Consider the following 56,464-nt stretch of genomic DNA (forward strand, 5'->3'; position numbering starts at 1 on the left):
AAAGCATCTTATCATAAGTGCATTATCTGCAGACAGAGAAATGCAAAGTTTTCGACTGCCTAACACAACACAAAGTACCGATAAGAATACCGTTAAAGTACCGGACCGTTAAACAGTATCGGTAAGAGTAGTAATACCGTTAAAACTTTAACGATACCCATCCCTACTCGCTGCACACTCTCTACCTATGCCCAGTACTACCATCAGAAGATAGGCTCATTTTATGAATACCTTTGTGAAGGTGACATACAGTGCTGTATTTACACAATTAATGTTGACTATTCAAAAGATTTTGTCATTGTTTAAATCATAAAGTAATGGCTCACTCCTAAAACCTAAATTCAGTCATCAACTCTTAACCTCCTTAAAAGTAGAAACTTCTGAAAGGTTTCCATTTGTATATAAATAACAAAGAGCTGGTTAGCACAACACTGGATTTTTTTAAACACAATATTTATCTCGCCTTAGAAACAGTCAAACAGCGCTCCCTCAAACCATTTTGTGAGATTTGGAAAACTACAAATTGTAAGACAGCTGCCACTGCTAGCCATTGTCGCACAGTGCGCTCACCAATCAAACAGCTGCGTTGCGCGTCTCAGTCTCTCAAAAACCAAACAAGTTCTCTCTCAAGAGTAGGCTAATAATCAGCTTAAATACAGATACATTTTGTTCTACATGTTTGCATCTTTACAGCACACACACATTCCCCACATACAGATCCCCTGTAAAGACCTTGTCTCAGAGGAGCACCAGGACAAGACCACAAGAAACAGATGATTCTTCTGCACAATCTGACTTTGCTGCAGTCTGGAATTTAACTACTGGTTTCGTCTTTACAGGGGATCTGTATGTGGGGAATGTGTGTGTGCCGCAGCTGTTTGATTGGTGAGCGCGCTGTGCTTATTCATTCATTCGTATCATATCGTAGCCTAAGCTTTAAATCATTGCCTTGTTTATATTATATTTAAATATATACAAATAATAAAACGTGTATGATGTATTAATATAGGAAAAATTAATCTTGCAAAGCTCTGATTTCTGAGAGATGCACTAGAGACAACAACAATGCAGTGTTTGATTTGCACTCTTTTCATTCATAAAGTTTACATTCATTCACTTCACAATCGTGACTTTAGAGGTCTGTGTATAATATTGCGGTGATCCCTTCAACTGTTATCTAGCAAACACCGGACAGTGCCAGCTTCAGTTGAGTACTCAGGAAGAATCATTTCCTTGTCCTTTATTTGTTTTTGAAGCCATTATGCATGCCATTCCGAATTAGGTATTCGGCTTCAGGCACAACCCTAAATTATTACATTCAATATTTTATTTTTACATGCAACATAGATAAGGTCATATAAAGTAACAGCTCCATGCAATATTGTAATCCTAAAATTCACATCGTACTTGCAAACACTTTGTATGCATTATTTGTTAATGCATGCTGGAGTAGTCGATTGTTTCTGACAGTGCCAACTACTCTTTCCAAGCACTAGTACTGTGACAAGGAGTCAGAGGCGTTCGGATCCATGTGCAGAATTTTATTAAGAGAATGGTCATACAGGCAGAAATCAGGAATGGCGTCAGGTGTGTTAGGGATATCCAGAATCATTAACAGTAACAAGCAGAGGCGTCAGGTGTGTTAGGGATATCCAGAATCATTAACGGTAACAAGCAGAGATTGGGGCAGGCAGCAGAGACGGGTTACACAATCCAAGATCAGACATGGGAAAAACAAACACAAAGGAAACCGCTCGGAAATGCTAGACAGGCTAAACAAGACTTCGCAATAAGTGAGAGTGATTGTGCTTTTTTTATATTGAGTGTAAATGAGGTGCAGGTGTGGCAAGGAAATTGGCTGATGAATGAGGTGCAGGTGTGGTAAGGTGATTGTGAAGCAGTGACTCATGGGGAATGTAGTTTGGGTGTGGTGCTACAGTATGAGAGGTGCTAGTGTCCAAGTGACATCTGGTGGTTGATGGGTGGAATGGTCCTGAGTGGAGTGCCCTCTACTGAAGTTCATGGGCATTTTCGCAAATAGACGTCAGTTTGCCTCGCTGATGTGTTACATTTGATGGCTTCAGTCACGGGAAATGAAAGAAAAACACTATAGTTAAAATATATAAAATATTTAATATATTTAATATGTAATATTCACAGATGAAAGTTTGGTACTTATGAAGTTATATGCATTTCTTAGAACGAATTCAAGCAGGATAAATGTCAAGCTTGTGCCTGAACCTGTGATTATATTTTCTCTAAGCTACATGGAATTAAACCATATTTTATATTTGATACATTTAAAAGATGTGCAGTATTATTTATATTATATAAATTATGTGTTATATTATTCAAATAATTTTGGTTTACTTTGCATCAGAGCATTAAAAGTGGTAGCCTATTCTTGCAGTTAACGCCGCGGCACCGTGGCGGTGGTAATACCCATTTAGGTTGTCCAACTACTGTAAGTCTACACAACAAAGACCAACAAAAAGATCATATGAACTGAAAGTTTACTGACATAAATATGTTAGTTTACATTAAATTAATGAAGTAATGATCTGTAAAACATTACATAATGTTTTTAATGATTTATAAATTAAAGTTATTATAAAGTGTTATGTTTTTTAGTTTTTATATGAATTTTCATCATTTTAAAAGCTTTAATTTTGTGGGTTGCCTGATGTTGCTGAAGATGAAACCTTCATTATGCATACAGTATTGTTCAAAATAATAGCAGTTCAATGTGACTAACCAGAATAATCAAGGTTTTTAGTATATTTTTTATTGCTACGTGGCAAACAAGTTACCAGTAGGTTCAGTAGATTGTCAGAAAACAACAAGACCCAGCATTCATGATATGCACGCTCTTAAGGCTGTGCAATTGGGCAATTAGTTGAAAGGGGTGTGTTCAAAAAAATAGCACTGTCTACCTTTGACTGTACAAACTCAAACTATTTTGTACAAACATTTTTTTTTTCTGGGATTTAGCAATCCTGTGAATCACTAAACTAATATTTAGTTGTATGACCACAGTTTTTTTAAACTGCTTGACATCTGTGTGGCATGGAGTCAACCAACTTGTGGCACCTCTCAGCTGTTATTCCACTCCATGATTCTTTAACAACATTCCACAATTCATTCACATTTCTTGGTTTTGCTTCAGAAACAGCATTTTTGATATCACCCCACAAGTTCTCAATTGGATTAAGGTCTGGAGATTGGGCTGGCCACTCCATAACATTAATTTTGTTGGTTTGGAACCAAGACTTTGCCCGTTTACTAGTGTGTTTTGGGTCATTGTCTTGTTGAAACAACCATTTCAAGGGCATGTCCTCTTCAGCATAGGGCAACATGACCTCTTCAAGTATTTTAACATATGCAAACTGATCCATGATCCCTGGTATGCGATAAATAGGCCCAACACCATAGTAGGAGAAACATACCCATATCATGATGCTTGCACCTCCATGCTTCACTGTCTTCACTGTGTACTGTGGCTTGAATTCAGAGTTTGGGGGTCGTCTCACAAACTGCCTGTGGCCCTTGGACCCAAAAAGAACAATTTTACTCTCATCAGTACACAAAATGTTCCTCCATTTCTCTTTAGGCCAGTTGATATGTTCTTTGGCAAATTGTAACCTCTTCTGCACATGCCTTTTTTTTAACAGAGGGACTTTGCGGGGGATTCTTGAAAATAGATTAGCTTCACACAGACGTCTTCTAACTGTCACAGTACTTACAGGTAACTCCAGACTGTCTTTGATCATTCTGGAGGTGATCATTGGCTGAGCCTTTGCCATTCTGGTTATTCTTCTATCCATTTTGATGGTTGTCTTCCGTTTTCTTCCACGTCTCTCTGGTTTTGCTCTCCATTTTAAGGCATTGGAGATCATTTTAGCTGAACAGCCTATCATTTTTTGCACCTCTTTATAGGTTTTCCCCTCTCTAATCAACTTTTTAATCAAAGTACGCTGTTCTTCTGAACAATGTCTTGAACGACCCATTTTCCTCAGCTTTCAAATGCATGTTCAACAAGTGTTGGCTTCATCCTTAAATAGGGGCCACCTGATTCACACCTGTTTCTTCACAAAATTGATGACCTCAGTGATTGAATGCCACACTGCAATTTTTTTGAACACACCCCTTTCAACTAATTCAACTAATTGCCCAATTGCACAGCCTTAAGAGCGTGCATATCATGAATGCTGGGTCTCATTTGTTTTCTGAGAATCTACTGAACCTACTGGTAACTTGTTTGCCACGTAGCAATAAAAAAATATACGAAAAACCTTGATTATTCTGGTTAGTCACATTGTACTGCTATTATTTTGAACAATACTGTATATGGGATGTACCTGGGTTGTTAATGGTTGCAGGAATTTAAGTTCAGAGTTCATGGAACTACATACAAACTGGTTTCTCTCATAATTATACAGAATATTACAAAAAAATATATGTGAACAGAGACAAGAGGAAATAATGTAGTCCACACCAGCATTTACAAATAATTTGGAAAAAATGTCAGTTTACTTGAGATGGGTATAAACGGAGGTCGGAGCCAGCTCCAAATGGGCGGGTTAGCTCCAAATGGGTGGGACTTCAGCTCCAAGTGGGCTGTACAAACCTCCAGAGTCTTTTGATTGGTTTATTTAATGTCATGGGGTTAATGCACGCTGCGAATCCCCACCCACCAAAAATAAATAAATAAATAAATAAATACAACGTCAACTTCCCAAGGCTTTTCATCGTCAAGAAAGAGGTTGATGTTTTAGTCTTGACGTAGTTAAATCATGATTACAAGCTCATTGCATTCCAGTTTGAAAATGGGAGGACATTCATGTGCAGTTTTTACCTTCAAAACTCATATATACGATTATTCCGAGATCACGTTAAAACAGCATTAGCAGCACAGATAAATTACATCTTTATTGTGTCTGTTACCCTTTTGTGCTAAATATTTCTGCAATACATATTTAGGATTTACGCTGCAGATTATGGACACTGAAGACCATAAGCATATTGTGACTAACGTTACGTAAAATATGTAGGCCTATGTATTATAACTGCACTGATATTTAAGCGATCAATAACTATTAATAGATTTAGTACAGTGTTACATAAGAATGAGTCTTAGTTAAAACTCCTAACTGATTATGCTTGACTTTAACAAAGCTGGTCATTGTTTCTGCTGTTATATTTTTAAAATGTTATCTATTTTTACGTGTAACGTTAATTCAAATAATGTAAGGCAATTGAAACATTTTGTTTAATTACCAAATTCATTTTTCAATAACAGTGGATGATATATGAAGATAACTGCAGTGTCCACTACCATGCATTACATATCAACAGTAGCCTATAAGGTGTAAAATTAATTTTGTCATTGTAGTAAACACCAACAAACAAAAAAACATTATGTGTAAACTTTGTGTTACAGAAAGTTCAAGTCTGGGTGGCCAGAAGTTACATTTCAATGACCTGGTTACCGCCTCTCTCTGCAAACCCAAAGGATCACTTTCCTGATTTTTTTGTTCTTTCACCCTTTTCTTGTTCTTTCTATGCATCAAGATGTGTAATTTATTGTGTCTGAAGAATTTTGACTAATGTGTGTGTGTGGGTGGGTCTTTGTGTGGATAAATTATGTTTATACTTTAAAGGTGGACATTTGCAACAGCACTTGTCCCTAAAATTGCTCCAGGGGTATGGTCAGAGACTGTCCTAAATGACAAATGTTGGAATTTAAATGACATTACATTCTGTGGACATCTCACTGTACTTTCATTAATGTTATCATTGTACTTTAGTTAATGTTAACTTGTCAACAGTGAATTATTTTAGGATGTCATTGGACTGAATGTTTAGTGACTAATGACACTTCATTCCAGTAAAAATATAATCCATAAATATCTATTCTACCGGACAGTATAGGGTTGGACAGATTTTGTAATGGTTTTGAAGTCTGATGCTCACCAGGCCTTCATTTATTTGTTCAGAAATGCAGTAGAAACAGTCATATTGTAAATTGTAATAATATTTTAAAATAACTCTTTTCTATTTGAGGCAGCAGTGGATCTACCCCAATCATCATTAACGGGACCCCAGTGGAGAGAGTGAGCAGCTATGCAAATGCCCTGCAAAGAGTAGCTGAGCGCATCTCCAGAACATCTCTCCCCTCTCTGCAAGACATCCACACCAGAAGATGTATATCTAGGGCTGTTAAGATCCTTAAAGACCCCACACACCCTGGAAATCTGCTACAGTCAGGCAGACGCTTCTGCAGTCTGACGGCAAAGACGGAGAGGCTCAGGAGGAGTTTCTTCCCTCATGCTATCAGACTACTAAACATGGACATTAAACACACTGAACTTTATAAACTGGTTGTTTAGGGCTACCCAATAACTCTGCACACTGCACTTTTTTGACACAACCTAACCATGCAACTCCTCCTCACTGCACATTGTTTACATCTCTGCACATCATCTGTGTAGCAGTTTCTGTGTATGATCTCTACAAATCATCTGTATAGTAGTTTAATAGTTTAATATTGTGTATATTTCATTATTTGTATTTAATTATCTCCCCCCAAAAAAACTTTTTATTTTTTTCCTGTTGTTTCATTATTTGTATTTACATTTTCTCTTATTTTTTGCACAGCCTAAAAAGAGTATGCCAGACCTACATTTCACTGCTTTTTGCATGCCATATAACAAATAAAACTTGAAATTTGAATGGTGTGGAGTGTTACCTGTGATTGAGTTGGTGATAAAAAGGAGATGGAAAAAAGTGTCTTAAATTGGACTTTAGTACCATTAATATTTTCCTCTTAAGTCTTGGAATGCTTTTTTTTTTATTATTAATTCTCGTATTACTATTTAGATTTTTTTTCTTTTTTTTAAATTAAATGTTTATTTGTCAAATTTACTTCCATGTGTGGCCTTGTGTAATGTTGTTTCACCTAGAGCCAAGGGGGTTGTAAACAATCTAAACAATATAATTCTCCCTCAGATTTCAAACTTGCATTAAAGTAAAACATTAACATACAGTAAACATTTAATTGCTTTAAATTACTCATTCATTTTCTTGAAACTGATGTAATTATGAAATGAATATCATTTAATATACTTGAATGTTTGCAGTTGTCACAAAATTAAATAACAACCTCTTGTTAATAAAATTTAAACTACAATGAAAAATAATAAATCTGTTTTTCATTAGTATCGCTACTTTATGCCATCCTCATTCGCGCGCACCCTGGCAATGACGCAATTTGAAATTTCCGCGTAAACCCCACCCATTTGTAAAGTCCCGCCCACTAGCAGCAAAAGTTCCTCCCACTTGGAGCTCTCCGTGAAGTCCAGCCCACTTGCGGCAAAAGCTCCTCCCACTTGGAGGTCTCCGGGCTGCAGCAATACCTACTTGGTTTACTTTGTAGAATTGGAAGAGATGAATCTGTAGGCATCCAGCATCTGTCAGGTAATTATTTGTGCACTTTCTGTTCAAATTATCTATAACACCTCACTCACACCATTTAGGACATGACACTACTGTGTATCTTTTCCTTTATTTGTCAGAATTGGTCAGCTAATATGTCGTTGAATTTACACTGAAGTATCTGTGCAACTACAGCAGTACAGTTACCTGAGAGTGAAAATTTATAAGAAACCAGATCAGTGTGAAAAGAAAAGAGAGAGAGAGAGAGTGTGTGTGTGTGTGCTGATGTTTGCCTGTCATTCTTCTGATTCTCATGTCTCTTCCGGAAAGAAAACAGGAAGCAGGTTTCAGTGGTTTTACGGAAGTGAAATAAATTTTAGGGCAACTTATTCAACACAAAGGTTCAGAGGAGGAAATATAAATATTGTTTTAGGTGAGTGTTTGAGTTTTCTTTAGTTATTTTTCATATATGAGTGTTATCTTATGATGTGTCATTGGTCAGTTTGAGTCTTTAATGCTGTGCTGAAGTAATTTGATGATTTTATTTAAAGTTCTTCATCTCGTGATCAAACAAGATCAAGTGTGTCTGTCAGTGAATCATGGAGAGTGGCTCATTCTGATATAGTTTTCACACCCTGTGATATCACTGTTTCTCTCGGTTTACTGTTTGTTAATGAGTCTGTGATTTCAGTATTTCTCAACATCATGTATCTGCAGACAGTTCTATAAGATATACTCATTTAATACAACAAGCAGCATTTCTACCTCAATAAAACTGTTTTACTTCTGTTCACACTGTACGTGTTGTACAACAGAATTATAGAAATATAAAACTCTCAATATTTAAAACCCCCTTTGCTAAAATGAAGTGCACATAAATGTATAAAGTTAGTTTGCTTTTAAATGTAGACCCATTAAAGGTTCACTTTCTAATTAAATTTTGATATGTTTTAGCTTATCTCAAGGGCATCCAAGATGCAGGTTTCTTTGTTTCCACAGTATTTCCCATTTTGATATTTTTAGGTCAAACCGTTCTTGTCTGTGACTCATATAATGGAGGTCTATGGTCACCACCTCAAAGAGCATGCACAAAGGAGTCCAAATTAAACAATTCCCCATCGTAAATACACATTGATGACCTAAGAGACGAAACAAGCTGTTTGTGTAAGAAAACGAACACTATTTACATCGATTTTTACCTCTTGTACACAACCACGTCCAACTGATCTGAGGGCGCGAGTGCTTCCTGATGTGACGTGTGCGCGTTCTGGCTTAGTCTGCGCAAACGCGGGAAAGTGCTGGAAGTTATCTCTCGTGCATGAACGTCACTCATTGTTTACAGTTTACCACACGATACGGCACCAATCTGCACTGTCTCTATATAATGCAGTAATTGTAATTAATATATTTGTTTATAATGCTCCCTATAATCGTTGCGATTAGAATAAACACAACACATTACTCATTCTATTGACAGCGTGCCATTGGGTCCCTCTGGCATTGGACGTCGCCTCCAAAATGATGCGTCTCAACAGCGTAGAAAACTCAGGATCTTAAGTCAGGCAGGTGTGTGATGCGATACTATCAATGTCCTCGGTGTCTGTTGATATATGGAAATCGTATTCCATTGCAATTTCCTATACGTCTATATATGTTTAGATCTTCACAGTGAAAGGTAACACTTCTGAAATCTCTGTGTAAACCATAGACAGTAAGTGTAAACAATGAGTGACGTACACGCATGAGAGACGTCACGCTTGGGCAGACTAAGCCAGAGCGCATGCGCACCCTCAGATCAGTTGGACGTGGTTGTGTACAAGAGGTAAAAACTATATATATAGTTTTCGTTTTCTTACACAAACTTGGTTTATGTCTTAGGTCATCAATGTGTACTTACGATGGGGAATTGTTTAATTTGGACTCCTCTGTGCATGCTCTTTGAGGTTGTGACCATAGACCTCCATTATATGAGTCACAGACAACGGTTTGACCTAAAAATATCAAAATGGGCACTACAAAGAAACCTACATCTTGGATGCCCTTGAGGTAAGCTAAAACATATCAAAATTTGATTTGAAAGTGAACCATGCCTTTAAGTGTGAAGTTGGAAAACTAGGACTGAATAGCTGAAATTCACTATATTGAGCTGCTGTTGTTCACAATGAACATAAAACAGTTAAAGTGCATTTAAACTGCAGAACATCTACATGTGAGTAAAGTACACTAGTGTAGAGCTGCAGGTAATGTAGTAAACTTATCTTAGATTTCAGTTACACAAGAAAGAAAATGCCTCCTATTGATTCAGATCAGTGGTGTAGCCGGGGCCATATGCAAGTATACGCAGTATGCATACTTTTTTTTCCGGGCCATTTGCGTAGTACGACTTTTAGGGGTCAATATCTGTGTATACCCTCGGTTTACCCACTAGTTTTGCTTTGCAAGTCTGTAATCTACCATCATGTATCACTTCCCCTTTAATGGTGTACCATACAGTTGTGTGAAACTCGTGATTCTTTGTTGTAATGATCACCTCTGTCATTCTATAATGATGATTTGAGAAATCCAAGATATTTTTTTGTCCATATAGTAGAAATGAAAGTCATAAGCAAAATGGTTTGGTAACATTCTACAGAAGAAAGTAAGTCATACAGGCTTGCAGTCACTTGAAGGTGAGGAAAGGATGACAGAATCCATTAGTAGTAGGGCTAATTTTATTTTGGCATTCTAGCTCAAAATCATTGCTTTAGTGTCAAGTGCATTTCCATATGACAACAATGCATTTGCTTTGAATCTCAGTAATATTTATCATCATCTGTTTCTGTCCTGTTTTATTTATTAATTTATTTACTCCAGATGAAGGCCCTATAACCCAGCAGAACATTCATGGGCTAGAAACGTCCTGGGCCGAATTTGAACCCCAGTCCACCCCTGCTTACATGCTGAAAAACCCCACTGCAGGAAGTAGAATTCCCTTTCCCAAATAATACAATCAGTGAATAAAAGAATAAAATAAAACATCAAATTAAGATGAACATAAAAAAACCTTAATTTCAGATGCATCTCTGAAATGCTTTTCACTACAAATATAATTCCAAAGAAACATGTTGAAATTATAAAGAACTGTAATAATGCGTTGACAGATTGGCTTAAACAACCTGTAAGTCACACTGTAGACTAATTGAAAAATAATCTGTTATCAAATTTAGAGTGCATTACATTATTCATTTAGCTGACGCTTTTATCCAAAGCGACTTACAATTGCTATATATGTCAGAGGTCGCAACTAGGGGTTAAGTGTCTTTCTCAGGGACACATTGGTGTCTCACAGTGGATTCAAACCCGGGTCTCTCACACCAAAGGCATTTGCCATCAACATCCCAGTGCACTGTATTGATATTACTAATTTTTTTTTTGGTGGTGGTGGTGGTACAGGGGGTAATAGGGGTGGCTACTGGGTAAGAGTAAACCACTTTTCTGTAGGACTACACCACTGGTTCAGACTCAAGCTGCACAAACTCACAGACTCCTAGAAATGATCTCAAACACTCAACAGAGCTTCACTGTTTAAAGCAAGAGTGTGGGATCCACATTCATGCTTCCTGCTGCCGACCAACTTTATGGAGATGCAGATTTCATTTTCCAACAGGACTTGGCACCTGCACACAGTGCCAAAGCTTCCAGTACCTGGTTTAAGGACCATGGTATCACTGTTCTTAACTGGCCAGCAAACTTGCCTGACCTTAACCCCATAGAAAATCTATGGGGTATTGTGAAGAGGAAGATGTGATATGCCAGACCCAAACATGCAGAAGAGCTGAAGGCCACTATCAGAGCAACCTGGGCTCTCATAACACCTGAGCAGTGCCACAGACTGATCGACTCCACGCCGCATTGCTGCAGTAATTCAGGCAAAAGGAGCTAAAACTAAGTATTGATTGCTGTACATGTTCATACTTCTCATGTTCATACTTTTCAGTTGGCCAAGATTTCTAAAACTCCTTTCTCTGTATTGGTCTTAAGTAATGTTCAAGTTTTCTGAGATGATGAATTTGGGATTTTCCATAGTTATCAGTTATAATCATCTAAATTAAAATAAATAAACATTTGAAATATATCAGTCTGTGTGTAATGAATGAATATAACATACAAGTTTCACTTTTTGAATGGAATAAGTGAAATAAATCTACTTTTTGATGGTATTCTAATTATATGACCAGCACCTGTAAATTGTAAGCTATTTGACGTTTTTAAAATTAGTGGATTTCTTTTTTTCAAGATTCAATGATTCAAAATAAAAACCAAAAATAAGCACATCTCTTGCGTGTCGCACCCAGCAGCATGAACACACAAAATCTTGCTCTCTGTAGGCTATGCATGCAGTGTAGATAGCAAAAAAAGTTATTTGAAACACATAAAAAAGATTTAAATAAGATAATATTGACAATGAACATTATATGACATTTAAAGATTTTGATGATTTGTCAAACAGGCTAAATCTCCACAATGTTCTCGTTGAGAATGCATTTTTTTTAAATGTTATTAGAATGGATTCATTTCTAAAATATAATGATACAGTAAATTTGAAACAGATCACAGCAGTAGACCTCGACAGTCTCATAGACATCAGCAATGTGGTAAACATCTGTGCCGGTATGCATATGATTTAATATGAAGCATATGTAGCATCCGTAATGCTTTATTAAGATTGAAAAGTGCAAAGAATGGAGATGAGTTGTTCACCATAATTAGAATAGACATAAGTTGGTTAAGCATAAGTTAAAGCTGCAGTAGGGAACTTTTGACGCTCTAGCGGTTAATAAACAGAACTGCTTGCATCTTGCGGAAGAACATCGTAGCCGGAGCTACTTCTCTCTGTTTATGTCTATGAAGAATCACAAAGGTACTGGGTTACTCTGCCGCGGTGCCCCCGAAGCAATCTAAAATAGTCCGAATATAAACACTTATTATAGGTGCACCCTAGTGATTCAAGACAAGCTAAAAACACGGTTTGGAAAATGGATTCATGGTGTACTCGCTTATTATGTTCATTTTTCTACATTTTGAACACAAACAAAGTTACGGACCGCAGCTCTGATTGGTTGTTTTTTTTTAGCGCATGGCTTTCTGCAAATGGCAATAGGAGCACTGGGAGGAGCTTGATTTTTTTCACAGATTATCTGTCTCATATTCTACTGTCAGGACATAATGACAGGTTTAATAAATATGTAAAAAATATTTTTTTACAAAAGTTCCCTACAGCACCTTTAATTGCATTAATAATTATTATATGTTAATAATTAATATATATTACAGCCGTGACAGCGCTGAAGAGTTCTGATCTCAAAAATCTAACCCTTATAAATAAAAAAATCAACACTGTTTGAGTTTATACAATTTTCAGCTGGGTCTCCATCTTTCTAAAAATAGTTCCTGTTGACATAAATAAAAAAATTGGGTAGCCTTTGATTTCTCATTTGAAAACTTAAAAATACAGTCGAATGAAAATGTAATTTTACCATAGGTGGACCCCTCATATATGGTGAATAAACAGCGATTTCCTTCAAATTTCTTTTAAAGCACATTAATGCAGACCTAAATGCACAACATAAAAAGGGTTTTGTTCTTTTGGTAAAACTTAATTTTTTCATGGTAAGGTTGACATTTGCATGGAATCACTCATATAGTCAATTTGTAGATTCTGTGGTCCAATTATTAATAAGACTAAAGACTTGTGTTGTGGGAGGTTTTGTTCATTTAAAGAGGTGGTCGACCAGCTACTTTCAAAGGCTTGATTGTGTTTATGGGGTGCACTGTAACTTGTGTTCAGGCTTTGTAAAAAAAAAAAAAAAAGATTTTTTCACATATTTTAGCTTTATTCTATATCACTTTTTCTTTTCTCCTAAAACGGTCTGTTGATTTCTTGGTTTTATGAAACCCCTCCCTCAGAAATACACAGTGGGCTTAGATTGGTTAGCTGGTCCAGTGTGTTGTGATTCGCTAACCACCTAGTGCACTGTGGACCTACAATGATCACTACTGACTATATAACACCATTAGGCTAATGATACACAGGGCAATACTTGTTGGGCAAAGTTGCCATCAATGGGAAAGCAGTTGAGGCACAGGGCCCACGACTGATCTAAAATTCTCAATGAGTGAGAAAGTGCAGAAGCACCACTGCTCAAAATAAGTTGCTTGGCTAAATTGCTCAATACGTTGCCCAATGTATCATCAGTCTTAGTTTTGTCTTGTGTAGCAAAATATCTATCACCAGAACTACGAGCCCATTATGAAGACTAACCATGGCTTTACTACATTGGCCAGATTAAACAGAACCATATTAAGCATCCTTGAATGGGGCGCCGTTTGTAAAGCAGCTCATGCTGAAAATAACAGCAACATTTTGTCACATTTAGCTTCAAACAATGTTTAAAAAACAGGTATTTTTGACGGTCACATTTTAGCACATTTACAACAATGTTTGTCAACTTAGAGATATTTGAGGTCATAACATTCAGTCAAAGTAAGACCTCTCATGGCTTGCTATTATGGCTACAGGTCATCATAAGTCCCGCACTTTTCATACAAGTGACACCAGCCTACTCTTTAAATACAGTTTCTCCAAACATGTTTATTATTTTAGGTAGTCATTACACCGTTAATCCATGTCCAAAAGTCAATTTGCACTGATGAGATGGTTTTTATTCTTTACTTATTTGACACAGTGCTGCTGGTTATCTGCATTTTAAATTTGCATTTCAGTTAAATATTTAGTTTCACCCGAAACATTTAGATTTAGACTTAACATTTAGATTTACATTTAGATTTAGCATTTAGTGATCTGCTCCATCTTTCAGGACAAGCTCTTGGGTGAATCTGGTGTTCTATCCAATAATATTACCTATCAGATCATTATAAAGGGAAAACAAAATGCAACTTGTAAAATTAGGAAAAGAAAAGTGTGAGCCAAAAAAAGGTGATCTCTCTCTCTCTCTCTGCCGTTAAAAGCAGAGTGCACAGACTCAGAGTTAATGCAAGGGCATGCACGGTAATAATGCTTGCACACTTGACACACTCATATTTCATATATTTCAAGTCAGCAACAAAATCTGAGGTGAACTGACACATGAATGTTTTCTATGACGCTCAAATTGCATTAAAAAACCACATTTTAGGTTGATACAGCTAGCACGCATGTGCAGTCTCGAGTGCGTGTCATGTTTCTATGGCAACCAGTGAGGGGAAAACACGCTTTGCATTTTCTCCCATTTTTATAATAATATAAATGAACCCTTTAATCTTAAAGTTTTAGTGATCAGATTCAGACTCGACGCAGAGCAGAGAGCACAGAGCTCAGATGATAGCAAATAAATAACATCAGCGGCCATGGCATTGCATGAGCGATTGTTAAGTTATTATGCGAGTTAACTCGAGTAAGATTGTACATGTGCACAGTTGCATTTGTCATCCGTCACCGTGACATCAAGTGGACTTTTGAAGCTGAAATAATGAGTGGATTAAGCTTGGACTTTTGAATAACGAGAGGAAGAACATGGATAACTTTCTTGTCTGAGGATTGTGATGCATCACAGGCAGTCAGGTACAAGTTAGAGACACTACAGTTCTTTAAATTAGGTAAGACAAAACGTATTTTTCACAATAGGTTTATTGACTTGTAATTGCAATTTAAGGTGGAATATATGGCAATCGGGTCCAGTCGGGTCTGTGTCTTCCCGGCGGGTATGGGTCCAGCTTTTAAGTAATATACAGGTCCAGGTCTGGTCCTGGTAGGCATTTCTCGTATCTACACAGGTTCGGGTCCAGCATTTGAAATAACAGACGGGTCAAGGCGGTTCGGTGTAGTACATTATGTGTCTCTTTCGGGTTCCAGCACAAATTTTTGGACCCATGAAGACCTCTACCCCTAAACCTAATAACTGGTTGGGCCACCCTTAGCAGCAACAACTGCAATTAAGTGTTGCAATCAATCTATAAGCTACTTTAATTCATAGAAATAATTTAAGCAATTTAAAGCTCTTTTTATACTAGATTCAACTTGAATCTCAATACTGTTAAACTCACTTTCAATTTTATGTTGAAATGGGTAAAATGCCACAGTGCATGTTAAATAGTCTAAATGTACTTATCTTGTAGAGGAATCTGAAGACCTTGATTGCATGTTACAATGAAACTAAAAATATAATTCGATTTTTTAAATGAACAATTCCTATATAAAATGGAACAGCAACCTTTATCAAACATTTCTAAATTGTCCACAGCTGAGCAACGTGGGAGACATTTTTTGCACCAGAAAAAAAAAGGAGAACGTGCATGCACAATTTTTAGGTGGGAGGAGGCTTTTTTGTTTCTTAAAGTAATTTTCAGATGCAATGGAAAAAAATCTGGATAAAAACATACACGAAACTTGTAGATAATTAACAACATAACCTAGAGTAGGCCCGCACGCTGTTGCCAAGTATACTATGTTCGTTTGCTGCATGTTTTTTTTAAAAACACACTAAAAATAAATGAAGTTTATGAAAGGAAAAAATATGTCATGTATACATCGATTTTTAATACATTCAGAAATAATGACGGCAGGCCTAATAATGATATGATGTACCAGCAGGATATTTTTAGTTACCCTCACTTTACAACAAATCCTTTAAATTTAACTATCAGAACAGAACAAGAATTAAAAAAATATCATTCTAATGGATAAATTATAATTGCAATATATAATAATAATAATAATAATAATATAGGCTTAGCTATAAAAAAAATAATAATATTAAAATTAAAATTAATACTTTGGGACAAATCCTAACGTTTCTATAGTCGTGATGTTGCCCATTTGAAGCTTAACTATTATTCATGAGGTAAAATTTGCTTATTTCACTCGTGTTTCAGTATCCCTGGGAAAAAAAATCATAATTGGCAATATGACAAAGTGTTATAAATATTTCTTTCTTTTACATTTTGATGCGTAGACTGTAGCCTAAGACTTTCCCACGTCTTGAAATTAATTCACTGTAAATTTTCTAATAGTTTTTAAGAATTTTAAAATGTTATTTTATAATGTTATTATTCTTTTACTTTGTCCTTCCATCTCTGTTTACAAACCAGTTTGCAATATGTTCCTTTGCACCACCTGGTGGCAGTTTCGTAAATGATTTTAACACGCGACTAACGTGTAGTTAACAGGTTGACGCCGCTGCCTTGCCAAAATGCCACACTGCGGTATTAACCATTCTGGTTGTCCACCTACTATATGCTCCTTTTACAAGATCTAAAATAAGTTTCTAATGTATCCAGAGTGTATGTGCAGTTTTATGTCAAAATACCCCACATATAATTTTGTTGAAATTATGAGGGTATGAGCCAAAATGCGCTGTTTTTTTTTTGTTTTTTTTGTGCCTTTAAATGCACATAAACTGGTGCTCCTGCCTCCCATTTAGTGATGTGTCGTTTGTGAATGAATCGTTCTTTATAAAAGTATCTTTTAGGTGAACGAATCGTTCTCATTCACGTAATCCACTGACTCATATTTCATGTTCACTGAAGTTCCTCCCTCCACAGCAGCGCGGCGCTATTAGTAGCACATGCGCAGCTCGGTGAACCGGGTATCTGTGAACTGTTTCATCCTGTCAAAGAGTTACTCAACCTCGAGCCAAATAGCCTTTGAGTATGAGATCTAACGGAGCATGTGATTTGTTGAATGAAGTGAACGAATACGCCCTTCGCTGAACGGGATTCATATGAGTCTGAACGAGATCTAGGGATATCGTTCGTGAACGAAATGACTGAACTGGTACACATATCGTTCGTGAATGATTTAGTAAATCTTGTTTGTGAATGAAATGACTGAACTGGTACACATGTGAAATTAACATTGAATGAAATTAACTGGTACATAGTTTATCTCTTTCGAGAGTTAAATGAATGAGAGTAAACCGGGTCAGTTGGCAATTTAGCATGTGAATCTCTCAAAACGCAGTTATAGGTACTGTGCACATATGCTTGTTTTCATATTTAGCATACAGAATATAACTCGACGTTTAATCCCCGATTTATGAATGTTAATAATATACGAACTGTCTGACCAAACAATTAAAATGCTAATTATGCAAGAAAACCCTGTGCTTTGGACTTTATATATTGAATACGATTATGCACACATTTTAATAAAGCCAAATCAGTTTTTGTAACAAGTGAATAACTGGTGGTAATAGTGTTAGACTTAGATTAATCATTAATCATTAATCATTCTGGTAGCCTCTGACGGCAGCATCAGTGAAAACAGGCAGAGACAATGGTAGCTTTAGCAACATTAGCCTTACAGAGAGCCAAGATGCTTTTTTGGATAACAAAATATGACTCGTGATGCTTGCTTTGTCCGGAGTCTGGACTTTTGTGCATAAAGTGTTAGTGTCAATCCCTCTTTCAGAAACAAACTTTGCACAACTCCAGCACTTAACTGACCCTTGTTTGTGCTAATAGGCTAATAGGGCAGACAGCATTACAAATGGGCAGGACTTTTCCCTAAATGACGTGTATATAGGGAGAAATCTGAAAAATCACTTGAAGAGACTGTTTATGATTTATTGAGATTATAAAAAAATTAGTGGATGGATTTTTACCATTATGGGCTGGTTGTTTTCACACAAACAGTTAATTAAAGTACCTTTTTTGCATTTTTTTAGCACCTTTAAAGGAGCCCAACATGGCCCCACCCCCTTTTTTGTGTGTTCCCAAGGGCAGGGTTTATGTAAATTTCAGGGTTTGTGATGTCACCAACCCAGGAAGAATCTTGTTGTAATTCCTACCAGCAGTTTGCTGTAGGCCTTAGTGAAGGTAGGTAGTGGAGCAGGTTGAGAGCGTTACATATTTGGGCACTGAGATTGACAAGCATCTACTGTATCTTTTACATAGTAGGCGAATAGTGTCTATAACAGGGGTCTGCAACCTTTTTGGCATGACCTGGCATTTTTTATTTTTCTGGTTAACCACTTTGCCAAAATGAAATCATGTCTTTTTCTGTGTTTGTCACCTCTATTTCAATCTCAATCATTTACTCATTGGTATGACAGAGACATTATGTGTGGGTCTTTTGAGGTAAAATAATAATTTCAGCATATTTACACACAATACAATTTAGATCATGTGAATGTGTGTATATTCATAGTTCAGTCTGTCCACAGCAATATATTCTGTGTCAAACCTCAGCTTTCACATCGGAGTACCTCTCCTCAAGCTTGTTGATGTATGTGTGTCTGCTTTTGTCTGTCAGTGTTTGTGTGTGCCTCTTGTGTGAGGAATCACTAGCTTATTATCAGATGAGAGTCCTGATCTGATCACAGATTCATTTAATATTCCCAAAATCACTCGATCATTCAGGTCCACATGTTAAAATTGAAACTATTTCAGATACTTTTTTTCTTGTCCTGCAGCTGTGAAATGGTGAAAGATGGCGACTGTTGAAGAACTGCTTCTGAAGTCACTGGAGGAATTGGTCAAAGATGATCTTAAGAAGTTTCAGTGGCACTTAAAGAAACATAAATGTATATCATCATCTGAAATGGAGGATGCAGATCGGTTAAAAACAGTGGATAAGCTGGTAACGTGTTTTGGACCAGAAGAAGCTGTGAAGATCACGGTCGGCATCCTGAGGAAGATCAGCAAGAATGATCTGGCTGAACAGCTGGAGAAAGAACACAAGCAAGGTGACATTTAACTCACTGTGACTGTAATACGAGCTGTAACATGTAAAAGGGTCTGGCTGCAGACTGGCACTTGCATTCTGAGACTTGCACTCTCAGACACTTGCTTCGGCTAGTGACGTCACTTGCTGTCTTTATTTTTTATTTTGTTCTATTTATTGATAACTTTTTGTTTGAAACTCTCAACTTTTTACAACGGTAGTCAGGTGGTGAAGAAAAGAAAAAAGAAACTAAATTACAATGTCGCTTGCAATCGCTACTTGCACTCTCCGCTACCTGTGACGCCACTTGCAATTGACAGAAATTGTGCATGTTGCCAGTGGTGACAAGACCCTGTGGTGGTGATTAAACAAAAGACTATGCACAAGCGTTCATATTCTGCTGTTCTTGCCACGGATTTGCCAGTCTTGTCTTTTTCTTGCAGGACCCTGTACGTTATAGTACTAAATTAGGTTTAATCATTTAATCGCCACCACAGAGTCTTGTCTCCATTGGCAACACGCATGATTTGTGTTGATTGCAAGTGTCGCAGGTAGCAGAGACCTGGCTACTATTATAAAATGTTGGGAAATTCAAACACAAAGTAATAAAATTAAAATAAATAAATGAATAAAGACTCCCAAGTGATGTCACTAGCGGAAGTGCAAGTGTCTGAGAGTGCAAGTGCAAGTATGCAGCCAGACCCTCTTGCTTCGCTCTGCTGAAGTGTTTGTGTGGCTCATGTTTCCCAGTTTCCTCTCTCTCTCTCTCTCTCTCTCTCTCTCTGAGCGGATGTTGGGAGTGAAAGGGTGCAATTAACGTGAGAGTGGAAGACAGCTACTGAAAGAATGAGTTTTTCTATCTTTTCACTGTCTTTTGCTGTTTATTTGACTTGGTTTTTCTGTTTGGTGAGCAACTTGCTAAACATTTTGACGTGCTGACTGAAAGCATCCCCTCGGAGCACTGCTCTATTGAAGTATGCACTATTGCGGTTGCTGAAATAGTTGGATATGCTAGTATTCTGTCTGCAGCTATAATGAAATAGCGCTATAATTATTTTTTTGGATAATGTGGAAAAAGTTAATGGCATTGTAGAGAATGGCATTGTCATTAATAATGTTTACTCCAGTAATGCCTTTGGTCCACTCGGCAAAAAGGATTACGATTTCAAATGCACCACCATTTATCAGAGATGATATTATTGAAAGAGAACTAAATAGACAATGCAAGATTGTGTCTAAAATTAGAACGATTTCGCTAGGTTGCAGATCACCTCAGTCTAAGTATGTGGTATAATTTAGAAAGCAGACTTACATGATTTTAAATAATGAAAACGACAAGTTAAATTTAGCCATGAAATTTAGGAAGGGCACAGAGTCCGAGCATGTCCTGAGAAGCAAGATTTGGTGTTGCTTCAGAATGAGAATAGAAATAAAGAGAAGGCAAGTGAAGATAGAAATGACGTACAGAGACAGGAAACTGGTGAAGGATCAAGTGCGAAGGAAATACTGATATGGTAGAGGATGAAAGTTTTTTTAAAACACCTGCAATAAAATGAAAAATGAAGGAAAGAGGTCACGGGAAGAGAGCAAGGAAAGTAACTGCAGATGAAATGGTAGGGAAAGGTAACGAAAGTCCTGTGAATCAGATGGAATCAGATATAAGTAATGCTGATGAGTCTGCCCTAGAAAGTGAAAGTGAATCTTCAGGGTCTGTGAATTCAGTGTCACAAAAAAGATATGTTAGAAGTGCTTAAACACTTGAGAAAATCAGAAAATTCCTACAAATAAACAAAGGAATGAAAGGGGTGAAAGTGGAAGATTATTTCCCTGATTGTGAGCTGTTTAGTTCAGCCAGAATATTGATGAGAGAGAAGGATACAAATAGCTTCTCTGATCAAGAAATCTTCAGACTAAAGAAAAATGTACAGAAATTTAAATTGAAAATATTGAATGAGTTTAAATCTTTCTTGTGGGTTATTTGTGGCTGGTCTGCCCATGTCTGATATTGATTCCAAGACTGGGAACACTTAATATACAGTAGATAGACAACCAAAATGGGTAATACTGACGCCACAGGGCCACAGCGTTAAATGGAGCATCGCGTTAGTTCAGTCAGGCCATGTTAGTCACGCTTGCATCAGCCGACAGTCAGCTGTTCCTGACGTGAACCAATCCAGTCTTGACACCTATCACATGCGGTCTATTTAAATTCCCATTCTTCAGTGTCTTTTCTATAGCATCACTGCTTGAAATTAAATTAAAAATTAAATTTATGCATTTAGCAGACACCTTTATCCAAAGTGACTTACAGTGCATTCAGGCTATACATTTTTACCTATGATGTAATACATAATGTAATTACCTAATCAACTGATTGCAATTAACTGATTGTATTGCTGTTTGCAAATCAAACTGTTGCAGCTTGTTTCTGAACATCTGAAATCTACATCTAAGATAAGTGAATGCTCTTTTAATTCATATCGCTGTGTATATTGCCTGGTGGTTAATATCATTTTGCATCGTTGCAGGAGCAAAATTTTAAGCATATTTGCAGCAGTATAGCAGCTAGAGCATGTAATCGCTGGAGGACACACCAATAAGGCCATGAGAACAGGGTGAAATTAAACAATAATTCTCGTGCAGGCGTTTCAATTGGGGTTCGCTGTATTTAGCGGCGTAATCTCAATGTCACTGGTGTTTATTTCTAAGGTTGATGTCACATTAGTTGTGCGAGTGTGCGGTTGATTCAGATGAGAGTGCGGGACACAGCCTCCATGTGACCAGATCCAGCATCTAATCCAATATGGTGTTTACATGTGCTTTCGATTTTGGGACATTCTAAGTGGTCTTCGATGACATACAAATTACCAAAAAAAAATTGCATTAATACTTTTAATAACTGCTCGCACTTGCTTGGACTAAACAGACTAATAATTGAACCTCTAGTGTTCATTCATGCACTCAGTCATGTGGCCAGAACACGATCACATACACACCATGGCCATCTTCTATCGTACCACACCAGTGGTGTAGTCGGGGCTATAAGCAAGTATACACTGTATGATTACTTTTTGCTCCGGCCATTTGCATATAACGACTTCTAAAGGTTCAGTATCTGCATATACCCTCAGTATACCCACTTGCTTGTTGTTTCGCAAAGCCTGTAATTTACTATCATGAATAATTTCCTCTTTAATTGTGTACCCTACAGTTGTGTGAAACTCGTGATTCTTTGTTGTAATTGGTGCATTATCAGTTCTGTCATTTCACATTTGCCCGCCCATCATCTACTGAGTGCACGTGTCCGCTGCAGTGAGAGAGCTCCGCTCAAATGTCATCGGGAGCACCAGAACATTTCTGGACCGGTTGAGTTGAGAGCTGATCGCCGAAGCGAGGTAAACCTCCCCCACATTAGGCACTGTTTCTAAATTACACCAAACAGCAAAAAGCAAAAACTGCAAAAAAAATGTGTGAAACGGCACTACGCACTGCATCCGCGCACAAGAGAAGAGTCTCCTGCACAGTGTGGCGTTTGAGCAACAAAGTTATAAACCCCACAAGTCGCTTCATCCATTCAGATGTGACAGAGAATTATTGATATTGTAGTGTCGTGTGACATATGAGAACATTAAAGGTTCTGTAGAGATGCTGGCTGAAAACATCCACGATAATGTTAACTGCATGAAGAGGTAAACTGGAAAACTCCAACAGGCCTACATAGGCAGGAATAATGTAATGCAGCTCTGATATTAATTTCTGTACTTAATTGGAAAAATACAAAATTTCTCACAAAACTTTGCTAAACAATGAATCATTGATGTGATTAGATAGATACAAAGTAATCGGTTTAATACGTTTACATGGCAGGATTTTAATTTAGTTCGGTTTATAGAAGGTTATCCCACCCCTCTCAAACGATTACCATTTCGGTTTGGGGAATTTTATTCTGACTGAGGTGTTCATATGGAGCATTTTCATTCAGACTGGACTGTCATTCTAAGTTTCCGAAGAGTGTATGCTTCCCCTGCTGGACTACCACCCTCCATTATGCAATTTACAGGACTAATGCATATTTCATGCATTTTTTAAATCTGCATCTCCATAAAGTTAGTCAGCAGCAGGAAGCATGAAGTGCTCTAAAACTTCCTGGTATACGGCTGTGTTGACCTTGGACCTCAGAAAACACAGTGGACCAACACCAGCAGATGACATGGCACCCCAAACCATCACTGACTGTGGAAACTTTACACTGGACCTCAAGAATTGTGGATTGTGTGCCTCTTTTCTCTTCTTCCAGACTCTGGGACCCTGATTACCAAAGGAAAAGCGAAATTTACTTACCTAATCATATATTCAAACCTCTGTCTTTTATTTAAGATAATAAATGGTACTGCAGCTCCTCCCTTAAAAAAGTTTGTCCTACTGAGCTCAGAAAATACATCCAGGGCCACTAGGTCGACTGTTCGAGGTGAGTGTAGAATTCCTTTGTGTAAAACAGCATTTGGTACTTCAGCTTTCTCTAGTGTGGCCATCAGACAGTGGAATAAGCTGCCAACAGAATTTACCACATGTGGAAATTGTAACATTTTTCATCAGGTCAAAAAATGGCTTCTTTTAAAACAAACATGTTTACATCATTTATAATAATTGATGTGTATGTGTGAGTGTATTTGTAAAGGTATGTTGCGAACTGAATGAAAGTTTTTTTTTTTATATATATATATATATATATATATATACTGTTTTGGGATAATGCATTTCTTTTTTTGACATCAGCCTGTCCAGGGACTACAGGTGTAAATTAGCACAAGTGCTACAACCTGGTAAAATGCATATCTCCTTTTAAGGTTAATGTATATTTTACACTGTCCCTGTTTAAATAAATAAACACATTTTTAAACAAATGTTTAAAGGAAAAGCGAAATTTACTTTCATCAGAGAACATAACTTGACCTCTCTGTTAATGAGCTTGGACACAGATCTCTGTGAACAGCCAGCCTCTTTTGCAATGACCTTTTTATTTGCTTACTCTCTAGCTAACAAGCTTGGTAGTGCTTAGTTGTAATTTAAAAAACTAAAGTCCAAATATTTTTATTCAACCACCTAGATAGATTACATCTGGTGAAAAAAGAAAGCAATGTTGTGATTTTCAGAACATGTTAACTACAGTAATTATCAAAGTGGGAACCAGCAGATGACATGGCACCCCAAACCATCACTGACTGTAGAAACTTTACACTGGACCTCAAGAAATGTGGATTGTGTGCCTCTCTTCTCTTCTTCCAGACTCTGGGACCCTGATTTCCAAAGGAAAAGCGAAATTTACTTTCATCAGAGAACATAACTTGACCTCTCTGTTAATGTGCTTGGACACAGATCTCTGTGAACAGCCAGCCTCTTTTGCAATGACCTTTTGTGTCTTGCCCTCCTTGTGCAAGGTGTTAATGGTTGTCTTTTGGACAACTGTCAAGTCAGCAGTCTTCCCCATGATTGTGTAACCTACATAACTAGACTGAGAGACCATTCAAAGGCATTTGCAATTGTTTTGAGTTAATTAGCTAATTGGAGTGTGGCGCCAGGAGTCTTCAATATTGAACCTTTTCACAGTATTCAAATTTTCTGAGATAGTGTTTTTGGGATTTTCCTTAGTTGTCTTTAATCATCATTAAGTCTGTGTGTAATGAATGAATATAATATACAAGTTTCACTTTTTTAATGGAATTAGTGAAATAAATAAACTATTTGATAATATTCTAAATTTATGACCAGCACCTGTAATTTTTTCCTCTCACAAAAAGTTTTAGCATGTTTTAAAAAATATGCAGCAAAGGAAAATAGGTGATTAATCCGTTAAAATTCAACTTGTACATGACTTTGCAGCACATTCACTTCATGTGCTCTGGCGCAGATCCACCTCTTGCGTGGCTCAGCTGTGGACGATTTTAAAAAATTTTTATATAATGGTTGCTGTCCCAATTTATACAGGAATTGTTCATTTAAAAATAATTTTGCTAGTTCTAATTATATTGTTAACACAAGTTCATTTAGGCTATTTAACATGCACTGTGAGATTTTAGCCTTTTTTACTTCTAAACTCCTTGAGATTTTAAAGTCAGTATTTAAATTCAAGTTTAAAAAAAGGTTTTAATTGCTTAAATAATTTCTATGAACTAATAATATGTTCATGTTTATTCTTGTAGAAAATAAGTGAAACAATAAGGGACAATCTGTAGTGTTTCATGTCCAGGTAAGCATGAGGAGTCAGATTCTAGAAGTTACATATTGAAAGATTTATTAGCATCAAAGGCCAAGAACAGACTCAGCCTGCATGCCACATGGTTGCTCACTTTGAATTGTTCTTCCACACTTTTTATTGGTACCTACTAGTAACCCATAGTGCTTAATCCGTTAAAATTCAACTTGTACATGACTTTGCAGCACATTCACTTCATGTGCTCTGGCGCAGATCCACCTCTTGCGTGGCTCAGCTTTGGACGATTTAAAAAAAAAATTATATAATGGTTGCTGTTATTTTACCCTTTTTTACTTATAAAACTCCTTGAGATTTTAAAGTCAGTATTTAAATTCAAGTTTAAAAAAAGGTTTTAATTGCTTAAATAATTTCTATGAACTAATAATATGTTCATGTTTATTCTTGTAGAAAATAAGTATTTATTCTTTACAAAATAAGGGAAACAATAAGGGACAATCTGTAGTGTTTCAAGTCCAGGTAAGCATGAGGAGTCAGATTCTAGAAGTTACATATTGAAAGATTTATTAGCATCAAAGGCCAAGAACAGACTCAGCCTGCATGCCACATGGTTGCTCACTTTGAATTGTTCTTCCACACTTTTTATTGGTACCTACTAGTAACCCATAGTGCTTAATCCGTTAAAATTCAACTTGTACATGACTTTGCAGCACATTCACTTCATGTGCTCTGGCGCAGATCCACCTCTTGCGTGGCTCAGCTGTGGACGATTTAAAAAAAAAATTATATAATGGTTGCTGTCATTTTACCCTTTTTTACTTATAAAACTCCTTGAGATTTTAAAGTCAGTATTTAAATTCAAGTTTAAAAAAAGGTTTTAATTGCTTAAATAATTTCTATGAACTAATAATATGTTCATGTTTATTCTTGTAGAAAATAAGTATTTATTCTTTACAAAATAAGGGAAACAATAAGGGACAATCTGTAGTGTTTCATGTCCAGGTAAGCATGAGGAGTCAGATTCTAGAAGTTACATATTGAAAGATTTATTAGCATCAAAGGCCAAGAACAAACTCAGCCTGCATGCCACATGGTTGCTCACTTTGAATTGTTCTTCCACACTTTTTATTGGTACCTACTAGTAACCCATAGTGCCCTCTTCTGGTGAATCAGTAGTACAAGAACACAACATATTCCCCCATTACTTAAATCATATATTCCTCACTGAATCCACAATTTGAAGTTAACACAATAGTTCCACATTATTCACATTAAAGGATAAAAGGTCCATCTTAATGAACAATTTAGCAATACAACATGACTGATTCTTAATGTACCCTTGTAACAATGCACCACTAATACTAGTTACTTTTAAACCAAGTAACATAATCCTGCAGCCAACGTGGAGGTTGACTACACATGCTGAAACTCTTTCAGGAGCAGTTGAAGGATCTGCAGGAATATGAACTTGAATGGGTGAGTTTGACAGTTCCGTTTTAAACAACACTACAGAGGTAGATGAGGAACCTGAATGAAGGGGCAGGGCCACAAGTTAATTGTAAATAGAACATTCTATAGGTGCTAGGGTAGGAGATAAATGAGACACATGCCACTTTTTCCCATCTGACAACTGGTAAGTACATGAACCAATCTGGGGTGCGTTTCCCAAAACCATAGTTGCTAACCTGTTACCAACTTAGTTGGTTGGTAATGGGAAATAGCATTGCAACCAACAAAGTTGCTAACTTAGTTACTTATTTACCTTATTTACATAGGCTGAATATCTCTCCTTTTCAGAAACTCAGCAAAATCCACTGAACGGAAATGACCTCCATTGTCAGATACAAGGTACTGTGGATTTCCAAATCGACCAAAACAGATGTCAAAAACGTAACATTTTGAGTTGTGATTGAAGAAGTAAATTCCACTTCAGGCCACTTACTACGGTAGTCAGAGTTATCATATAATGACAATCCCAAGTAGCAGTTTTAAACGGGCCCACTATGTCAACAGCTACTTTTTCTGCAAAGGTGCAGCAGAAACAATAGCGGTTTTGTCAGAAGAAACACAAACTTGTCAGTTCTTCACCTTTTCCTTTCCCAAAGAATGAATACCTGGCCACCAGTAGAGTTCCCGAAGGTGCTGCTTTGTAAGCACAACTCCTTGATGGCCATCGTGAGCCAAATTCACCAAGATGTGTCATAGTGAAACAGGAACAAGAAGATGTAGATACATAGTTATTTCGAACAGTCAATTCATCACTTATTTGGAAATAGGGAAGTATATTTTTATTAACAGCCACTGACGAAGAAGGCCATCCAACCATCAATTTGTGCACATAACAAAGTCAATTCTGGACTTGATGCAGAGGCAGAAGCAAACTCAGTTGAAGTTATAGCAAACATCTCAAGACAAAAATGCAAAAAATTCAGGTTCCTCTTCAGAAGCTTGCAGAGGCAATCGAGACAGACAGTCAACAGTACGATTTTGAGAACCATAATGGTAAACTACTTCATAGTTAAAACGTAAGAGTCATGATGCCCAACGTGCAATTCTCATTCCAGCACAATCTGAGGTCAGTCCATAGTTTGATGCATCAGTTGAAACCACAACTGGCAAATTAGGATCAAATAATGCCAAAGCAGAGCTTTTAAGCAGCAACTCTGTCACAGTGTTGAAACTTTTCTGAGCTTTTTCTAAACAACTGAAGCCAACTCCTTTCCTAATACAACCACGTAATGGCTCTACCACAGTGGCAGAATTTGGAATAAACTTGCTGTACCATGAGATTAATCCATGAAAGGAACGAAGCTGATGTGCATCTGTAGGAACTGGTCCATGAAGCATCGCATTAAGATGATCCTCGTTTGGATGAACACCTTATGACACTGACACTGTATGACTTATGACACTGACACTGTATGACCCAAAATGCATAGACTTACTGAATTGGCATTTTGGAGTATTAATTTGAAGTCCTGCACCCTGTAGGAGTTGAACAACCTCAAACAATATAATCGAGATAGTGGGCCACATTTGTCAATCCTTGCAGTACAGATAAGATTTTCTGGAATACAGAAGGTGCCGAAGCTAGGCCAAATGGTACATGGAAAACCAAAATAGGACTTCATGTGTTTTGAATGCAGTGAAATCACGACTTTCTTTATGTAAAAGAAGTTGAAATAAGCACTCTCCAAGTCAATTGTAGAGAAAACAATTGCTCCACATAGCTTAGACAACAATTCATCAATATGTGGCAGAGGATAACTGTCCGTAATCACAGCCTTGTTTGCTTCTCGCAGATCTACACACATGCGAATGCCTCCTGATTTTTTCTGCACTACTACAATTGGTGAATTTAACAGCATTAACTTACAATGAAGTATGTATTCCTCCAGGCAGACTGAATGTTTTTTTCCTGACTTGCTAAATGTTGGGCTCATGATAAATAAATTGTATTCACCTCAATCTGATTTAATAAAGTCAAACTCTGCGAGGGGAGCAGCTGCGGAGGATTCCACTTGGTCTTAAAGCCTTCCACAAACGTATTTGTTCACAAATAACAATGATTTTCATAAAATAATGATTAAATACCAGTTGATAACTTGTTATTAATATGGTCTTGTGAAAATAATAATATGGGCTGCGAGAAAATAATGAATGCAAAGAGTTGGTGAGTGCAGACATGTTTCAGCCCAGTAACATGACAAACACTCCGTTCCTCGCTGCCAACAAACAGACCGAATTCAGTTCAGCTGGACAGAGTTGGGTTTTTGGGGGTAGTTCTGTATAGCTTGTGGGGATCGAGATAAAGGTGTGAATCTCTTGGTCTTTAATATTGACAGTGACTTATGAGGGTTTAAAAATTGCAGAACAGGTTTAGCAAACAGACAGAATTCAGTTCAGCTGGACAGAGTTGGGTTTTTGGGGGTAGTTCTGTATAGCTTGTGGGGATCGAGATAAAGGTGTGAATCTCTTGGTCTTTCATATTGACAGTGACTTATGAGGGTTTAAAAATTGCTGAACAGGTTTAGCAAACAGACCGAATTCAGTTCAGCTGGACAGAGTTGGGTTTTTGGGGGTAGTTCTGTATAGCTTGTGGGGATCGAGATAAAGGTGTGAATCTCTTGGTCTTTCATATTGACAGTGACTTATGAGGGTTTAAAAATTGCTGAACAGGTTTAGCAAACAGACCGAATTCAGTTCAGCTGGAGAGAGTTGGGTTTTGGGGGTAGATCTGTATAGCTTGTGGGGGTCGAGATAAAGGTGTGAATCTCTTGGTCTTTCATATTGACAGTTTCTTATGAGTTTCAAACTTGCTGAACAGGTTTAGATAGGACTCGTCATATTGGTTATAGGACAACTTAGAAGAAAGGTTTTGATCCACTTCAAATGTTGACTACCGTATGGAGCAATATAGTTCAAGTGATCGAGAGGGCACCTCCCTGTCATTAATGCGCATTAATAATTTTCGCACAAACACTTCAATATGAATTCACATTTTGCATAAGCATTACAACATATTTTTTTTTACAAGATTTGTAATGAAGATAAAACAAATAAGAATAAATGCTGCACATCGCACTCAGCATCACACGCGCTGTGCAAAATTTGCACTCTAACATTTTACACACCTCCATTTTAATGTAGCTATATTATATGAAAACAAGTAGGGCTGGGCGATAAATCGTTTTTATCGATTAACTTCGAATGTGTAGTTTATATCGGTTTGTTGGAATGAAAACCAGGTTTTCTTTTTAACATCCACCGACGCTCAACTCAGGAATCAACCCTCCCCCATGCATCTGCCACAGAGACATGCTGCCGAGCAGAGTATGAGCAGAGCGGAGTGATTCTGACTGGAGCGAGGAGCTTTTTTAATAGTCTGAGTGTCATGGTTTTTACTCGCTCTAAGAGCCACCATCACAAGAACAATTCATGCCAACAGCCCGTTATATAGCTGCCGAGCAGAGTATGAGCAGAGCGGAGTGATTCTGGCTTGATCAGAAGGTTATAATGACTGCAATAGTCAAACGGGATGTTAAAGGCTAGTTCTATTTTCGGATTAAAGCATGATTTAAACAGATACAGAACAGTGCTACTACATTGTCAGTATAATTTTAAATCAGTATATTTTAAATGATTTTGAAATCTACTAAATTAATCGATCTGTCTAGATAAAATAACTGACGAAAATGTACTGTTAACTGAAAGCAGCATTTATAGATTTAATGCTGACAATGTTATTAGTTTGGCATGTGGTAGGTTAAGTTAACACAATAACCTAAGCCTCTGAGAACGAGTCAGTCTTTTGTTCGTTATCTGTCTTAGCTCTGTGTTCATCTTCAGTTCTCTCTTTACAGCAGTTCAGTCAGTATACTGTTTGAGTAAATGAATTACTCTGGGATATTGGTTTGTTTGAACTCGGAGGGAGTGTCAGCCACATTAAAAAAGTTAACAGCTTAAGTCATTTGTGGATCAATGCGTATTGGAGACCCAAACCATTTAAAATGATTCAGTTCGATTTGGTGAGCTTGTTCAAAAAGGTCTGGTTACATCGAATGATTTGTTTGCGAACCGGATTTCACAAACTGCTTTGTTTTGAACTCTCACAACAGACATGGAAGAGAAGACAATGCTGAATAAAGTAATAGTTTTTGCTATTTTTGGACCAAAATGTATTTTCGATGCTTCAAAGTATTCTAACTAGCCCTCTGATGTCACATGGACTACATTGATGATGTTTTTCTTACCTTTCTGGACATGGACAGTATACCGTGCACACAGTTTCAACGGAGGGACTGAGAGCTCTCGGACTAAATCTAAAATATCTTAAACTGTGTTCCAAAGATAAACGGAGGTCTCTTGGGTTTGGAACGACATGAGGGTGAGTTATTAATGGCATAATTTAGATTTTTGGGTGAACTATCCCTTAAAGGAACCCTTTGTTCATGGAGCGAGAGGCAACATCATTTAATGGACATTGATGGTCATGAGCTAAGCAATGTTCAGGCAGTTGCATCTTTTTTGAGAGTTCAGTCTGTATGTCAGGTTGGAAAGATTATAGATTTGCTAATGCAAAGGTTGACAGTAGAAGAAAAAACACAGTTGAAGGAATATTATAATGGTAAGGTTGTTTCTGTTAATTTCAAAATTTTAATCACTCCGGATTTAAAGGACTTAAATGGTTATTTTTTGGACTTGGAAGGTCTGGAGGATGTGAACTTTCAAGATGCTCGAAGTAAATTGTTGTATAAATGCTGTGATAAGGTTTTGAATAAAACTTTTCCTAGGGAACGAAAAGGTACAGTATGGAGAGAAAAGTTGGGGTTGGAAGATGATGTAAAACCTGTATGGAGAATTGTTTATAAAACACCTTTGGAAAAGTGTACAGTTGATCTTCAGTGGAAGATACTGCATGGCATAGTTGTTGTTAATGCGTTTGTGAGTATTCTTAATTCTAATTTGTCTGACAAGTTCCCATTCTGTAAAAAAAGGGGAAACAATTTTTCACTGTTTTTTTAGAGTGTTCAAGATTGGAAGATTTGTTAAATATACTTAGCTTAATGTTCCTTAATGCTCCTGTTTCTCCTGGCGTTATAAACTCTCTCCACGCCAATTACTGAAACAAGAGACAGGTGTTGATCATTTCCGTCCAAACCACTCACTCACCGTTCGTCTTCTGATTCTCTCTCCAGTGTTGCTGCCTGTCCCAAATGGCCTGCCATAAGATTAGTATGAGCCGCATGAAGAAGCATTTCCCTGTGGCTCTTCGGAATGAACAACTGGGTTGTATTTACTTTTGTCCGAGCGTCTTGGGTCACTCAATACAACCGATTTTTTAAAATGGCAAAATACAGATAGGTGAGTGGGTGGGCAGGATGGAGAGGCTGGCCATCGATGGAATGGACCTGTTGAAAAGCATGTTTTAATTTCTCGTCTTGAGACTGCTCCAGAGGAAAGTCATCATGCTCCAAGAGAATAAGTCTCCCGATTTTGCTCTGTTCCCCTGAAGCAAAACCCAGCGTTGCGGCTCAGTCTCTCCCACCTGCACACGCGTGGCCCATTCCGTGCCTTATTTCCCCAAGAGGCATCCGCTCATAATGACCCCAATAAAACAGTAAACGAGGGCCAATTCCTTCCCAGAATTAATGGATGCCAGAGATAGGGACTAAACCACCACCTCCACACTATGCTTGACCCTGGAATTGAATAATGATTGGGCCACAGGGTACTCCACCTTATCCTGTATAACACACCGCACCTTAACCACATGGGCTTGTTATCCTATGCCCCCCGATTGAATCACGGCTTTTGATGGGTTGAGGTTTGGTTGCATCCTGAATCCCATCAAGGCAATCAAGGCAGAATATGTACCCCCATCAGCTGGGATACGAAGGAGGCCGGGTGGACGGGACATAGGGAGAGGGACAGGTTGAGGAGAAGAAGGAAAGGGGAGAGAGGGAGTGAGAGAGACTGATTGAAGGGATTCGCCGACCCCTGTGCATGCCACCATGTGGTCCTCCGCGAGATGAATGGCCGGTCCAGCGTCGTGGGACCTGGCCCACTTGGTGGTCGTCTTCGGAAAGCCGAGTGGACGAACTCCAGTACCACTAGGCCGATCGATGTGTTTCCACGTCACTTCCCTCAACCAGTAGCCATTGCGAAAGGAGTCTGAATGAGCTGCTGGGCCATCGCAGAAGGGCCGACCGGATTCCCCCAGGTCCAGGGAATGGAACCGCTGACTATGTTCTCTGGGTTCCGGCCGACCCGTTGAATGATGGCCATCTTTCAGGTCATGCGCCAAAACAGGGAGGTTCCCCTCCGGGAGTTGGATGTGATGCCACCTGGGATTCTGCCCGACGAGCAGGTGGGAATCACCAGTTGGTCCGGCGGGGCCAGCCGCACTCTTCAGCTGATTTTCAAACATCTCCAGGAATGCTTCAGGGTCATCTTGTGGTCCCCATCTTATGAAGAGGGGCAAGTGAAGAAACACTTGTCAGAAGAAACAGTCGAGCGACAGAGAAGGACAGCCAGCTATGTGAGTGTTTAAGTGTCGTATTTCTCATTAGACTACTGTGTGATCGTCCATTGCTAAAAAAGGTTTTTGGTTAAATTGTGTGTGTATTACCCTGGTAAATACGTGCTGAAAGTGGCGCTTGGTTTTGCGTTGGCCTATCTCGGGACTGCCCAGTTTCGATCTGCTAAATAGTGAGGCGTGGCCAGCTGACTTCAATCACAGGTAATCAGGCAAATATAAAAGCGGCAGATTTCACCGCGGCAGCCCTCGTGTGAAGACCCGACGAGTGTAAAGACAATCGACTCTACCTGCGCAACTCCACCGAGCAAGGACACCGACAGGGCACTTGAGTATTACTTTTCTCTTTCTTTACTTTTTGTATAGCTTGTTCTCAAATATATCTTACACTTGTAGTCACTATGTGCTCTCAGATCTCTACTATCACTACTAGCACTCGGAGAGCACGCTATGTACGTCGCAGGAAGGCCTGTCTGACAAACTTACGACATGTCCCTTTGACCTCTACTACCACACTCTCTATTCCAGTTGGTCTCTGGAACTGCCAGTCTGCAGTTAACAAAGCAGACTTCATTTCTTCTATTGCTACTCATTCCGGTCTCAAACTCATGGCACTGACAGAGACTTGGATCAAACCTGAAGATACTGCCACCCCTGCAGCCCTCTACACTAATTTCACTTGTTCCCACACTCCTCGTACCACTGGGAGGGGTGGAGGTATGGGTCTCCTTATATCCAAAGAATGGAAATTTGATCTTCAGCCATCACCTACAGGTACTGGTTCATTTGAATCACATGCCATTACTGTAACCGACCCTGTTAAAATACACTTTGTGGTCATTTATCGTCCCCCAGGTTAACTGGGAAACTTCTTGGAGGAGTTGGATGAGCTGCTATCAAACTTTCCTGAAGATGGTACTCCTCTGGTACTGCTTGGTGACTTCAACATCCACCTAGATAAACCCCAGGCTGCTGACTTCAAAACTCTGCTCACCTCATTTGATCTCAAGCTAGTGTCTACTACAGCGACTCACAAATTAGGCAACCAACTGGACCTCATCTACACACGCTGTTGCTCTGTTGACACCTCTTCAGTTGCTCCACTGCACACCTCTGACCACTTCCTCATTACTGTTAACCTAGCACTTACTCCTGAAGTACCTCACACTCCAACACAGGTCACCTTTCGATGGAACCTACGCTCACTCTCTCCATCCCGCCTATCTGCTGTGGTTTCATCCTCACTTCCTGCACTCTCTCAGTTTTCTGCTCTGGACACGAACAGCGCTACGGACACTCTTTGCTCCACTTTAACATCTTGCTTGGACAACTTTTGCCCACTGTTGTCTAGACCAGCACGCACTGCCCCATCTGCCCCCTGGCTGTCCGAGGTTCTCCGTGGACATCGCTCTAAACTCAGGGCTTCAGAGAGGAAATGGCAGAAATCAAAAAACTCTACTGACCTCAGTGTGTTTCAATCTCTCCTCTCTTCCTTCTCTGCAAATGTTTTCACTGCTAAAACATCCTACTACCACAACAAAATTAACAGCTGCTGTGACGCTCGGACACTCTTCAAGACTTTCTCTTCTCTTCTTAATCCGCCGCCTCCACCTCCTCCATCGACTCTTACAGCAGACGACTTTGCAGTTTTCTTCACAAATAAGACAAGATCCATCAGTGACCAATTCTCCACACCGCAGACTGAGGACAACTTCACAATGACCGATGCACCCTCTTTCTCCTCCTTCTCCCCACTCTCAGAGATGGACGTCTCCAAACTTCTATCCAATCATCCTACTACTTGTCCACTTGATCCAATACCCACTCACCTCCTTCAAGCGATCTCTTCTTCAGTTATACCTTTGGTTACTCACATTATCAACTCCTCTCTTCACTCTGGAACATTTCCCTCAGCATTCAAGCAGGCTCCGATAAGCCCACTGCTCAAGAAACCATCTCTAGATCCAGCACTTCTTGAAAACTACAGACCGGTATCCCTCCTTCCTTTCATTGCAAAGACACTTGAGCGAGTTGTGTACAACCAGCTTTCTATGTTTCTTGTACAGAACAACCTCCTGGAGAGCTACCAATCTGGCTTCAAAAGTGGCCACTCAACTGAGACTGCTCTGCTCTCGGTAACTGAAGCCCTGCGACTAGCAAGAGCAGCTTCAAAATCCTCGGCACTCATCTTACTGGACCTGTCTGCTGCTTTTGACATTGTTAATCACCAGATTCTCCTGTCCACCCTCAGAAAGATGGGCATCTCTGGAACCACACTCCTGTGGGTTAAGTCCTACCTCTCTGACAGATCCTTCAGTGTGTCTTGGAGGGGTGATGTTTCAAAGTCACACCACCTTGCTACTGGGGTTCCTCAAGGCTCAGTACTGGGACCACTTCTCTTCTCCATCTACATGACATCTTTAGGATCTGTCATTCAGAAGCATGGCTTTACTTATCACTGCTACGCTGATGACACCCAAACTCTACTTCTCATTCCAGCCAGATGACCCAACGGTAGCTGCTCGCATTTCAGCCTGTCTGAGTGACATTTCTAGCTGGATGAATGACCATCACCTTCAGCTTAACCTTACGAAGACAGAACTCCTGGTGATTCCAGCTAACTCATTGCTTCATCAAAACTTCTCCATACAGCTGGGCTCTTCAACCACAACTCCTTCGAGGACAGCCAGAAACCTAGGAGTTGTAATGGATCATCAGTTAAGCTTCACAGACCACATTGCTACAACGACCCGGTCCTGCAGGTTTGCCTTATACAACATAGGAAGATTAGACCCTTCCTGTCAGAGCAAGCAACCCAATTTCTTGTCCAAGCTCTTGTTCTCTCCAGACTGGACTATTGTAATGCTCTACTGGCAGGCCTTCCTGCATGTACTGTCAAGCCTCTGCAAATGATCCAGAATGCAGCAGCTAGGGTTGTCTTCAATGAGCCAAAAAAAGATCACATTACTCCTCTCCTCATCAGGTTACACTGGCTACCGGTAGCCGCTCGCATCAAATTCAAGGTACTGATGCTTGCCTACAAGACGACCACTGGCACGGCAACAACTTACCTAAACTCACTGGTTAAATCTTATGTGCCTTCCAGAAGTTTGCGCTCTGCAAGTGAACGACGCCTTGTGGTGCCATCCCAAAGAAGTTCAAAATCACTCTCTCGGACCTTTTCCTGGACTGTGCCCAGCTGGTGGAATGACCTCCCAATCTCAATTCGTACAGCTGAGTATTAACTCATTTTCAAGAAACATCTAAAGACTCATCTTTTTCGCCTGCACTTAACCAACTAATACTAGCACTTTTCCTTTTCTTGTCTTTTCATTAAAAAAAAAAAAACTCTCTCCACGCCTATTACTGAAACAAGAGACAGGTGTTGATCATTTCCGTCCAAACCACTCACTCACCGTTCGTCTCCTGATTCTCTCTACCGCTGCAGACTTCGCTAAACCACGCCCCCCTGCCAAATGACTATGAAAGTTTTTTGCATAGGTGGGGGTATAATTAAGTTATTTGTACAGTAGTGGATTAAATGTTTTTTTTTATTTGGTATTGGAATAAGTTTAAGGTATGAAAAAATTTAAATGTGGAAACACCTTGGAAATGTGTAATGTGATGAGTTTTTTAAATTATATTGTGAATTTGTTTGTATGACTTAATAAAGTTGTTGTGAACAAAAACATTCTCTATCTCTCTTTTTCTCCCTCTCAAATAAATTTAATAGAACTATTACCCCCAGTTTACAAAGGACTAAAAAGCTTGATTAAAACTTTTTGTACTGTGATATAATTTATTGTTATACTGTGATACAAATTATGCTTGACCAGTAGATGAAATAATTTAGTGTCATGAAGGCTTCATTACAATCACAAATACAAAAAGTATCTATGTTATATAAAAGTTGTAAAGTATGTAAATCTTAATTTGTAAGAATCTTAAATCTTTATCTCTCTTTCAGCTGATAAATCTCCAGTCCAGATAAGCAGCAGTGCTCAGCCTGGAGCCAATGTTGTTAAAATGAAAGCTGAAACAGGTGCAAGTGTAAATGCTCCTGTACTCACCTTCACTGGAACAGAAAACTTCATCTACAGCTCACCTGATCCAGGAAACGGTAGTGAAGACTCCACTAATAAAACCATTTAAATGCTATAGAATACTATCTCAATTATTTATCTGTATCTTCTGTTTATTTATCTAATTCTAAATGCATCTCAGGTAAACACAAATGCTCAGATACAGCAGAGAATAACAGAGAAAAACAAGGTAAACCTTTCATGTATGAAGATTTACACATCTGATTTAACATCAATAAATGTGATGAATTATCAATGTCTATGAATGTGGAGGCAAAAGTGCAGCTATTCTGATTTGATTGTCATTTTAGCAATAGCAGGAGGATCCTTCAACAATAATACACAAACACCTGTTATAGGGCCTATTGTCTATTTTTTCATTTAACAGTAATCTCAAAAATTAATGTTAGCATATGGCCAGCACACATTCACTGTATTAAATTAAACCGTAAAATAAAATAAAAATAAAAACCATTTCATTTCCATACATTAGGGAAGTCGTGGCCTAATGGTTAGAGAGTCGGATTTCCAATTGAAGGGTTGTGAGTTCGAGTCTCGGGCCAGCAGGAATTGTGGGTGGGGGGAGTGCATGTACAGGGCTCTCTCCACCTTCAATACCATGACTTAGGTGCACTTGAGCAAGGCATCGAACCCCCAACTGCTCCCCGGGCGCCACAGCATAAATGGCTGCCCACTGCTCCGGGTTTGTGTTTTCAGTGTGTGTGTGTGTGTGTGTGTGTTCACTGCTCTGTGTGTGCACTTCGGATGGGTTAAATGCAGAGCAGGAATTCTGAGTATGGGTCACCATACTTGGCTGAATGGCTGAATGTCACGTCATGTCATGTCACATTAAATTAATAACTCTTTAACAAGCAAAACAAACAAGCAAAAGCTCTACCAAATCATTAGCATTTTGGTGCGCAGTCTTTCACTGCAGCTTTATTGTTGATTTTGTGAGCATAGACATTATCAGTGTTAAACTGGATAGTGTTTCTTGTAACATTGAATGAACAGTTTCACCAGAACTTTGATGTTTAGAAGCAGCTAAAGTCTTGAGCAGAAATAGGTAAGATTATTCTTATATAGTTGCTGGGGGAAAAAAAATTCTGAAAAAGAAACTCACCTGCCCATAGCCTTTATAATCCTGAAGACGTTGATTAGCTTGTTCAGGTGTGTTTGATTAGGGTTGGAGCTAAACTCTGCAGGACAGAGGCTCTCTCGGACTGAACTTGCCTATACCTGGTCTAGAACCGGGTTATCTAAACCTGTTCTGGAGGTTCACTGACCTGTGGAGTTTAAGTGCCAAACCTATTCAAACACCCACTGAACACCCTCTTAAAGCCTAGTTCACAATACACGACTTTAAACCACTAAAGATCCCTATGCGGTTCAGACTACATCACTTGATTGTCTGTCTTGAAGTCATTATGGTGTTCACACTACGCAACACTACGTTAATGATCAACGCACTATACGAGCTGACAACTCTGTCACCCAATGACTCTGTCCTGTCCCCAAACCATGTTTTGTCACAAAAACACAAGCGAGATCACCTTGTTACCTTGCAACAGGCTTAAAGTCCTGTAGTGTGAACTAGACCTAAGACTTACTCATTGGGACTTCAGGAGCATTCATTCAAATATAGACTTGCACAGTTTTCAAGGTTTGTGATGGGAATCACAGACCATATCAGAATCTACTTAAAGATTTCAGAATCATTATTTTATTAAAAAATTACTTACTCTTGGCTGACTTTTTTCCATTTTCTCAAAGGCTCTGCTGCAGAGGACAATAAAGCTACTCATAATGATTACACAAAGATCTTGAAGGACAAGTTAAAACAGCAATGTGAGCGGATATTGGTTGGTAATTCACAGACGGGTCATAATAAATACCTGGACGATATTTACACTGATTTATATGTGGTGGAGAATCAGACTGGAGGAAGAACGAATGAACACGAGGTGAGACAGATCGAATCAAATCACAACAGACTGACTGCCAAAGATACGCCGATCCAGTGTAATGACATGTTCAAAGATCATATGGGTCGACAAAACAGAAAAGTGCTCACAGTGGGGATTGCAGGAGTGGGAAAAACTGTCTCTGTCAATAAATTCATCCTTGACTGGGCTAAAGGAAAAGAAAATCAAGAAACAGTCTTCATTTTTCCACTCCCATTCCGTGAACTGAATTTGATTAAAGAGGAGTACAGTTTAATGGGACTGCTTAACACATACTGCTTAAGTGGCCTTACAGAGCTGACATCTCTTCCTGAAGATGGCAATAAGGTCATGTTCATCTTTGATGGGCTGGATGAATGTCGCTTCCCTCTGAGCTTTGAAGAGGGTGACAGTTTTACAGATGTTAATAAGAAAACAACAGTGAGTAAGATAGTTACAGCCCTAATCAAGAAACATCTGCTTCCCTCTGCTCTCATCTGGATCACATCCAGACCAGCAGCAGCCAGTCTGATACCCCGAGAATACATTGACCAGGTGACAGAGGTACGAGGATTCAATGATGAGCAGAAAGAGGAGTACTTCATCAGAAACAGCAGTCCTGAGATTGCTGAAAACATCATCCGTCACATCAAAAAATTCAGAAGTCTGTACATCATGTGTCACATCCCGGTCTTCTGCTGGATCTCTCTCACTGTTCTTCAGCCTCTGCTGGTTCAAGAGAGCAATGACAAAACACCTACAACCCTCACAGGGATGTACATAAACTTTTTACTTTCTCAGAAGCAGCAGATGAAAATAAAATATTGCAAGGATCCTAAAACTAAGGCTGAAGTCATGCCTTTTGATGATATTATTCTGAAGCTTGGGAAACTGGCCTTTAAACAACTACAGAAAGGTAATCTGATTTTCTACAAAGACGATCTTGAGGAGTGTGGACTAAATGTCAATGAGGGTTCTGTGTACTCTGGGTTATGCACCCGGATGTTTCAGGAGGAAAAATCTATATCAGAGAGAAACGTTTACAGCTTCATACATCTCAGCATCCAGGAATTACTTGCTTCTCTCTATGTGTTTTTCTCTAACAAAAACAAGAAAGCAAACCCATTTCTTAAATCCTGGAAAAAACTGACATGTAACCTGTCCAGAAAGCCACTGTTTGAACTTCATAAAGCTGCAGTCAATGAGGCTTTACAAAGTAAGAATGGACACCTGGACCTCTTCCTCCGATTCCTCCTGGGTCTTTCATTGGAGTCCAACCAGAGAGACCTGAAGGAACTACTGCCAGGACTGAAGCTCAAAACAGAGGACACCAAAGACACTACTGACTATATCAAAAAGAAAATAGAGATGGAGCAATCAACAGAGAGGACCATCAATCTATTTTACTGTCTGAATGAACTGAAAGATGACTTTGTGGAGGAAATCGAGAAGAATCTGGGCTCTGGAAAACTTTCAGAGCAGAATCTCTCTTCTGCTCAGTGGTCGGGTCTGGTGTTTGTGCTCCTCATGTCAGAAGAGATTCAAGAGAAGTTTGAACTGAAGAAATACAGAAGATCTGATGAAGCACTGATGAGACTGCTGCCAGTCATCAAAAACACCAGAAGAGCACTGTAAGTGTTTTCTTTATATTCATTTATATACACTGTTGGTTGATTAAAGGGGAGACACTGCAGGTAAAAACACCTGTCAATGTTGAGATTTATTTATTTCTTAAAGTTTACATAAAGATTAGTGGGAAGAAAACATCCAAAAGACACTGCTAAGTGTTTCTTTAATAGCACTTATCTATTTGTGTCAATGGATAAAAACAAATTCTCCTACTCCTAGACATAAATCTTCAGTTCAGTAGCACTTACACAAACCAAGTTTTACATTTTACTCCTGTCTTTATTCTGAAGGTTTTTACAGAGGAATTTCTTCATATATAATTTGATTGATTATATACATTTTAATCCCCCAAAATTGTGAAAATATAGTTTTCTAGCTGTTCAAAAAAATCAGAATTATGGAGTGACAAAAAACAGATACCAAACATTCCTTCTGTAAAAAAAATTTCACTCTACGTAAAAAACAAACAAAAAAAACACTAAACAAGATTTTTGAAACTGACTTACCCAGTTCAGATTTTTGTATGATAAATGTATGTAAATGAGCGTACATTTAATAAAAAAAATGCCTAATTTGCATATTTAAACATAACATTTTAGGAAACTTGTAATACAAAAAATGTTTGCAATTGTCTAAGTAATCAGTCAACTGGCTAAGTAAGGTGATAACTATTAGTTAATATAGTTACCATATACACCTGCAGTGTCTCGCCTTAATAATTGTACTTTAACTTTACACAGTGACTTGTTGGCCAAGACCGTTCAGAAAAATTAATGAATGCAATTCTATAATGACAACTCTCAGGAGATTTTAGCATGGTAATGGATATGACAATGTTAATGTATTTGGTCTTGGCACAATAGATCTGCTACACTGCTGCTTTTATTGCTGTATTTGTACATTATTGCTGCAAGCAACTTGTTACTGCAATACATATGCTAATATGGTGCTTTGAGTATTTAATACTGCTGCAGCATAAATAGCATATGAAAATAATGCATAGTAGATCTATACAGGTGGAGCTATGGAGGTAGAATTGTTGTATAATTCCCAATAAACCCACAAATAAATTTAAAGAGATTTACAAAAAATTAAACATACTAACAAATAAATAGAATGAAATCCATAAATAACCCTTAGAGGTTCACAATTAAATAAAATGAGATTTGCAAATAAAAAACATTTTCACAAATACATTTTTATGTCACAAACACAACTTTGTCTGCCATTCATTTGTGAATTGTGTCTTGTACATTTGTAGATCGCTGCACGTACTTGTGGATCGCTCGCTGTGCATTTGTGGATTCATCCAAATCATAGCACATTCTTGCTATAACCAATCATGTTTTGCTTTACAGTAATGGCGGTCTCTTCCTGATATAAATTAATTCATAATATGCATTGGCTCAAATAAGAAATATAAGGGCCAAAAATAATTCTACAGTAAAAAATGTTTAAAATTGCATTTCGTTAGATCATTCGACTGTGTATCAAGCCAAGCCAGTATATTTTACATACCTTTGAAAATGCCAGAGAAACAGTGCTTTAAATTACGGCTATGGAAACAAAACTGTACTGGATACAAATGTGTAATGGAAGCTTCATTCAAGATGGAAAGAAAAGTGTCAATAATTAACTGACTTATAAATGACTGGATTCAACCTAAATGATAGACATGTGAGTTTGTGTTATAGGTTAAATTGGCGTCACACAACAGCCAACATAACAGCATTTTCCAGTTTTTCAGTGAAGCTGTTTGGATGAGAGGGATATGGATATGAGCAGCCATGTGGCTCTAATGATGTACACTAAGTAGCATTCAAAAGGCCCTTTTTACCGCCGCACGTACCGCCGCGGCGGCAGTATAAAGTGCATTTGCAGCTTTTGACCACTGAGTGCCGCTTTAACCACAAGTTATCAAACAAGCGCATCAAAGCTCATTTTCGCTAATAGACGTCAGTTTTGCCTCACTGATGTGTTAGATTTAATAGACTCAGTCAGGGAAAATGAAAGAAAAACACTGTAGTTAAAATCTTTAATATATTTAATATCCACAGACAAAAGTTTGGTACTTATGAAGTTATGTGCATTTCTTAGAACGAATTCAAGCCTGTGCCTGAGTCTGTGCTTATATTTTCTCTAATCTACATGGTATTAAACCATATTTTAGATTTGACACATTTAAAAGGTGTGCAGTATTATTTATATTATATTAATTATGCGTTATATTATTCAAAAGAAATTGTGGTTTACTTTGCATCGGAGCATTAAAAGTGGTAGCCTATTTTAGGGGGGTAGGCTACATTGATTAATATGCAATGTCAATATTTTCATATATTATGTGTCACAGTGTCTGGGTTGTGTTCCCTGGGTATCCACTAGATGTCCTCTTTTCCCCTCGGTGTATGTCACTTCATTAATCACATTCCTCACGTCCCTGATTAATTATTGCACCCAGCTGTTACTAATTACCAATCATCACACTCTGTCAGTTTCCCATTAGCATTTGCCTCTCCTTGTGTATTTAACCCGGTCTGTCTTAGTATGTGTCACGGAGTCCTTGTTTATTCATGTCCGTCAGTTCGTGCCCTTGCCTTGTCTTCTTGTTTTGTTTATGTTTTGGATGGATGTTTCCTATTGACCCCTGCCTGGACTGTTTATGCTTTTTGGATGACCCCTTAAATAAAGACTTACCTGCAATTGGTTCTCTCTCCATGTTTCCTGTATCACCGATCGTGACATTATGCCTATATTTTAATTTATATTTTCAATATAAATATATTTCTTCCTTTAATAAAACAACATGCATTTTTGTTATTCGTTACCTGTCCTTTAACTTATTGGGAAAAAGACATTTGTCTGTAAACTGATTAAGAAATTGTTGCATGTTATAATTTCAAAAGCATTGTATAATTTCGTTCCCATTATTTATGCCTAATTAGCCTAAAACAAGAAATGAATAAAATTAAACCGGCACGATTAAATCTTTGAAACTCTAAAGACGGATTAATAAAACGTCCTCACGATTAATCTCAAGTTCTCTCATTATAATCAACAAAATACACACGATGTAAAAAAGAGCTTCATTAACTGACAACATAAATGATTTTAAAGGGAGCCTTCTTTACTTGCTTTTAGTGCTGGGCGAAAGCATATGGCCTAAAAAATAAAAAAATCTGATTTATGATTTAAATTGATTTTAAAATCAATATTCAAATGACAAAGACATTTTTCAAAACAAGTTTTAATATAGTTATGAACTTATAACTTAGACAAGATGATAAAAAACTGTGATGTTATTACCTTAAAGCTGGAAAGACCTTTATTTTATTTTATTTTTTATTATATATTATTTTTTATTATTATTTTTTTTTTGTTAATACTAGCCCATCAGCTGTGCAAATTTTGTTTGTGAGGAAAGTAACAGTACATTGTTGTCAGTTATTTTATCTAAACAGATCAATTAATTTCTTCAAGATTTCAAAATCAAATAGCCTACTGATAATTTAGTAGCACTGTAAGATTACATTTGTTTGAACGCATTATTGCTAAAGCAATTGCGTGAATGTGCTTTATCTGTTTAAATCATGCTTTAACCCAAAAATAATCAGTAAAAGAAACAGACAAACTGCTTAGCCTTTAACATCCCGCTCGACTCTTGCAGTCATTATAACCTGATCAAGTCAAAGCTAAATATGTTTAACATGAATTCGTGCTGAATATGCAGTTATATTTCGGGCTGTTGTCATGAATTGTACTCGTGATGGAAGCTCTGCTCCGCTCATCCTTTGCTCGGCGTGTCTCTGTCAGACTCGGTGGAGGGTTGAGCCCCTCTGAACTACGGGAGCCTGAGCGGTGCATCCGTGGATGTTAAAAAGAAAACCGATTTTCATTCAAACAAACCGATGTAAATGACAAATTCAAGTTAATTGATAAAATCGATTTATCACCCAGCCCTACTTGCTTTCATATTATTTAATGAAAAAAAAAATGCAGGAGTGTAAAATATGTGCAAGATTTGCACTGCACGTGTGATGGTAGATGTGCAGCTTTTATTCTTATTTATTTTATCTTCATTACAAATCTTGTTTGGTTTCATTTTGGATAATTGCATGTAAAAAATAATTTTCGTTGTAATGCAAAATGTGAATTAATATTCATATGCAAGTATTTGAGCAAAAATTATTAATTCGCATTAATGACAGGGCGCATTAATATTCAACATTGAACAATCTGTGAATGTTGCATTTCTCTCATCAGAGAGAGCCAGCACTGTGAATTTCATCTTGCAGCAGACAAGAAAACATTTGTTTATTAATAAATAATTCAAATGTCTCATTTTTCACAATTATTAGGCTACTTCTGCATGTGCTTTGTGGCAAACTTAATGCATGTGCTTGAGCGCGGAATATATTAAGATTTGATTATGTAAATTTAATATAAACCTGATTAGTTGAATATAACAAATGAACGACTAGAACTAGTAAAATCTTGCGTGGGGACAGACCTTTTTTTGTCTATAACCAAAACAACAGTCCTATATAAACCGGTTCAGCAACTTTGAAAGCCTCATAAGACACTGTCCATATGAAAGAGCAATTCACACCTTTATCTCGACCCCCACAAGCCATACATAACTACCCCCAAAAACCCAACCCCCTCCAGCTGAACAGAATTCGGTCTGTGTTCGGTCTGAGGAACGGTGTGTTACTCGGCTGAAACATGCCTGCACTCAGCAGCACTACTCTTTGTATTCATTATTTTCTCGCAGCCCATATTATTATTTTCACAAGACCATAATGATAATAACAAATGATCAATTAATAATTAATCATTATTTTACGAAAAGCATTGTTATTTGTGATCGTGGATGTTTGCGGGAGGCTTTAAGACCAAGCGGAATCCTCTGTTCCCGCCTCACAGTGCGCGGGTCTCCGAGGCTTCACTGTCTGCGGTTTGACTTTACTGAATCAGATTGAGGCGAATACAACTTATTGATCATGAGCCCAACATTTAGCAAGCAGGAAAACATTCATTCTACCTGAAGGAAGACGTATTTTATTGAGCTAATGCTGTTAAAGAGAGAGAGAGAGAGAGAGAGAGAGAGAGAACCAGTCTAGGGCTATTCCTAAACTTGGAGCTCATTATATTGAAGTGCAAATCCAAAAACCAGAAACGTTATGCATTTTATGAATAATGAAATGTTATGAAAAGTATGCATTTTATTTATTCACATGCAGTATGGTTGTTGGTATTTAGCAGTTAAAACCTATTTTTAAACTTGAATTTAAATACTATTAAACTAACTTTAAAATATCAAGGAGTTTATAAATTAAAAATGGTAAAATGTCACAGTGCATGTTAAATAGCCTAAATGAACTTGTATTAATAATATAATTATATATTTTTTAAATGTATAAAATGGGGCAGCAACCTTTATATCAAATATTTTTAAATCGTCCACAGCTGAGCAACGCGAGAGGCGGATCTGCGCCAGAGCGTGTGAAGTGAATGCGATGAACGAAGTCATTTTCAGATGCAATGGAAAAAACAAAACAAAAAAATAGCCTAGATTAGGCCCATGCAGGCTCTGCTCTGAAGTATATAATACTTATAATTACTGTTAACCCAGAGTAACACATTATAATGGATTAATCGCCTTTTTTCATTTGCTGCATGTTTTCTTTATTTATTTATTTTTAAACACGCTAAAAAATTAATTAATTTTGTGAGAGAAAATAATATATATTAAACATGTCTAGGTTTAATTTTAATGTATTAATCACTTATTTTCGTTTGCTGCATGTTTTTTTTTTTTTATATATATTATATAATTCATGTATAAATTGCATTTTATTACATTTAGAAATAATAACGGCTGGCCTAATAATGTTTTCATGTACAAACAGGATATATTTAATTCCCTTCACTTTACAACAAAACCTTTAAATTTAACAAATTTATCAGAACAAAACAAGAATTAAAAATATAGAATTCTAATGGATAAATATAATTGCAGTATATAATAATATACGCTTAGCTATAAACAAACAAAAAATATATATAATTTAAAGCTAAGCATAAAGGCCGTGTTGCAAGGTTAATTTTTTAACGAATATGTGAAATTTGCTTGTTGGTAATAAACATTTAAACTGTTATCCATTGTATTTTATGTTGTTGGGTATCACAAAACGGAACATAATACGAAAAAGTAAGTACTATCATACAGCGGTCTCCTTTCCCCCACAATGCAATGCATTGCATCACGTCACGTTGGGGAGAGAATTTACCAAAGCCGCCTTGAGAGCATTGAGAGTGACTAGAGAGACGAGAGTATTCAGATAGCGCAGAACGCAGATTATAGATAAATAGATAGATAGATAGATAGACTAGATACAGTATATAGATAGATAGATAGATAGACAGATAGATAGAGAGATAGCGACCCAAACGCACTCACTTCCCTACAGCACAAGCTTTCTAATGCAGTTTACATGGGACGGCACCCACACAAGCTCCTGTCAAACACAGCGACAGACACATGGCTACGTTTGCAACAACATTTTCACCGGAGGACGAGATAAACGCTTAGAAACGTCCATATAGCTATCATGATGCCTTTTATTTCTAGATGACAAAGACAAAATTTACCAGTTCTACGAAACTATGAAAAAGGTTACCGGTACTTCTCTGAACTAACGTCATGATCACTGCCACTAGATATAAAGAAAACATCGATTTTTCACTCGGTGCTATTCAATGACAGTAATAAATAAATAAAATTATATATATATATATATGTATGTATATATGTGTGTGTGTGTGTGTGTCTGTGTGTGTCGTTATTTCGCACTGCTGCTCGTAAACTAGCTCCAGTGCTCATTGCTGCGATGCTAAATGATAGCAACTCACCAGGACACTTCACCAACTCTCCACTCATTCTCCTCGGACCATGCATAGGCTTTGATGGACATCAGTTCTTGGCAATTCCTCATTTGCCCTCTCACGGCTGGCTCGATCGAAATTACACAGCTGCGGGCCATCATACATGTTTGCTCTCGCCACCTCTTCCTCATCCCAGTCATTCGCTATAGTTCTGATGCTGCGTTCCAGGCAGGTTTTTGAGCTCGTAATCACTATTTCATACCACTACTAACGACTTTGTACCGTTCCAGGCAAGTTACGCCAAACTTTCTGAGCGCAAGGAATTCTAACTAGATTATTCATTTTATTGCAACGTTGCATTGACCTAAAATCGTTTTTTCAACGTGTACTACTTGCATAAACACTGCATCTGCAGGCAGTATTATTCATATGGGCTGTCATCGTTTTTCGCGTGCTGTGTGACCTCGGAACTCGGAGTGCATCGATCTAGTATGAGACACGAGTTCACAGGTGGGAAGTCACGGATTTGATTGCCGTTCCAGTGGACTTTCAAGGGTTTAAGGTTGGAAAAACACGGTTTTATGGGTTGCCTGGAACGCTGCATCATACTAGACTGAGGCTACCTTTCCTCGACTTCTCCCCAACATGACGTCATCACCGAGTTGCGTAAAAAAACCGTTAATACCAAAAACTTAAAAAATAGGTCTTTAAGACCATTTTTGAGACATTTTAAAAATTATATACATATCTTGAGTGATTTATGTACCCATTAATCGAAAGTGGTGTTTAACCTGCAACATGGCCTATAAGGTAAGGTTGGGCTCTCTCACTCTCTCACTCGGGAGAAATCCGTTTCCATATTCGTGATGTTGCCCATTTGAAGCTTAAGTATTATTATAGTTTGACAAAAATCAATAAAAAAATAGAGTTAATAATAATTATTCCTAAATACTGGACCGTTCCCATTTCGCTCTGCATATGGAACCTGAAGATTTTTTTTTAAACCAAGAATGAACTGAAATGAAAATGAAATTAAAACATTTAGTTTTTAATCCGTATATATATATTTTCACAAGACCATAATGATAATAACAAATCATCAATTAATAATTAATAATTATTTTATGGAAATCATTGTTATTTGTGATCATGGATGTTTGAGGAAGGCTGTAAGACCAAGCGGAATCCTCTGTTCCCGCCTCACAGCGCGCAATATAGGGATGTGTACCAAAACCCGTTATTAAACTGGCCCCTGGGCTAAATTATGAAAGACCGTAATATCTGACGCTATCGGTTTGCTTTCGGTTCCTGTACCGGTACTGTAAATAATGTATTTTTGGTTAATAATGTTATCGTGCACATCTTATCTCACCAACCATTTCTAATGTGCGATTATAGTAAGACGTTTGTCTGTGAGATCTGCGAGATCTCTAAAGCGCGCCACGGAGGCTGTCTGTCAGTCACACACACACACACACACAATGAGCCCGGCGCACGCACACACATTAACGTAAACTCCTGCTTAATTATAAAGAGTGACGATGGCGAAGAGATTTGCTTAATGTTATCGTGCACATTTTATCTCACCAAACATTTCTAATGTGCGATCATATTGAGACGTTCGTCTGTGAGATCTGCGATTTATAAAAATAATAAAACCTATATTTCACTCAAGACTAGTCATGTTTTTGTGGTTGTTTTAATTTAAACGTGTCTGCTTCTATTTTAGCCAATTTATTTTCAATAAACTAAAACAAAAATAATAATAAAAAAAGGAAAACGAATACAGCTTGTTATCAGACTGTAATAAAAAATACGATGAAAAAGTCATGATAACACATTTTTAAGGTTGCCTAATTTAACTTATAGAAATATTTTAAGCAATTTATTGCGTTTCTATACTAGTTTAAATCTGAATTTGTAATACTATTAAACTGAATTTAAAATCTCATGGAATTTTAAGTTTAAACAGGTGAAAATGCCACAGTAAATATTAAATATAGCCTATATAACAGAAGACCTTGATTGCATGTTACCATGAACCTAACAAAATAATTCGATTTTTTTTTTTAAATTAACAATTCATGTATAAAATGGGACAGCAACCTTTATATCAAACACTTTTACGACGTCCAATCCACTTAGCTTACCTGTTGGGTTTACCTCTCTCATTCTGGACACATCTAAATGTTTCCATATTCGTGATGTTGCATATTTGCAGCTAAACTATTATTTATTAGGTAAAATAGGCTTTGTGGTTCACGTGTGTTTCGGTATCGACGGAAAAATATTATATTATATTATAATGAGCAAAAAAATGCCACAGTAGACTGCTGCTCATGCAGTAGTATTTACAATGCACAAACCAGAAGCAACAGAGAAGGGTTGGCCATTCTCAAAACATAAAATATCAGTTTTATTTAAATTTTCGTTTTTGTGTTTCACAGAAAAAAATCAGTGTTAAGTTTGGTCTCCTGTCCATTAATGCAGCAGTTTCCAGGGAGATATTTTTTTTTACTCCATAATTAATGTGTTTTAAAATGTAGCGAAGTATAATACTTCAAACAAACTATAATTAAGTAAAAGTAAAATTATAGATTTAAAAAATTACTTTAACAAGTAGAAGTATACAAAGAAGCTATTCAGTTACAGCAATAAAAGTAAATGAAATTCATTACTTTCCACCTCGCAAATCGCAAAGGTAATAATACTGATGATGCCCGAGATTGTGTATAATCTTGAGTTTATCCTCATTCACTGATCTTGATTGAAATACAAAGAAGCCTTACACTCCATTTTTTTTGACCACACAAACAACACTTCAGCTCAGTTTGAACAAAGTGTCCGTAGAATGCAGTTCCTTACAGGGTTGCGAAATAAATCTGCTTCTGTCCTGATTGTAAAGCAAAACGTGATTGGTTATAGCGAGAATGTGCTATGATTGGTCAAGGAAGTGTGGTTGTTGTCTGATTGGCTTGAGTAGACAGTGGGTGTAGTCCATACATTTGTGGTTTGATGTGTGTCTTGATGCTAGAAATGTCTCAAAATCCACAAATGTGTTGTGATCCACAAATGCACAACGAGCTATCCACAAATGTGTGCAGCAATCTACAAATGCTCAGCAATCTACAAATACACAGGACGCAATTCACAAATAAATGCCAGGCAAAGTTGTGTTTTTAGAATAAAAAAAGTACTTGTGATTATTATTTTTATTTGCAAATAATTTTTTTTTATTTGTGAATTTAATAAATGTTTGTGAAAATTTAAGATTTGCCCCCATTTTTTATAAGCTGAACTCAAAGATCTAAGACTTTTTCTATGTACACAAAAGGCATTTTTTACTCAAATATTTTCACAAATCTGTCTAAATCTATGTGAGTGAGCACTTCTCCTTTGCGGAGATAATCCATCCACCTCACAGGTGTGGCATATCAAGATGCTGATTAAACAGCATGATTATTGCACAGGTGTGCCTTAACCCTCTAAGCGCCAAAGTCGCAAAATTGCGACAATGAGATATTACACTTATATGGTGTAATATCTCATTTGTATTCCCTTCCACTAGATGGCAGACCATGGGCGTAGGTTTAGGGGGGGACGCTAGGTACTAGTCCCTGTCAATATTTTGAGATGACTAATTTGTCCCCACCAATATTTAGCAAGCTCCTTTGAACTGCTATTTGGATCTTTGCACTGTTATTTGGATCGATTCTAACGGCCAGGACGATGATAGTACAAGAAACGCCGTAATTTGATTGGCGGCGGGGTATCTGACAGGCTACACGCGCGGGCAGGGACTACTTTTGTGCTTGCACTAGCAGCAAGTGGGTGGTGTGTGTGTGTGTGTGTGTGTGTGTGTGTGTGTGCGCGCACGCATGTTGACGACGCCAACAGTAAGTTACCAGGGCTGTCTCTCTGCCACATACAAAGGCCAGAGTAAAAACATTTTAATATTCTGGGGTTTTTTTTGCCCCTTTTTGTACTTTGTAGATGCCACCCAAGAAGAAGAAAGGGGACATAAGAAGCTTTTTCATAAAGCAGAGTCAGAGTGTAAGTAGGCAAAATAACTAGCTAGCCACACAAATAAACTAGCAGTAGTGACTGACCAGGCTTTCAAATGCAGATTCTACTGTGGAAAATAGTATTAACTGGTGATAGTATGTGTTACCCAGGATGATAGAATGCTACGTTAGCAAGTAACTGAATGTCAATTAGCCTGTAGCCTACCTTAACTTAGCATCTTGCAGTCAACATAAACGTGAGTACTGGAGAGTAAATAGTGTTTATAATAGAAAAAGGTTATTATATTTATTTATTTAGATTTGTTTTCTTGTGACAGAGTATCTTTTGTTAGTGTAAATACTAATGTACATAATTTATCTTAATAAAACGTTTGGTTGTTCAGCATTACACAGTCTCAGGTTTTTATTTTTTGAGAGTGCATTTTTGAGATTATACAGTTATACTAGCTCTTTAGGGTCAGTATACAGGATGGTATATCAGGGTCAGGATACAATATAATGAGATGAAGTAGATTCACTTCTGTATTGTGATATTCAGTATTGCCAACAGTCTGAAATAAAAAAGGAAATCACCATTAAATCATTGGTATCTTACAACAAAATAATTCCCTGGGGGGTGGGGGGGTGTCCCCACCAAAGCTGAGACCAAACCTACGCCCATGATGGTACTTTGATTCTAGACCAACATTATGCATTGTTTCTGTTCAAAGTGTTCGAGGAAATACCATAGCAAGTGAGCTCTCATGTTATTGATGCGGAAGCAATTCATTTCATTGCATGAGTGTAAATGGTGAGATTTACGAGAGAAAATCGCCAGATGGCTAATACAAAGTTGTACCGTGAGGATGTTTTGCAAATGTTGTTCGCCGATTCTGACTCTGAAGGGGAATATTTGCCTTTTGGAAAAAAACGATCAGCCGTCTAATGATCGCTCGTCTCGCGGTACATCTTTGCAGCACAATGGTGCCGCCGATCGTAAGAAATTTATCAAAAATAGTACGTTTACTAAGTACGTCTGAACTAGCTACGTTGCCTTAGATGACGCCTGATATATACGCCGTCTCAATATACGTCGCCTCAAAAGACGGCTGATATATACGCCGCCTCACAAGACACCTGATATATACATCGTTTCAATATACGTCGCTTTACACGAAATGTAAAGTTTGCATTACAGTAAATGCATTTGTAATAGGTTGTTATTTAGATATTTCCCAAACTTGGTAATAGTGCATAATAATTACTGCATGAAGTCTATTTTGTGTTTGATAAATTCTGTTTATCTGTTAAGTTGGTGTTGAAGTACACCACATTAATGTTCAGTTTGCTTGGATGCTACAAAAAGTAGGGACAAAAATGAGAGGAAATGCATGATTTCTGCTTGAATTACATTTCTTTGTTGTTTCCTTGTGATCTTGACATAGAAGAGTGTAATTTAACAGAAATAAAGTTGTATTTATAATAGATATTCATTAGACATTCGATCTTTAACATTAAATGCGTCGAGAACAAAGTCGTTCTAAGCAAACATGCTTAGGTTTATTAATTTATAATATTTGGGACGCTAAGGCTGTGATGTTAATGTTGTCCACTAGATGGCGCCATGGGATTGATTTTAACCCAAATGTGCTTCGAGAAGTTTTAATTCCTTATGAATTGAATCAAACGTGATGATCTACTTCATTTGCATAACTATGGTGCGCTGACAGTATAGTTTTATATAATTACAGTACATATAAATCTTTGAATCTTATATTTATCATTACATTAACTTTTATAGACATCAATAAGACATAAAACATCAAGAAAGGATTAAATACAACCCCAAATCAGAAAAAGATTTTTAAAATGCAATAAAATCAATTGAAGATACTAATAGTTTTTTTTTTACAAGACTTCAGCTGCTCATCAGTTTGTGGTCATCATTGCCTGGATGTCCTTTTCATGATGGGTTAGGGTTCATGATGTTCAACATAGGAGACAGATCTGGACTGATCTAGCACATTCACTCTGTCTCTACGAAACCATGCTGTTGTAGCACATGAATGAGAGAAGGACAGAATGAGAGCTGGCGTTGTCTTTGTCTAATAACCATGGACTTCTCTTGAAAGATGTCATCTTGATGGCAGTATATGTCTCTGTACAATAATGACATGTAATGCCTCCATGTCAGTGTACCCTCACACATGCCAGTCACCCATTCCCCTTGCTCTGATGAACCCCCATCCAATAACAAATGTTTGCTTTTGCATCTGTCACTGGTAAAAGTCTGGATGGCCCATTGGTCTTTGGGACTGAGAACTCATCTGTTTTTCCCAGTGGACTCATCTCAGCACATCACACATTTCCATCGTCTCTGACTATCTGAGAGAATCCATGGCATCACTGCACAGAATTGATGTATAGCTTTCTGATGAGTCAAACCTAATACCCTGACCTATTACCAATTTACTCTGATTATAGACAGTTTGAACCCTTTAAGCCCTGAGGCTTCACCTCAGTGAAGGTATTGTTTTTGCTTTGACATACACAAAAATAATGACTCAAAAACTGTAGCAAGAAGAGTCAAAAGGATGGTATCATTTGATAGAAATCTTTCTATATTTTTAGGGGAAAAAATCTTTGCCCTCTGAATATTCTCATGTGGAGAAATAGATGATAAAATGTAAGAGAAATTTGCGTGGTCAAGGGATATTTTTTATATCTCTCTTATATTTATCTCAATATAAATCAAGCGCAGCGTTAGTTCAGTCAGGCCACGGAGGCAAGGCTGTGAACAGCTGATGCGGTCACCTGACAAATCGCTCCAATCACCACCTCTCTCCTATTAGACACGGGACATATATATACGTGGCTCTACTGCTCGGTAAGTCTGCTCAACGGCTCTCAACCCTCCCTCCCTCCCCATTATGAGCATGAGCACACTACTGTGCACCTTCTGGCTGGCATCTTCTTTGTTTCAGATCACTAAGGCTTCCAAAATCTTAGCTGGCATGGACCTCATTGCAGAGAGACACCCATCTTCATAACCAGGCTACAGGATAGACGTCCCTCTGCCACATCCACATGATTATCACTGTTGCTTTAAAGAGTTTATTAAAAGTCTTAATTGTTATGTATTTCTAAATTCATGGTTCCAGGGGGTTAATGTTAAAGCTCTTGTATGTTCAGTTATTCTGGGCGCAAGAACCCCCATAAGGAACCATACCGCCAAAGATAAATTGTGTTCAATATACTCAAGTAAACTTTCCAAAGTGGTTCCTGTCTGAAATAAGGTAGGAGAAAATTTCATTTTTGGTGATGTTCTACATGATTCATTCATGTATGTGAATTACATTTTATGGTGATATCATGAAGTAATCAAAAGTTACAGCATTTGGGACCAAGGTAGCCTTTCTCTTAGTCCTTGACAGTTTAGAAACTTTTGTTTTGAATTTCAAGTTTAGTCAAAGTCCTAAATAATTACACTTGTTTAATTTTACTATGAGACCTTTCAAATTACATATGACAACGACTAACTGAGCTGTATGCTTTAATTATATATAGTTATATAAGTTATATAAAAGATAAAATACAGAAACATTCTAGGTTTTCTATTCTGCTTGCCAAGTGTTCAAAGGATATTTCCAACTGATTTCTTTAATTCATGGGTTTAAGTATTATTATTCACACGAAAGACGAAATGGGTTGTTTTGATTTTAGACTTATTTCAATTGTGAGAATCTGCTGTAAATAATGATATGACATTTTCCACAATCAGAGCATGTGTTATGAAATGACCAGCATAAAAATCCACAAGAAAGTTACACAATGTGCACACTTGGAGTTTATAATTAGATGATGAATATCTTTAGATCTATGACAGATTATGGTAAACTCTTTTTAATAAGGAGAATTTCCTGAAAATGATGACATCCAATTATGAGCATGTTTCGAGAAGTTACGAATAAAAACTTGTAGCATTGGGCCTTTTTTTCTTTGCTGCATCATATGTGTCCCTGTGACCCTGTCTGATTTAATGTGTTGTGCTTTATGAGGAATATCTATCTATCAATCTGATCGACTGATTATGGTAAATTTTGTTTTATTAATCAGAAGAATTTTCTGAAAAGAATGTGTCATTTTTCAAGATCTATGCATGGTTTGGCAAGAGTGCAACCTCTGATTTTTTTAATATATATATATATATTTAATTAATTAATTAATATTTTGCTCAGCTCCATGTCATAATTATTTTTATGTATTATAGCTTTATGAGAGATATCTTAGGATCTAAATGATGGATTTTCTGCAAATATGACATGCCTTTTTCTATGATATATGATATTTCATGAGGTTTACGAACGAAATCGCCATTACAGATATCTTTGATGTTTGTTTTTTTTTTTTTTTTTTTGCCAAGCTCCTGTGTAGTTTAATGCGTGTTATAACTTCATAGGAATATCTTTAGATAATGACGGATTATAGTGATTTGGGGCTCTTTTTTAATCAGGAGAATCTAAAATAATGGTATTTA

At 37.6% G+C, this 56,464-nt stretch overlaps 1 protein-coding gene across 1 annotated transcript; it reads left to right on the forward strand.

Moving 5' to 3' along the window:
* Positions 1-7,787: 7,787 nt before the first annotated feature.
* On the forward strand, positions 7,788-41,171 carry LOC113094354 (protein NLRC3-like). Its single transcript, XM_026260060.1, has 4 exons — positions 7,788-7,867; positions 18,885-19,157; positions 37,352-37,504; positions 39,240-41,171. Exons 2-4 carry the CDS (start codon positions 18,902-18,904, stop codon positions 41,042-41,044), a joined length of 2,214 nt encoding a protein of 737 aa, XP_026115845.1. The 5' UTR covers positions 7,788-7,867; positions 18,885-18,901; the 3' UTR covers positions 41,045-41,171.
* The last annotated feature ends 15,293 nt before the right edge of the window (positions 41,172-56,464 follow it).

This window comes from Carassius auratus, unplaced genomic scaffold (genome assembly GCF_003368295.1).
Source record: "Carassius auratus strain Wakin unplaced genomic scaffold, ASM336829v1 scaf_tig00215373, whole genome shotgun sequence".
NCBI classification, from domain to species: domain Eukaryota; kingdom Metazoa; phylum Chordata; class Actinopteri; order Cypriniformes; family Cyprinidae; genus Carassius; species Carassius auratus.

Coding starts and splice junctions, on each gene's coding strand:
- LOC113094354 (XM_026260060.1), top strand. CDS start 18,902: ATGGCGACTGTTGAAGAACTGCTTCTGAAGTCACTGGAGGAATTGGTC. Junction 19,158..37,351: donor GGAGAAAGAACACAAGCAAG/GTGACATTTAAC, acceptor TCTCTCTTTCAG/CTGATAAATCTCCAGTCCAG. Junction 37,505..39,239: donor CTCACCTGATCCAGGAAACG/GTAGTGAAGACT, acceptor ATTTTCTCAAAG/GCTCTGCTGCAGAGGACAAT.